The 72089-nt window shown below is 36.4% G+C and overlaps 2 protein-coding genes and 1 long non-coding RNA gene across 13 annotated transcripts in view; 2 read left to right on the top strand and 1 right to left on the bottom strand.

Moving 5' to 3' along the window:
- Positions 1–21602: 21602 nt before the first annotated feature.
- LOC101967900 (lysine-specific demethylase 4D) lies at positions 21603–44117 on the bottom strand. 2 transcript variants are annotated; one of them, XM_078046889.1, is made up of 3 exons: positions 43702–44117; positions 41955–42048; positions 21603–24027 (listed from the first exon to the last, which is right to left on the bottom strand). In XM_078046889.1, exon 3 carries the CDS (start codon positions 23667–23669, stop codon positions 22143–22145), a length of 1527 nt encoding a protein of 508 aa, XP_077903015.1. In that variant the 5' UTR covers positions 23670–24027; positions 41955–42048; positions 43702–44117; the 3' UTR covers positions 21603–22142. The 2 variants fall into 2 exon arrangements, 1 of the variants encoding a protein (XP_077903015.1); XR_013437845.1 differs by lacking the exon at positions 21603–24027 and adding an exon at positions 32100–39720 and having other exon boundaries at positions 43702–44114.
- A 6-nt stretch (positions 44118–44123) lies between these two features.
- On the top strand, positions 44124–52280 carry Cwc15 (CWC15 spliceosome associated protein). Its single transcript, XM_078046890.1, has 7 exons — positions 44124–44257; positions 45436–45576; positions 46157–46269; positions 46985–47073; positions 48005–48112; positions 51271–51389; positions 52111–52280. Exons 2-7 carry the CDS (start codon positions 45446–45448, stop codon positions 52238–52240), a joined length of 690 nt encoding a protein of 229 aa, XP_077903016.1. The 5' UTR covers positions 44124–44257; positions 45436–45445; the 3' UTR covers positions 52241–52280.
- An 18996-nt stretch (positions 52281–71276) lies between these two features.
- The window catches only part of LOC110599379 (uncharacterized), a 58843-nt gene continuing 58030 nt past the window's right edge, over positions 71277–72089 (top strand). For 4 of the 10 annotated variants that reach the window (XR_013437839.1, XR_013437838.1, XR_013437843.1 and 1 more), the window contains exon 1: positions 71286–71501. This is a non-coding gene — a long non-coding RNA (uncharacterized LOC110599379). Of the gene's footprint in view, positions 71502–72089 lie in introns of all 10 variants that reach the window. The other 6 variants (XR_013437842.1, XR_013437835.1, XR_013437836.1 and 3 more) reach the window with 5 other exon arrangements.

Below are 72089 nucleotides of genomic sequence, written 5' to 3'. Positions count from 1 at the left end.
AGTCAAAATCAATGAAATTGAGTATAAAAAAAATGCAGAGGATCAACACAACAAAGAGTTGGTGCTGTGAAAAGATGAGTAAGATGAACAAACCCTTAGCCAAATTAAGCAAAAGAAAGGGTGAGAAGGTGCAAATCAACAAGAACAGAGATGGAAAAGGAGATAGTACCACAAACTCTTCTGAAATCCATGTTCTGATTACCAGAACCTATTTTGAAAATTTTTTCTCCAATGAACTGGGAAGTCTGGAACACATTGACAAATTCCATATGCTGCCCAAATTGAATCAGGAAAATGAAGAAAACCAAAACAGACCAATATTAAGCAATAAAATTGAAACAGCACTTAGAAGACTACAAAAAAAAAAAAAGAAAAGAAAAAACAAAGAAAAGGGGCTGGGGTTGTAGCTCAGTGGTAGAGCACTTGCCTAGCATATGTGAGGCACTGAGTTTGATTCTCAGAACTTCATATAAATAACTGAATAAAATAAAGTTTCATCGACTTTTTTAATTAAAAAAGAAAGAAAGAAAAGCCTAGGATATGATAGATTCTTATCTGAGTCCTAGCAGACTCTTTATCAGACTTTCTCAAATTATTATATGAATATGAAAGGGAGAGAACACTCAAAATACATTTTATGAAGCCAGTATAACCTTGATACCAAAACCATAGAAATATGCATCAAGGAAAGAAAACTACAGACCAATATCCTTGATGAACATAGAGGCAAAAATCCTTACTAAAATATTAGCAAGCTGCATTCAAAAACACATCAAAAAGATAATACACCAAGATCAAGTGGGTTTCATCCCAAGGATGCAAGTTTTGTTCACCATATGCAAATCAATAAATGAAATTCACCTCTTAAACATAATTCAGGACAAAAATCATATGATCATCTCAATAGACCAAGAAAAGGCCTTTGATGAAATTCAATAAACATTCATGTTGAAAACATTGGAGAAGCTTGGGATTGAAGGAACTTACACTCAACATCATAGAGGCCATTTAAAAAAATATATGCTTTAGTTAAAAATGGACCTTTATTTATTTTTTATTTATTTATATGCAGTGCTGAGAATCATATCCAGTGCCTCATACATGCTAGGCAAGCGCTCTACTACTGTCACAACCCCAGCCCAAAGACCCTTTATGACAAACCCAAAGCCAACATCATACTAAATGGAAGAAAACCTGAAAGAATTTCCTCTAAAATCAGGAAAGATACAAGGCTGTCCACTCTCACCACTCTTACTCAATACAGCCCTTGAAACATTAATCAGAGCAATCAGGCAAGAAAAGGAAATCAAAGGGAGACAAACAGGAAAAAGAAGAAATCAAACAATCTCTGTTTGCTGACCATATGATCTTATATCTAAAATGACTGTCAATAGGTAAATGGATTAAGAAATTGTGGTGTACACATGCAAGGGAGTTCTATTCAGCCATGAACAAAGAATGGAATTATGGCATTTTCAGCAAATGAATGGAAATGGAGAATATCATGCTAAGTGAAATAGGCCAAACTCAGAAACTTAAAGGTTAAATGTTTTCTCTCATTTGTGAAGGCTAGAGTTAAATAAAAGAAAGGGGGAGGGAAGGATAAGATATCATAAAGAACCAATCAAGTAGAAATTAATAGAGGAGCAAAAAGAAGTCTAGCAGATTAGAAGAAGAATGGGAGAGGGGAGGGAGGATGGGAGGACAAAGTGGGGGAGAAGAGGGAGGTCATGTACTGACATAGATTTCCATGCATCTAGGAGTTTGGGTGAACCCAATAACTATGTATAACTATAAAGCTCTATTTTTTTAAAAAAAAGAGTATTTTTGTAAAGCAGTTAAGCAGGCAAACAGTCACAAAACATGTACTTACTTATACAGGCCCAATAATCATTATTTTTAGTAGCATTTTGATTAAAGTTCAATCACTAGTTAGGATTAAGAAAAAAGTTATTAGAAACACTGGGCTCAGCAAAGTTTCTAGATTCAAGGTCAGCATATAGAAATCTATAGCATTCTGCACACCAGTTAATGATCAATTACAAAATGGAATAACAAAAACTCTTCACTTCTCTTTTTTTTTTATTTGATGCTGGATAATGAGCAAAGTCCTTATATGTACCAAACACATGCTCTACCACTGAACCTCATCCCTGTACTGATTTCAAGTTTTTTAACAAGAGAAACTCAAGGTTCCAATGAAGAAATATAGACTGTAGGTGCATGGAATCTCAGATAATCCAAAGTCTGAGACAGGAGGATTGCAAGTTCAAAACCAGTTCAGCAACTTAGCAAGGCCCTAGCAACTTAGAGAGAACCTGTCTCAAAATAAAAATTTTAAAAGGATTGGGGATGTGGCTCAGTGGTTAAGTGTCTCTGGGTTCAATCCCTGGTACCCTAAATAAGAAGAATAGAAATGACATGCACTTAATATTTTCTCACTGTATGAATAAAGAAGATGATTTTTTAAAACCAGGAAGTACTTTCTAAAGTAAAATTCATCATTTTAATATTTTATTACTTAAGGTAATGTGAAACACAAGAGTGTTTACTTTCTGATACTTCCAAATGATGGTTTCTCTATCTCAGAAAGAAGAGAAATAAAGCAACTTACCTTCCACCAACAAAATCTGAATTTCCTACAGACATACTCCAGGACCCAGAGGAAGGTTTCTCTTTGTAGCTACACTTTAAACAAAACCCAAGTACCAAGGATCCTGGAGTCCCACCTGAGCAATGTTTTAATCTTATTAGCTCCCAGCTAATACAATCACAGAGTTAGGCTCTGGTTTGACATCCCACTTAATATATACTCACCCCCTTTAAAAAATATCCTTAATCAAACTTAAAGCTAGGAGTTTGAAACATCAGATGATGGAAAAATATAATTCAGACAAATATTAAGCAAAAGAAACCTGGGGTAACAATATCAATAGCAAATGTATTTATAAGATCAAAGAAAGAGCCAGGTGAGGTGGCACACGCCTATAATCCTAGTGGCTGAGGGAAGGTTGAAACAGGAGGACCTCGAGTTCAAAGCCAGCCTCAGCAACAGTGAGGCACTAAGCAACTCAGTGAGACCTTGCATCTAAGTAAAATACAAAACAAGTCTGGGTATGTGGCTCACTGGCTGAGTGACCCTGGGCTCATTCTCTGGTAGCTCCCACCACCATAAAAAAAAAAAAGAAGAACTTTAATAAATAAAAATAAAAAAGAACTAGGAATATATACAGTGATGAAATTTATGCACCTAACAGTGCTTAGTCACAGAAAACAGATGGAAAGTGATAAATTTAAGGTAAAAAAGATCAGTGATGCTGGTAAGTTTTTGTTTTGGTTGTGATTTTTTGTTTTTTCTAACACATTTATTTCTCTGAATCCTATACAGAGTAGACAATAAAATGAATTGTGACATAAAAATGTTTAAACAACAAACCTAACAACTTCAAACATAGCCAACCACAATTACATGACAATTGGAAAATGCTTTTCAATAAACATAAAACAATTATGTTTAGTTTTCAGCCGACACAACATCTTTGTTCGTATGTGGTGCTGTGGATCGAACCGGGCCGCACGCATGCCAGGCCAGCGAGCTACAACTTGAGCCACATCCCCAGCCCAAGAGACAAATTTCTCCTCCAAAAGAATTCAAATAAATTCTACAGAGGCTCTGTCCCAAGAAGAGAGCATTGTCCCTGTCCTTACTCTTGTCTTGTCCAGAGGTGCATATGGCTAGCAGGGGAAGGGGTGGGGAGTGCATGATAGTAACTCCACAGTGGAGAAACCTGACAACCACTATTTTGGCCAGGTCAATGTGGAGTCCTGAGTCATGATGATAATGTGTACCCTGGAAATGATAAGATGTGATAAAAAGGGCAGAAACACAGTTACCCCATTGGATCATGGGAAAGACATCAGAGTCCAATCCAGGGGCATCCTACAATGTGTCAGACCAGATCTCCCCTAAATCCTCAAGTTTCTGTATAAATGTTTCCTCAAGACCAGGGAGAGCCTGAGAAACTGTCAGAGCCAAGAGAGAGGTAAGGAGAGGTGAAAACTAGATTCATGTGGTGCTTTCATCAGGATGCTGCAATAGAAAACAGACTCTAGGCTCAAGAATAGGGAGATATGTTAGGCAAGGATTCTATACTGAGCCACATCCCCAGCCCAAACCGAGGGAAATCTACTATATGAATACCAAAGGTTTTTAATTATCAAGGACTCACCGATTTTGGTTCTTTATTTGTAACAAATATACCACAGGAATACAAGATATTAATATTAAGGGGAGTTGCTGGGCAGGGTAGTTTACACCTATAATCCCACCTGGAACTCCCAGAATTAACAAGTCCTTGAAGTCAGCGTCAGCTTGTGAAAAGCTGTTAAACATCATGCTAAAGCTGAAACACCAACCCTCACTCTAAACTCTCTCTCCCTATTCAGAGCATCTCATAAATAAATCATTGAGCCTTATGAGTTTCTGATTTTAGTATTCCCTCCAAGAAGGAGTTTTAACATTGTTGTATTCTATTAATGATGGTCTGCCATGTCCTGCCCACAATACCAATTTTATAAAAAGAAACAAACATCTTTAACAGCCAGACATGATGGCACACGCCTATAATCCCAGCAGTTTAGGAAGCTGAGGCAGGATGATTGCAAGTTTAAAGCCAATCTCATCAATTTGGCGTGGCTGTAAGCAACTTATCAAGACCTGTTTTCTAAATGAAAAATAAGTGCGGGGGCGGGGCGGGGGGACGCTGGGGAGGTTTTGTTTGCAAAACTTTACCATGCAGAACTACAAAAAAACTATAAAAATTTCAGACAATATTGAGCAGTTGATCACAATTAAATAACATTGAAACTATAAAAGTACATATTTACTTAAAATTTAATATCCACATTTCTTTAAAAAATCTATTCATCTTTGTTAAACTGAGCGAAAACAAATGAAAACCAAACCAAGCAAAAGTCAATGAAGTACAAAAATACTGATAAAATGATAAAGGGGAATGCTGGTAGCAGGCCTTCCCTGGCCCCCGGGGGCTCAGCCCCCAGTTCTTTGTTCTGCATGTCAATGTGGCCAGCTCACAAGGCCGTGATACAGGCTTGGGGTTTCCAGTATATCTGCCTCGAGCATATGTGTCTCTCGGAACAGCTTGACCTGTTGGAGCCTCCTGAAAGGGGACATGACGGTAACCCAAGGACGCAGTTATTACACTTCCCTCCTCGCTTTTGAGTCATTTCCCCAGCTGTTACAAAAGATATATAAGGAGAACAAACTTGGCAATAAAGCGCGCACATGCCTCCTCCTGGATGAAGAACCTTGGTGTCCTGTGATTTTTTATTTTATTTTAACCTCGACGTCTCTCGCTGGACTTGGTTCCTATTAGCCGGACGCGGCAGGGGAAAACATATATGAAATTGAGATGGTTAATAAAACTGCAATCTCATATTTTTAAAGAAAAATAAAATGAAGAAGCGACAACACTGATGAACAAGAAGTTTCTAGGTCTGGGCAAGGAAATACATGAGACTGAAGCTTTTTGCATTGCCTGAAAATGAGAAGGTGCCAAATGCAAACAAAAACATGGGCAGGAATATCAAAGGGAAGCAGAAACCATTAATAAAAATGGCCCCACTGATCACAGTTGGATTGACCAGGAGCAAAAGGAAGAGAGTGTACAATTATAATCCATGGTACAAAATCAGTGTCTCTAAGGTGGTACAGATACACATAAATGATAGAATACATTGAAAAAAGGGGAGAAGAGACAAATTTCTCCTGCAGAAGAATTCAAATAAATTCCACAGAGGCTCTGCCCTGAAGAGGGGAGCATTGTCCCTGTCCTTACTCTTGTCATTGAACAGTGACTTACTTCCAGAGTTGCCTATGGCTATCAAGGGAGGGGGTGGGGAGTGCATACTAGTAACTCCACAGTAGAGAAACCTGAAAATGACTGTTCTGGCCAGGTCAACCTTGAGTCCTGAGTCATGTTTATGGGCTGTACCCTTGATGTGATGGGATGTGATGGGAAGGGATGAACAGAGCAGAAACATAACTACCCCAGCTGATCATGGGAAAGACATCAGAGTCCAATTGAGGGACATCCTATTGTATGCAAGACCAGATTCCCTCAAAATCCTCAAACTTCCTCAAGACCAGCCAGAGCCTGAGAAACTCAAAGCCAAAAGAGAACTAAGGAGAGGTGCAAACTAGATGTAATGTGGTGCTTTAGTCGGGACTCTGCAACAGAAAACAGACGCTAGGCTCAAGAATAGGGAACTATGTTAGGCAAGGACTCTCCAGTCTGAACCAAGGGAAATTTGATATATAAATGAACAAAGGCTTTTAATTATCAAGAATTCATTGATTTTTTATTCACAACAATTGTACCACACGAATGCAAGATGTTAATGTTGAGGGGAGTTGCCATGCAGGGTGGCACATGCCTATAATCCCATCAATTCCAGAGGTTAACAGAAGCATTGAAAGTTTGAGGCCAGCCTCAGTAATTTAATGAGACCTTGTCTGAAAAAGAAAAGATAAAAGTGGGCTGGGACGTAGCTCAATAACACAGCATGCCTGGGTTAGATTCCCAGTACCACTAAACAAACAAACAAATAAGGAAGCTGTAGGCATATGGAAAGGGTGTTGTATGGCAGTCTCTGTTCTATGCTTAAACTTTATGTAAATCTGAAACACTTAAAAACGCAACATTTTTCCAAAACAATATTAGGAAGGAAGTTTAGAAATACAATCAGGGTTCTTAAAAGTTTACAAAACAATAAAATGCAACATAAATCAAATGATTCTGTTATGATTATATGCCTCTTACATGCTTTAGAACAGAAACAACTTGATGTTTTTTAAAATTGTGCAATGTAACATATTTATTGGATATTTACAAAATACATACATATGTATCATTAACAAATAACACACTGAACAAAAGTGGGACCCCATTCCAGGTCTAGAAGCAAAACTTGCCCTGCACCTGACTGTTCTCTTCTTCCATAGATCACAGCCCTGTCTCTCTCCTAGACTCACCCTGGTCTAACTTCAAGGACTTAATTTGCCTTAGCAGTACAAAATTAAAATTTTGACTATTTTATAGCATTACACAGTTTTATATAAAACATAATTATATAGTAATGTATTTTATACATCTTGATATTGCTTTATGTAGCTATACTTGGTTCTGCTTTCCTACCATAAGGTATTCAGCAGACTAAGTATTTCTGCTCTTGATAGGCATTTGGGTTGTTCCCACTTTTGACCCCTTCCAAACAACACTGCTCTGAACAATCTCAGACATGTTCAATATATAGACATTTCAGTCAACAAGTCACCACATTGAGGATTTTTGCATAAGTGTTCATCAGGTATGTTGGTCTGAAATTTTCTTTCCTTGATGTGTCTCTGTCTGGTTTTGGTCTCAGGGTGATACCAGCTTCATAGAATGAGTTTGAAAGGATTCCTTCCTTTTCTAGTTCATAGAATAATTTGAGGAGTACTTATATTAATTCTTCTTCATAAATCTTGTAGAATTTGGCTGTGAATCTATCTGGTCCTGGGCTTTTCTTGTTTGGTAGGTTTTTGATGGCGTCTTCTATTTGCTTCCTTGAAATTGATCTGTTTAAATTGTGTATGGCCTCTTGACTCAGTTTGGGTTGATCATATGCCTTTAAAAATTTATGGTTGTCTTCGAGATTTTATATTTTACTGAAGTATAAATTTTCAAAATAGTTTCTTCTTTTCTTCCACATTTCAATAATGTCTGTTGAGGTATTTCCCTTTTCATCCTGAATTTTAGTAATTTGAGTTTTCTCTCTCCTTTTTGTTAGAGTTTATCAATTTTTTTTTCAGAGAACCAGCTTTGTTTTGACAATTTTTTGAATTTTTTTTGTTTCAAATTCATTGATTTCTGTCCTGATTTTAATTATTTCCTTTCTTCTACTACTTTTGGTGTTGGTTTGTCTTCTTTTTCTAGGGTTTTGGGATGTAATGATGAAGCCCTGGTCTGTTGAGATGGAGTTGAAAAATCCCTATCATCTACTGACCTCAGAGCCTTTCTAATGTTATGGAACAACGAATTACTTGTATGTTTATTTTGAAGCTGGTGGAAACAAACCCATTGTGCTGCCAGTTGGATAAAAATGTAGCATATACAATTACATACAGTACATAATATTTGATAATAAAAATAAATGACTATGCCCCAGGATTATAATGTTTTCTATACTATATTTTTTATTGTTGCTTTAGAGTATTCTCCTTCTACTTACAAAAAGTTACTGGGAAACACTGTGCTGGCTGAAGCCTTGTATCTCACATTTACCACATTTATTGATTGCAATATTCTCTCATATTTGATCTAATTTCATATGATTCTGTCCGTCATGACCCCTGAGCATACAAAAAGTACTGCTAGTATTACCAGGAAAAGGCCATATCAAGAGATGGACCTGGAAATGAAATTAGAAGTGATTGAGGACTACTAAGGCAGAAAATCCGTGATGGTTTTTTCTAGCCATTCAGGCATGTCCAACTCCACTGGGGCTTTGAACTGAAACAGTAACAAAGTGAGAAAAGCTGCTGAAGGATCTACTTCATTGAAGGCAAGGAGACTAATCAAAATTGGAGTCAGGTCCTCAGATAGGCAGAAACTTGTAATGACTGGATTAAAGACCAGAGAGCATTGGGACCTCCTCAGCACCATGATAATCCCAGCCAAAGCAAAAAGGTTGTGATGTCTAAAGAAAAAACTGAATCTGATTACAATGTTGAATTTACTGCTGGCTCTAAGTGGTTTAAACCATTCAAGAATTTTTATTAATTACATAATATGAATGCTGATATGAAGCAGATGGAGGATATTGGGAAATTCTAGAAAAGCTGATGTGTGGGGGGGGGGGGCGTTGGGGACATGGCTAGCCAAAGTGTATCTTCAATATAGACAAACCCTTCCAATTCTGGAAACAGATGTCTGAAAGGACGTTCATCTATACTAAGGCCAATTCAATGTCAGGTTTCAAGACTTTTAGGGATAGGATTATGGCCTTGCTTGAGAGTAACATTGCAAGCAACAAATTGAAACCTTTCACAGCAAGAAACCTAGGCCTTTAAGCATATCACTAACTGCACAAGCCCACAAAGTACAGGAGCAATAAGAAGTCAGAAATTACCCAGCTCCTCTTCCAATATGCCCTGATGAATTTCTGTGCTATCAAAATGGGAAAGTACTGTTCAGAGAATAATATACCTGATGACACATTTCTTAGAACGTATCTCCATTATTAAGTGTCACATGGTTGTATATTAGAGGTCTTATGTACTCATACTTTAGATCTCTTGATCATAGAATATGTGAATGCAATCTATCATGTACACTGTTTTCAACGGTTTTCACCAATATGCACACTTACTAACTTTATGTGAGGCTCTTTACTTTTGCAAACCTTAGTAAATATCAACCTTTTTAGTTTTAGTCAGTCAGGAAAAGTATCTCATCAAGATTTGAATTTCCTTGATTATTGATAAAAATAGGCAATTTTTAATGTTTATTGATCTTTTGGATATTCTTTTTTTTTTTTTTTAGATTTTACTTTGAGAAAGAATCTTGCTACTTGAACTCATGATTCTCCTATTGTGATTTGAATTATTTTGGGGGGTATGGATACTGGGGATTTAACTCAGGGTCTTTCAAACACTGAGCCACATCTCCTGCCCATTATTGTATTTTATTTAGAGACTGGGTCTCACTGAGTTGCTTAGCACCTCGCTTTTGCTGAGGCTGGCTTGGAACTCTCAATCCTCCTGTCTCAGTCTCCTGAGCCACTGGCATTACAGGCATGCACCACAATGCCTGGCTTTGAATGATTTTTCCCCCTGCACTCCAACTTAGTTCCCTCTTTCAATTCACTCATTTTAAAATATTGATCTTAAAAATCCTGTTCTCTTTTAGTTTGAGTACAATAGTACCCCAAAATATTTTACCTAATAGAGAATCCCCAAATGTTTAGCCCTGTTTGATGTTTTCCTTTTATTTATTTTTTATACTCATTTATCAGTCACTTAAATATAGTTTATTTGATTTTATAGTTTAAAAATCAAGGTTCATAAATATTTAATAACATTAAATAAATATTTAATAACACAAAGCTACAGAGCTGAGGAGCAGATAAGTACATTTTTTTGGTTGCAAATGTTTAGATTTTCTTTCTTTTTAATTAATTTTTTATGATGTATAACAGTAGAATGTATTACAATTCTTATTACATATATTGACCACAATTTTTCATATCTCTGGTTTTATACAAAGTATATTCACACCATTTCGTGTCTTCATACATGTACTTTGAATAATGATATACATCACATTCCACCATCATTTCTAACCCCATGCTTCCTCCCTTCCCATCCTACCCCTCTGCCCCATCTAGAGTTCCTCTACTTCTCCCATGCTTCCTCTCCCTATCCCACTATGAATCAGTCTTCTTATATCAGAGAAAACATTCAGCATTTGGTTTGGGGGGATTGGCCAATTTAATTTAACATTATCTTCTCTAACTCCATCCATTCATCTGCAAATGCCATGATTTTATTCTCTTTTATTGCAGAGTAATATTTCATTGTGTATATATGCCACATTTTTAATCCATTCATCTATTGAAGGGCATCTAGCACAATTCACAGTTTAGCTATTGTGAATTGTGCTGCTATAAACATTGATGTGGCTGTGTCCCTGTAGTATGTTGTTTTAAAGTCCTTTGGGTATAGTCCGAGGAGCAGAATAGCTGGGTCAAATGGTGGTTCCATACCCAGTTTTCCAAGGAATCTCCATACTGCTTTCCAAATTGGCTGCACCAATTTGCAGTCCCACCAGCAATGTATGAGTGTATTTTTTCCCCCCACATCCTCGCCAACACTTATTGTTGTTTGTCTTCATAATAGCTGCCATTCTGACTGGAGTGAGATGATATCTTAAAGTGGTTTTGGTTTGCATTTCCCTGATTGCTAGAGATGATGAACATGTTTTTTATATATTTGTTGATTGATTGTATATCCTCTTCTGAGAAGTGTCTGTTCAGGTCCTTAGCCCATTTGTTGATTGGGTTATTTGTTTTTTCGGTGTTTATCTTTTTGAGTTCTTTATATACCTTAGAGATTAGTGCTCTATCTGATGCGTGAGGAGTAAAAATTTGCTCCCAGGATGTAGGCTCTCTGTTCACCTCACAGATTGTTTATTTTGCTAAGAAGAAACTTTTTAGTTTGATTCCATCCCATTTATTAATCCTTTGTTTTAATTCTTTCGATATAGGTGTATTATTAAGGAAGTTGGGGCCTAATCACACATGATCAAGATTAGGGCCTACTTTTTCTTCCCTTAGACACAGAGTCTCTGGTTTAATTCCTAGGTCCTTGATCCATTTTGAGTTACATTTTGTGCATGGTGAGAGATAGAGGTTTAATTTAATTTTGTTGCATATGGATTTCCAGTTTTCCCAGCACTATTTGTTTAAGATGCTATCTTTTCTCCAAAGCATGTTTTTGGTACTTTTGTCTAATATAAGATAATTGGAATTTTGTGGGTTAGTCTCTGTGTCCTCTATTCTGTACCATTGGTCTACCAGCCTGTTTTGGTGCCAATACCATTGCTATATTGTTACTCTTGCTCTGTAGTATAGTAAGGTCTGATATAATGATACCACCTGCTTCATTCTTCCTGCTAAGGATTTCTTTAGCTATTCTGGGTCTCTTATTTTTCCAGATGAATTTCATGATTGCTTTTTCTATTTCTATGAGAAATGCCATTGGGATTTTGATTGTAATTGCATTAAATCTGTATAGTACTTTTGGTAGTATGGTCATTTTGATAATATTAATTCTGCCTATCCAAGAGCAAGGTAGATCCTTCCATCTTCTAAGGTCATCTGTGATTTGATTTCTTTCTTTAGAGTTCTGTAGTTTTCATTATATAGCTCTTTCAACTCTTTTGTTAAGTTGATTCCCAAGTACCTTTTTTTTTAGGATATTGTGAATGGGGTAGTTTTCCTCATTTCCTTCTCAGAGGATTTGTCATTGATATACAGAAATGGCTTTGATTTATGGGTGTTGATTTTATATCCTACTACTTTGCTGAATTCATTTACTAGTTCTAGAAGTTTTCTGGTGGAGTTTTTTTGGGTCTTCTGGGTATAGTATCATATCATCAGGAAATAGAATTAATTTAAGTTCTTCTTTTCTATACATATTCCTTTTATTTCTTTCGTCTGTCTAATTGCTATGGCCAGTGTTTCAAGAACTATGTTGAATACAAGTGGTGAAAGAGGGCATCCCTGTCTTATTCCAGTTTTTAGAGGGAATGCCTTTAGTTTTTCTCCACTTTTAGAATGATGTTGGCCTGAGGCTTAGCATAGATAGCCTTTATGATGTTTAGATATGTTCCTGTTATCCCTAGTTTTTCTAGTGTTTTGAATATAAAGGGGCGCTGTATTTTGTCAAATGCTTTTTCTGCAACTATCAAGATGATCATATGATTCTTATCTTTAAGACTATTGATGTGATGAATTACATTTATTGATTTCCTTATGGTGAACCAACCTTGCATCCCTGGGATGAATCCCGCTTGATCATGGTGCACAATCTTTTTGATATGTTTTTGTATTCAATTTTATTGAGAATTTTTATTGAGAACTTTTGCATCTATGTTCATTAGAGATATTAGTCTGAAGTTTTCTTTCTTTGAAGTGTCTTTGTCTGGTTTTGGAATCAGGGTGATATTGGTCTCAAAGAATGAATTTGGAAGTGAAGGAGCTACTGATTTTAATGCTATATTTTGGTTATATGTGCAAGCAGTTTATCAAACATTTTTCTTCCAAATCAAACTCTAGCCATGGCTTCATCTGAGACTTCCTCCTCAAATTGGCCATACTCCTCCACCTCCAGCATTTCTCCACCCAATTATCTAGAAATAAACTGCCCCTTCCTTTCTCACCTGCTGCACAGGAAAAGCTACTACAATGTCATGACCATAACTGATTTTCTCTTTCTTGGATAGGCCTACCTTGTGTGAGCCTTTGTATTTGATGAAGATTTTTGTTTGTTTGTTTGTTGATCATCTGTTTATTCTGATTTGTTGCACATGATGGCAGAATGCAATTTATTTCATATTACACATATAGAGCACAGTTTTTCCACTGGTTGAACATCATTCGTGTTTTATACATGTACTTAGGGTAATGATGTCTAACTCATTCCACCATCATTCCTATCCCCTTTACCTCCTCCCTTCACCTCACTCCCCTTTGCCCTATCTAAAGTTCTTCCATTCCTCCATGCTTCCCCCCATCAACATCATTATGAGTCAGCATCCTCATATCAAAGAAAACATTCAGCATTTGTTTTTTGGGGGGATTGGCATGCTTCACTTAGCATTATATTCTCCAACTCCATCCATTTAGCTACAAATGCTATGATATTTATTCTCTTTTAATGCTGAGTGATGTTCCATTATGTATATATACCAAAGTTTCCCTGTCCATTCATCTACTGAAGGGCATTTGAGTTGGTTCCACAATTTAGCTATTATGAATTGTGCTTCTATAAACATTAATATGGCTCTGTCCCTGTAGTATGCTGTTTTCAAGTCCTTTGGATATAAACCGAGGAGTGGGATAGCTGGGTCAAATGGTAGTTCTACTCCAAGTTTTCCAAGGAATCTCCACACTGCTTTCCAGATTTGTTGCACCAATATGCAGTCCCACCAGCAATGTATGAATGTGCCTTTTTCCCCATATCCTTGCCAAAACTTATTGTTGTTTGTATTCTGATAGCTGCCATTGTAATTGGGGTGAGATGAAATCTTACAGTGGTTTTTGATTTGCATTTCTCTAATTGTTAGAGACGTTGAAGTTTTCTTTCATATGTTTGTTGATTAATTGGATATCCTCCTCTAAGAAGAGTCTTTTCAGTTTCTTGGCCCATTTATTGATTGGGTTTTTTTGTGTTTTTGAGTGCTTTATATATCCTAGAGATTAGTGCTCTATCTGATGTGCTTGTGGTAAATATTTGCTCCCATTCTGTAGGCCCCCTATTCATTTCACTGATTATGTCTTTTGCTGAGAAGAAGCTTTTTAGTTTAAATCCATTTCATTTATTGATTCTTGATTTTAATTTTTGTTCTATAGGAATCTTATTAAGAAAGTTGGGACCTAATCATAATGGAGATTTGGGCCTACTTTTTTTCCATTAGGTGCAAGGTATCTGATTTAATTCCTAGGTCCTTGGATCCACATTGAGTTGAGTTTTATGCATTGGTGAGATTTATTTTTCAAAAAATGTTTTAAAGTTTTTTCATGACCATAAAAAATGCCATTATTGTAAAACTTAGATTTTGAACACCCCTTTCCACAGGTGTTGATGTGGTACTATTGATAAGCTGGAAACTCCTAAGTCCTAGGGTCTGCTCTGGATATAGATAAAGTTGAGAGATACATATGTGAAAACACTATCCTAAAAAACAATAACTGCAGTAACAACAAAATATGGACTACAGTCTGTCACATACCACCACTAATTCTAACTTGAGCCATTCAGGTTAAGATTATAAAATATCTGCAAGCTTGCCAATTTATTCAAGAACTGAATACTGGATTCAGGTGTTTTTGCACCAAGGAAATGAAATATTTCTTTATTGATCATTCAGTCAAGAAATAATAGTGGAGAGAGATATGAATGAAAGAAGAATTGTATTCAATCAACCTCAATACAATCCTATTGTTGCCAGATTATTCATGGCTCCAAATTGTTATTTTTCTCATTGCTAATGCACCTCACTTTGTTATGTCATTATTACTAGGGACAGGCCTAGGCCAAAATTGCCACTTGGTTGGGAACTTCTATGGTTCTGAGGATTGAGGGAAGAGGCACAGCCACATTTGGCAGCATATCCAATAGCCACAGTCAGAAGTTTCAGGCCATTGATTGATGGCAAATAATTCAGAATTCAGAGATGCAAGTCCACCTAGCTTTAACCCCAGTATATCAGAAAGGGGTGCCACAGACACTGGAAACCTCATTTGGGGACAGTATTCTATAGGCATAAATGATCCACATCCCCAGCCCCATAATCAATGCTTCTTGATTTTACAAAATAGAAAAACTTATTGAATAAATGATCCTTAATTAGGTTCAGGGTGGGGGTGCAGTTCCCATCAGCACCCCTTGGAAAATCTCTAAGATTAGAATATTGGGAACAATTAGTCAGACACTGCCAGGGAGATTTCCCATGCTGTTGTCCAGGGACAGCAATTACTTGCAAGGGTGCATCAGATTATCAGCATCCAGAAGTCCCCAAGATTTTAAGATGGAGGTACAGGAGCAGCCAGAAGCCCTTCCATGATGCTGCCATCAGGGCTCAGAAGTGTAGGCATGTGCAACAAGCCACCCTCCTCAGACAGGGGATGAGCTGGGGAGCCCATCAACAGGCACCTCTTAGCTGAAGTCTGAAGGGTCAGCTTCTGAGCTTAAAGTTTTCCTAAGTCATCGACCACTCACACATCTGCCATGTAATTAGGCCACACAGACTCAAGAAGGAGGGGGTGGGGGGCTCTTGGGAACTTTCTTGGGAACTCTGGGGAGCAGCATCTCTGGGCTGGGTAAAAAGCACTTCTGTAGCCCAGAGACAGGCTGCTGTGCCTGGTACTCTGGGGATGCATGGGCAGGGGAGCGGGGAGCAGGGACAAGTCTCAAGCCCTGAGGCTACAACCCCCATGGACACAGACCCAGAAGAGAGAAGAGGGTGGTCCAGCTTGGCAGAGGCTTGAGTCTCTGATGAACCCAGGTGTTCATCTTCTGTTTGACCCACAAAATGGATTTATTATTTCTTAGAAGGGAAGAAAAGCCTAAAAATAGAGATCTTGCAGAAATAACAGAAAGTTCTACACTTATCTGTATATATTTTTTTTATTTTATTTTTTTGAATATTTTTTTGTTTGTATATAATTTTTGAAATCAATGTCTCTTTTTTTAAAAGAGAGAGAGAGAGAGAAAGGATTTTAATATTTATTTTTTTGTTTTCGGCAGACACAACATCTTTGTTTGTATGTGGTGCTGAGGATGGAACCCCGGCTGCATGCATGCCAGGTGAGCTTGCTACCGCTTGAGCCACATCCCCAGCCCCATAATCAATGCCTCTTGATTTTACAAAATAGAAAAACTTATTGAATATGTACAAATAGGTAGTGTTTGACTCAGCTTTTTCACTGCTAAATGACCCGACCAGAACAATTCTAGAAAAGGAAGAATTTATTTGAGGGCTCACGATTTCAGAGGTCTTAGTCATAGAAGGCCGGCTCCATTCCTCGGGGCTCAAGGTGAGGCTAAACATCATAGTGGAATAGTGTGGCAGAGGGAAGCAGCTCACATCATGGTGATCAAGAAGCAGCCAGGAACTCCACTCTCCAGATTCAGATGTATACTCCAAAGCCACGCCCTAGTTCCCACCACCTCCAGCCACATCCTACCATTTCAGTTACCAGTCAGTTAATCCCTATCAGGGGATTAATTCACTGATTAGTAGGTGAAAGCTATATTTGGTCATTTCTCCTCCCACACATGTGCTTTTGGGGGACACCTTACCTCCAAGCCATACCAGGTAGATATGGGTGTGTTTTACTCAGAAGAATGCTCCAAATTGAGTGTGTTCAGATTGAGTGTGGGAACAGCAAGTAACATAATTCTGAATAACATTTCTTGAAGGATCTCCTCCATGTCTTGAATCTCCACCAAGACTAATTTAGAAATTGGTTTAATGTACTATTCTTTGCACTTATAGGGCAAAGACAGGGAATAAACACTAATGAATGCTACAGAGTAAAAGTATAGGAGTGCCATGGAAACAGTGTTTTCAAAAAATGAATTGTGTGCTTATGTTTTTTGTCTTTCAGAGCCCCCCCCCCACCAATTTTTTTTAAAGCAAAGACTTCTCACAGCATCTATCCATCTGGGAAGAAAGTGTGATATTTCTGAAAGATGATGAGAAAAAATCAGCATCTGTTTTTCAAAACAGGAACACCAGCCAAGGCTACTGCTTTCAGAGATACTTTTCATAATTCCCAAATTTCTCTGCATTGCCATATCCACCATCTAATTCTACCACTAAATTTTAAAATTACCTTTCTCACTTGGAAAACAAGAACATCTGGTCGTCTACTGAGATCACTGTAAAGGACTTGCTGGGATGATCATTTGATGGAGCTGACCCACCAACTACTAACTTTGCAAATAAATTTTCAACACTCCCAACTCCAGTGGCATAGTAGGTGTCATAATTTCTCATCCCCATTTAGTTTTGCAGATTGGGCTGCTTTCTATTTTTTCATCCACTAACTTAGGAACTCAGCTTTTGAGGTTTGTTGAGACAGTTCTCACTTTTTCTCTGCTATTATCCTTTCTAGTACTCAGTTTGCTTCAGAATACAATAAATGCATGAATATTAGGTCTTCAGTGAGTATCAAAAATGAGTGCAACATGCAGTCATCACCCCAAAATGATGTAGGATGATTCAGCAACAACCCTGTCATATTCTCTCTTCCCTAGCCTTTCCTAATCTGTCCCCACTCCCCATTAGAAGCAACCCCTGACTAGCTTCTATGACTGCATATCAATCTGGCCCATTCTTGGAAGGAATATAAATGGAATCATAATCTTTTTAAAAGTACATATATTTAGTTGTCGATGCATCTTTACTTATTCATTTATTTATATTTGGTGCTGAGAACTGAACCCAGTGCCTCACACGTGCCAAACAAGTGCTCAACTACCGAGCCACAACCTGAGCCCTAGAATCATAATCTTGTTTTCTCTTGGAAATGACTTTTTTTAGCCCAACCTCATATTTCTGACATCTATTTATTATAGCATGAACCGTGGTTCATTCCTATAGATTGATAAGTCATATTTCTTTTTTATCACTTTTTAAAATTTTTTACTGGTTCTTTTTAATTATACATAATAGAATTCATTTTGACATAAGTGCATGAAATATAATTTGTTCTAATTCAGTCCTCAGTACTTCCTCTTCCTGTCCCATCGTCCCTCCCCTGTTTTCTTCTCTAATCTTTCTGCTATTTACTAATTTTTTAAAATTAGTGTCTTGTGGATTTACAATGATGGTGACATTCACTGTGGTATATTCAAACATGTACATAGAAAAATTAGGTCAAAATCATTTCCTTTCCCTATCTCATCTTTCCTTTCTTCCCTTCATTACCCTTTGCCTACTCCACTGATGTTTCTTCTGTTTTTATTATTTTGGATTAGCTTCCATTTCTTAGAGAAAACATTTCACCCTTGATTTGGGGGATTGGATTATTTCACTTAGCATGATAGCCTCCAGTTCTATCCATTTACCAATACATACATAAAGTCATTCTTCTTTATATCTGAGTAGTACTTCATTGTGTATATATACCACCTTTTCTTTATCCATTCATCTAATGAAGAATATTGCAATAAATTCTTATTTTTCCCATCCATCTGTTCAGAGACATTTGAATTGTTCACAGAATTTGAATTGATTTTCTGAATTTGGTAAATACCTATAGGAGCATATTTTCTAGGGTTACATGTGTGCTTAGGTATATAAGTGTTAGGGTCTGTAAACAAGTCAAGATGGCGCCTGGCATTTTGCCAGAGGGAGTGGTTTGTGAAGTAACGCCAGCAAGCCATTAAGTGTGGAGATTCCTTATTGGTTGACTGCTGTATCGAGTTTATGTTAACTAAGATAAGCTGTGTGGAACGTATATATACCCCTCCTGTCCTACAATAAATGGCTCCCACTCCTGCTGTATCAATCTACACAAGTTGCTCGTGACTCCCGGGTTAGTTTGCCCAGCCAGCATATAAGAAATTGCCAGTTTTTCAAAGAGGTTGTGTGACTGTCAATTGCCACAAGCTTGAGACACACATGAGTGTCTATTGCTCCAAATATGGTATTGTTCCTCTCAGAGAGGTACTTCCACTAAATCTAGGGGTAGATCTTGGAATGATTTCTCAAGCCCAGAGCACAACACTTGCCTCATATGCTTGTGACTTTCAGTACTCAGAAGCATCTGTTTTCACCAGCAGTTACAACAAAAATTCATGAATTGGAAGCAGAGATTATCATCTGGCATTTTCTAATTCCTCACATCCCTGAACAACCTTGCAATGAAGGATTATAATGTCAGCAGGGGGCACAGACCTTCACCTTCTCAATCAAGACCTAGAGTGGTGTTCTAGTTTCTTGCCCTAGGAGCAGACTTCAAGAGCTCAGCACTGGGGGCATTTATTTAGAAGAGCCTTGGGGTACACATGGCCAGGGAAAAGGGAGAGAACTGAGGTAGGGTTGAGCAGAGGGAAAAGTTGAGCTCAGATACAGGCTCAAATACAGCCTCAGCCAATCCTGCAAGGAACTCTGGAGCGGAACTGGCCCTTCAGAGTTGTCCCAAGTGGAGCAGGGTAGACAAACTTTCATGCATTATCATGGAACAGTCATTGGATATGGGCTACCCTAAGAAGAGCCATGGCCTTGGGTGAGGCATCTCTCCACAGCTGTAGGAACTGGCAGCTGAAACCTGTGTCCCTGCACACCAGGGGCAATAAAACTTCATTGGAAGGAATAAAAGCCTCCATTTCTCAGTCCTTACCAGATACAAATCCAATTGTTTCTCATATGAGATCTACTGTAGGCCCAGCAGCCCCCTAGGGCTGTTCCCTTTCAAAGAAATATAGTGAGCTTCAATCTTGTGGTCTCATCATCTCAATATTGATTTCTGATTTTTGGAAAACTGTCAATTTCTTATAAACCTAAGCATACATGTAACCCTAGAAAATATGCTCCTATAGGTCAGGCATGTCACTCCCATTCTCCTCTGTTCCTGGAGTTCCTGAGTTCAGTCTCTCAGCCTGTTTTTCATCTCTTGTAACATTAAAAAAGACAGAATTGCTCATCTATATGAGATAGTGTGGGGAGCCATTCTCACACGTGACTGGGCGACTCCTGGTTTGGGTCTGAGGCGTTCTGGCTGTGTCAGAGCTTTCCCAGCCCTCTCCTGATGAGAGAACCCATCCGTGTGGGGGTGTGACTGACCACTGACACTTGGGGCCCAATCACTGAACCTGACCTTGGAGTGCACCCCCCCAACCTTCATTGGATGGAATTCTCCCCTGAATTTCTTGTTCCCCAATAAAAGGCTACTCCCTGGCGTGTTCTCTCTCTCTCTCTCTCTCTCTCTCTCTCTCTCTCTCTCTCTCTCTCTCTCTCTCTCTCTCTCCTGCTAGCCCTGAGTAATCCTTGCTGCCCTACCGGGTGGTTAGAGGTGGGAACCAGAGAGGGGAGCCGTCTCAGACCTGGCCATAGAAAAAGGTAACTGAGTCTGTGTGTTTTATTTTGATCTCTGCTAGCTAACTTTTATGGCCGCATGGTGGAATAGGGATAAAGATATGGGCTTTTGCTGCCTTTACTCAGGACCTCAAACATGTAACAACTTTTTACCTGGTACTTCCAATTCCACAGCCTTACTGAAATTCTGTGGGGAGGAGTGAAGATGCCTTTACAGAGTAGAGGGGGGCTTGCTTCTCTGAAATATTTCTTTCTCTATTCAAACTAGCACTTTCAACTTCAAAAATACATTCTGCATTTGTTCACTGTGTGCATTTTCAACACTACCAATAAAGTCTAAGTTAGCATTACTCTCACTTGTATTATCTAGATGGTCTAGATGCTATTCCAACCCCACATTTTTCACAAGACTAAGCTGATAACTTAAATTTGGAAATCACATCAGGTCAACTGCTGTTTTCAACTTCTAATGCCTTCTCCTTTCCAGTTGCAAAAGAATCAAACACTTACCATGAGATACAAGGCCCACATACTCTGGCCCTGCCTCTTCTTCCTTTCTATGCCCCAGACACAAATGAGCTTCCTCTCTGTTCCTAAGAATCCTGAAACACCTAGCTTCACATTAGGTCTGTTGCATTTGTTGGTCTGTGAAAGTAAAAAATGCTGCTCTGGACCTTCCCTTTTTTCTCATTTGGGCCTCAAAAATGTCTTCTGCTTTGTGAAGCTCTCCCTGACCAGGGGCTCATAACACATAATAGTAACTGAAATTGTCTCATTTATAGATTTGTGCACTTTTTTATTGGGCTGAATAAGGGAAATGTGAAATATACTTACACTACTGTCATGTATAACTAATTAGGGCAACATTTTTTTTTAAAAAATAAAAGCTTTCAAAAGTCAGTAGAAACTTGAAGAGAACACAGTAAAGTGATAGAATGTTTTTCCTATGCTTAATCATCTCTCCCAGCAACTTAACTTCCATTGCCCTGCATATCATCCTCAAACATGGTTGCAAACAAAAAAACTTTCAAAAAGATAGCCAGAATTCAGTGTGCATCCCCAAGCCCACTCACCATCACCACACAATGTAACTAGTCTACAAAAAAAAATATTTTGAAACAATTAAGAAACACACATAATAGAATATACTCCACTACCTGCCCCCATTGTTTGAAACTATAGTATTAGAAATAAGGTCAAATTTTAACATTTTGGTTCCATTACCTTTAATATACTTGTGAACAAATACTGGGTGAGAATACATTTTAAATACATCAAAATTTTAAAAGGTTTATCACCTTCTTTTCAGTGCTCTATTAACCTAATTGGTCAAAAGTGCCTCATTTTCCAAGAAAGGTAAGGGTGAGTGGGGAAAGGGAAGAGAACCAGAGCTCTGGATTCTTCACAAGTGCATCATCATCCACAATGGGTTTGGAGGATGAGAGATTAGGGAAAATCAGGTTTCAGCAACCTCAGTGGAACCTAGTTCTCAAAGACACCAGAGGTATCCAGTGGATGATACCTAAGCTGGAGATCCAGAAGTTGCCAGAGTCCAAGGTCAGTGAGGAAGAACAAAGTATGCCAAATTTTATAACTATCAGGGACTCAGCAGTGCAGGAGGGGCATTGCAGGAGGGGCTCCCTCACGTCATGACCAGTGTTCCCCAAACTCATTCAAAGTTCTAAGATGTAAATTTGACCTGTCTCAGCAAACATCCATGAAGCAGAGCACTAGGCTATAAAGGCAGTCTCAGGGCTTAGGGGTTATAGCAGGGTGTTGCAGCCTAGGGCTTAGAGGTTCAGGGTTGATCATCAAATCTCCATGAGCAGTTTTGAGCCGAAGCTTTGGGTCCAGAGCTATGCTGGCTGTGCCAGCAGACAGGCGTCTCTTGGCTGGAACCTGGGAAGTCTGTTCCTGAACCCTTAGTTCCCTAGGACGACGACCACGACCACGTCTGCCAGTCAGAACTGACGGATGCAGGGTCAGTGGCGGGGCTGTTTCAGGCCCCTGGGAGCTGTGGGCTGTGGCCCTAGGCTGAACTGCAGCATTTCTGGCTGCCGAAAGTAGGTTGGGCATCGGGCACACCTGAGCACTGCAGTGGGTCTCACCAGTGGCGGACTCCGGCAGAGCAGATTGTGAGGCCTGGCGGAGTGGGAGATGCTTCAGGCTGGGGGAAGCTTTCCTATGTGAAAGGACATTCCTCCAGGTGGTCATCGCCTGTCTACCAGGCGCTGTAGGCTCAGTGTGGTCCACTACCGCCCTGTCTTGTCCGCATTTCCACAGCTCATAGCGCTCGGGTTGCAGGATGCGCACAAAGGCGTCCATGGAGAAGCTGACCCTGGCCTCTCCACAGCTGCACTGAGACGCCACTTTGCCATAATCAATCCACCTCGGAGTGGCAAAATTGATGGCCTCCGCACAGTTGAAGCCATGGTTGAAGCCAGCATGGTAGCCATAGGGGAATGTCACCATGAACTCACCAGCCTCCTGAGTCACACGATTGAAGGGAATGCCATTCTCATGGAGGACTGTGGGCGAGATGAGGGCCACCTTGTGTCTTAGGAAGGCCTCACAGCCCTGGGAACTGCCGGGGAAAAGCTCCCTGGCCAGGCGCTCCAGGCGCTGCCCATGTTCAGGGGGCACTGCATACCACGTTTTGGGCTCCCCAAAGTGCAAGTAGTTGATGCTGTAAAGGTCCATGTCCTCCGTGTGCCACGCAAAAGTGGTCTTCCACATGCCAAAGTACAAATAGGGCGTGTTGACACCCTCAATGACAACTCCACATTCCTGTTCCAACAGGTCCTGAATGGTTCCCAAGTGCCCCAGGTTCCACTCTTTAGTGTTTTCATCAAATAAGGAGCCACTGATGTCAGCACCATAAATTGGTGAGTCATAGAGGCGGTTCTTCCAGTACTTTCTCTCCAGATCTTCAAAATTCAGGTGTGGGGGAGTTCTATACTTTTCACTGTTTGCCAGGAGGTGATACTCTCCCACTGTCATGGCTTTCTTCTTTTTGTGGTATTGAGTGAACATACCTGCCTTCCCAGAGACCACCTGCTGCAGGGGAGTGGCTATTAAGATGTCACTGATATCATCATAGGACTGCCTGGCTCTCCATTCCTTGGGTGGAATGACCTTGGCCAGGCCAGCTCTGTGTGCCCCTTGGGATTCCATGTAAGAAATATACTTATCAAAATCATTAAACTCTTCTTTGGTTGGATGAAATATCATTATGCTACAGTTTGGATTCTGAGCACAGTTGGGCTTAGACTTCATAGTTTTGATTTAATAAGCAGCAAAATCCCAATATTTAGATATGTTCTAAATAGATGAGGTGGCAGAAAAATGCTACTTTTTAATAATCAAATAGCTGTACTATGAGGCTGCAAGATCCATCAGACAACTATTTTTCAAATGAGATGATAAGTCTTTCTTAGGCTTTTTTGTTGACCAAGAGGACTGCACTGCAGGCAATTTAGCTTTATCCAGATAAGATGGTGGCTTAGTCAGCAGCTCTATTATTCTCCTCAGTTGGTGTGTGGTTCTGTCCTCTTGAGGTCTTCCAAATTACCAAGGCTTGGGTGAGTGACTCAAATGTAGCAGTGTGTCTTTAGGGCAGTGTATAAAATAAAGTCTGAAGGAAAGAATACAGAAATATTGAAAATTAATATGTGAAAAATTATTAGCAAACTACAAATTAAACACCATAATGGAATATTACCATTACAGAGAGGCTAAAATTTTATAATAATATTGTCAATACAGTGATGATGTCAATGTGGAAGAAAATGCTAGGAATTCTCATACCCTACTACTAGAGGGAATATGAAACACTATAATCACTTTAGAAAACTATTTGGACAGTGACTTCTAAAATAGAACACGTGCATTTTTTATGATCCAAGTGTTATACATGCTCAGGAAATGTGTAAGACTCTGCACTGAAACTCACATCTGAGAATGTTCATAACAACGTACTTCTAGTACCAAATACTGTAAACAACAAAAATGTCACCAACAGAATGGATAAGTGTAGTATATTATTCCTATAATAGAATACCATATAACAATGAAGACAAAAACTACAGAAATAGATTTTATAAAGATAATATTGAGCAAAATGGTTAAATTCAAGAGAATATCTATTACATGATCTCATTTACATAAAGGTCAAAGGAGACAAAGTAATCTATGCTCAAGGTAAAAGTAATGGTTACATTTGGGAAAAAGAGAGGTTGCTGTGAATTGGGGCTAATGGAGTCTCTAAAGTAATGTTAATATGCTCTGAACCAGGGTGCTACATATATACCCATCAGAATAGCTAATTTAGTAATGCAGTAGAATGAATCCTATGTTCATATATGAATACATGACCAATGTAACTCCATATTATATCCAACCACAAGAATGGGAAGTTATATTCCATATATGTATGTCAAAATACTTTCTACTGTCATGTATAACTAAAAAGAACAAAAAATTTTAATTGTGATAACTCATCAAACTATTACTATTTCCACAAATTTCTGTATGTATTTCAAATAGAGTTTAGATCAAAAACCACTAAAGACAACTAAGAAGTATATTTCATTATATTTAAATGGAAAAAAATGACTGAAAATAAGTGAACTAAACAATCTATTGAAGAGGCTAGAAAATTAGAATTTGAAGGAAAAAGGAGTGATAGTAAAGAAATAACCACAAATAACAATCATTTGTTTCCATAACTCATATTGTGTGGCTTTGTGGCATTTGTCCCCCCAAGTCTTACACAAGTGATAGCAACCCTACACAAACCAATCTAGCACAACAGAATTATTCCCCATAGAGGAGGGTCATCCAAAAGATATGAGAAAAGCAAATAGTGCATATTCAGTCAGAATTAGGGTTTTTCCTGGCAACTATAATACAGAGAGAGAGGAGGACATGGATGTTGGTGGAAGGGATGGGTGACCAAGAGAATGATTATAATGATGGACTATTAAGTCTATTCTGGATTTTGAAAAAAAGGAAATGAGAACATGAACCCCGGGGATCCAGTTTGAGCTTCTCTCCTGTTTACAATCATCACAACTCAAGCTAGACTTAAAGGGTCTATATGTATCATGTGATAATGTCCCCATCATACCCTAATTTTTAATATAAAAAATTATTCTAACATAATATCAGCATATTTTTGGAATATATAATCAAACATTTCAGAATATATAACCAACTAGTTCATTCTATTTGAATACTTTCTCTAAAAACAAGAAAAGAGGAGTGTGAAATAATTTAGGAGGAGAGTTCAATATCAGAAACTTAAATAAACATGCTAAGGGGCTTTCCTATAAGAAATAACAAATACAAAGTATAGTATCACAAAGCTCCCATTTTGTATTGAATATACTATTAAAATAAGCTTTGAATATTTGTCTTTGTTTTATACATTTGTTTATAATTACGTTATTTCTACATTTGTAAGGATTTTAAGAAGAATGAGGCTATGTTTCCTTAAATGTATAGTCTTCAGATATTGCACATCAAAAAGAAATACTCTGGTTTTCCTGAGTAATTCTGTGCTCACAACAAAACTGCTCAGAATTTGCCAGGAAAAATGACAGAGTAAGCCTTCTGTACTCTCGCCAAATGTGTCACTTCTCACTAAGTCTTGTATGTTCAGTTTTAGTGTTAGACTGCCTTCTTGCTTCTGTCAAGTAGAACCACATGACACCAGTAAAGAATAATTACCCTGCCTTCTCGGATAATCTTCCATTTTATCCTTACCCATAGTAACTACAGTAAGAAAAAATCTTCATCTAAGGAAATTTGATAGTTCTGACAATAAAAGAAAAGCATTCCCTTTTTATCAGAATGATTTAAAAAATGATTCTTGCAGGGCTGGGGTTGTGGTTGGTTCAGTGGAGAGCGCTTGCCTAGCATGTGAGGCACTGGGTTTGATCCTTAGCACCACATAAAAATAAATAAATAAAAAATTTAGGAAAATGATTCTTGGTCCCTTAAACCTGAAGAATTTCTGGAAATTAGGAAGTTTTTCCTTTATGTCTTTTAAAATATTGCCTTCTAAGCCTCTCAGGGTGTGTGTGTGTGTGTGTGTGTGTGTGTGTGTGTGTGTGTGTGTTTAAACTGGAAAGGTGAAGACTGAAGACTAATCAGTTTAACAGCCCCTTTACTGCAATCCTTGCCCAAATTGTAGGATGAGTCTTTTTATCTTTCCAGATGCATATATATTTCAAATTTATTACTTCAAATGGGGGGTTTTGGCAAAATGCCTTAGACATTGGTCAGAGTTTCTTCTGACAGTCAATATTCAAATGCTGTACTTAACATTTTCTTATTAAATTAGAAAGTCTATTTACTATTCACTGAAAATAATTTATAACCATAATGTCTGATAGGTGAATAAATTCTATTAGGTAATTACTTATGTATTTATTCCAAATTCATTGTCCAGAACAGTATACCCAGTAAAATAAAGGTTTACAGTATACCCAGTAAAATAAAATTCCTTAGATATTGATAAAAAGAATTTATTATAGGATTAAATATCTTAAGATCTAAAACTTTCCAGCAAGAATCTATTATTTTATATCATCACTATTAAGCAAACTTATTATGGTAAATTTTTTTTTACAAATTTGGGAAGTGACAAACTGTAGCTCAAGTTGTAATTTACATTTTTGGGGTTGCCACTAAGGTTAATTTTTTAAAAGAATATTAGCCATCTAGATTTCATCATATGTATTGGTTCATATCTCTTGTCCATTTTTCTCTAGTGTGTTTTCTTATCTATTTTATGAACATTTTACTTATTACTTAACATATTAAACCCTTTGTTAGATATGTTAATGATTTTTCCCAATTTGGTATTTCCTTAATTTCAATTTTTGATATTGTTGAATCTACTTCCCCATAAAGAGGTATATAAATATTTTCTAGGGTTTCTTTTCCTTTCTACATGCTAATTATGCCTTTAATTCTGTTTTTCTTTTAGGGAGTTTTTAATTGCTTTGTGGATATTGGCATAAGAGTGGGTATGGGTATTAGGAGGATATAAATCTGTCTCTTGTTCATTGTATGTGCTTGTCATTCTTGTTTTGTTGGGCTTCCTTTTAAAAAATTGTTTTGTAGGTGTATATGAACAGAATGCCTTTGTTTTGTTTTGTTTTGTTTTTATGTAGTGCTGAGGATTGAACCCAGTGCCTCATGGCATGCGCTCTGCCACTGAGCTACAACCCCAGTCCTGATGGGCTTATTTTTGTTGTTTGATTTAGCTTGTTTTCTCTCAAAATTTTTGTTCCAATATTCTTAAATTTTATAAATCACAAAAATTGGTTTCTTTAATGTTAGGAATTTTTTAGTAACTTCCTTTAAATGACTTTAATGCATTTCATCTGTACATAATTCCTGTTAATTGGATATTGGATCACTCATGTATTAGACCTCCAGTTTTCATATTATTCTTTTCCTCCCAATTTTCTATCCATTTTATCATTACACCATATCTTCTGAAAAATTTCCCCTTTTTCATCTTCTAAATCTTCTATTTGTTTTTTTTCATTTCTCTCATCAAAATTTAAATTTCCAAAATTTAAATCATTTCTGTTCCCTTGTTTTTGTTTTGTTTTTTTTATATGTAGATTACCTTTGTTTTCTTTCTTATTGTCTTGTTCTTGTTTTATGGATATATTTCTTCTATTTCTTTGAAAATACTAAAATTTCAGTGGTTTTTGAAATTTTATTTTGTTCTCTTATATGGTGTGTTTCTTTGACATTGCTTTTTGTCCTTTTTTATAATTTTGGGTCTTTATCTTTCACATTTAAGGTTGTCCTCAAAGGTCTTCAAAATGTCCTTAATAGTTGCTTTATATAAAAGCAAACTCAAGAAACCTGAGCAGGTTTGAGGATCATGCTTCCTGCCTGGCGACCTGGCTGTTCTGGGTGAAGCTTGATGCTAGTCAGATTCCATGTGAGGGATCCTTTGACTTTTCTCCTCAAGGCAACAGGTCTTCCCCAACAGAATGAAAAATAGGCCTAAAAGTTCCAGCATCCAGCTCATAAAATTTACTTGCTTTTTTCCAACCAAATTCTTAATGGTTCCTGGAAATTTCCACTCCAGAGACCACCTTTTTACTTAGAAAATTAATCTTCTGCTCGGTTCAGAGAATAGAAATTTACCTGGCTTTCAGAGGAAGAGTGGAGATCTGGGACACAAACTGCTACTTACACTTTCAACAAATCCTCCTTGGTCTCATTTCAATTGCCACTTCCAGTGGCGCCTAACACCATGGGATCCTAAGCCTTTTGGACTCTGTAGAGAAAATTGTGATGCTTCTTGACTTCTCCCTGCAAATTTAGGATCCAGCTTTCAGGGTTTAACAAATCAGTTTATACTTCTTCATTGACTTTCCAACATCCAGATTTTACCATGATCTTGTCTTCTTTATCACTTTCTATCTCTGTAAGTTTATTTCTTAAAACACAAATCTTATTATTGTCACTTTGTGGGTTTTTTGGAAAGAGTAAGGAATAATTGGGTTCAAACCACTATCTTTATTGATTTTCATTTTCTTAAATGTATCTCACCATACTTTCCTATACAAACTCTTGGTTCTAGTCAAATAGTTTTAGTCACTGCTCATGACACCATGTTCTTCCTTCCTCACTTGACTTCTTTCTCCCTTCTTTTAAGTTATCAACCCTTACTTTCAGACCAATCTAAGCCCTGCTACATGAGGAATCTTTATTAATCATTCCTAGACTTTGATGAGGATTCTGTCCTCTGTACTCCATGAGCACTATTTGCCTTGGCTATTTATTTGGTGCTTAATACAAATTGTTGATGTGGGAGTCCTCCAGAATGCATTTTACTTGAAAGGCATCTTTCATCTAATGGGCATTTATCTTAGGTAATGAATCTTACTTCTTTGAGATGCATTTGCTTCTCTCTTCAAAATATCTGTGTGTCTCTGGACCCAGAAGCCTGTATTAATAAGCTGCTCAGGAAAGGAAAAGTAAAAAGGTGACTTTTCCTGTATCCTTTTAAAGTGTCTATTCATGAAATATTTGGTGTGGGCCTCCTATTTAGGAATATCAGAAGGAGTATGAATATAGAGAAAAAGACCCATAGAAGTATCAGGCATGAAGAACAAGATTAAATTGTATATAAAACCTGAAGATTGAGATTTAGCCTTTAAATTCAGCTATTTAAGTGTCACTTTAAAAATTCCATTGTGACATAATAATTTGAGCATGAGATTATTAACCGCATTGAAGTCATCTCTATTTGCTTTCATCTGTTGTATGGATTCCATAGTAGTAATAGTGCTATAGAATCTGGGAGCAGAGAGACACAGGAGTGAGAAGTCTTTTTTAACATTTATTTATTTATGTATCTTTAGTTTTAGGCGGACACATTATTTTGTTTTTATGTGGTGCTAAGGATCGAACCCAGTGCCTCATGCGTGCTAGGCGAGCACTCTACCACTGAACCCCAGCCCCAGCTCCGAGAAGTCTTCTTGAATCTATCTTCAAGGATAGAGTCAATGAGGCAAATACTAATACATGCTTCTTTGAATTATTAATACTTTAAATACATTTCTTGAGTAGCATTTAAGCCTGGTTCTTGGGTTCCTCCAGAGACTCTATAAATACTCAATACTTCAAGGAACAATCTCCTTTGGCTTAAACAAAATAGAGTGCTTTCTATAGTATGCAGCTAAAAGAATCCTGATCAATGCATTTCCCCCCCTCCCTCATTCCTACTCTTCAAAGGCAATTATCATATATTATAGCTGTTTCTTCTGGGTTTGTTATTTTTACCTATGTTTTTGGATTTTTCAATTTTAAATATTGCAGACACTGGTACAAAGACATGAATTTTATTCTTTTATGACTGTTCCATAACCTGTCATCATAACTCTCATGTAGCTGTATCAAATTTTTTGGTTAAATTAAAGGCCTGAATTTTTACTATGTAAGATCAGACACAGATGATTTATGTAAGGTATTGCGATTGCATTACAATTGAAGTACAAATTTGTTATCTTGTATTTGAAAACTGTCTCATTATTTCATTTGATTTGCTTTACTTTTTATATATTCATTCCAAGATCATTTCCACAAATTTATTTTAAATGCATACAACATACCAGGTACAAAAGTAGATTTCTCTTCTCAGAAATCCAAGGGATTGCCTTTCCCTCTCTGTTATGTGAGAGCCCTGAACCTCCTCCATCTTGGTCTCATTCCTAGTTTACTCACTTGTGTTGGTATACTATATCCACCAACAGCACCCTTAGAAGCTTAATTAAGTAGAGATTTAGTAGCTCAAAAGCATCTCTAGGAGGACTACAGATTTGGATTTGAAGACTGAATCCAGGAATACCCAAATTACCTAACAAACTGTTTTGAGGTATTCATGTACCTCTTCTTGTCAAAGGAACCAAAATCAGAGAAATTTCCAACTAGAATTGATGTCATTGCTGCCTCTGAAAGCTAACTCTCTTAGCATATTCTTCCAGAAATGTATCCTTTGCAAAATCTGCCTCTTTACATTTCTTCAAATTAAAGCTCTGCATGGAAGTGTTGGATACAGCCTAGGTTACAAGTCTATGTCTTTGCTGCAATAGATGCTGGGCAGTTGAATTCTGGCTTCAACTTTGGTGAGACAGAAATCCCAATATGGAAATATCTCCAAATACAAAGGAATTTTAAAGTTATTGGGTGGCCGAAAATATCACAATTGTTTACCAGAGTTTGCACACCTGAAAATGTTTTCATTCTACCCTCATGCTTTTCTTTCAGAATTCTGAAAACACTCTTCCATTGAATTTTAACTTCTCAAAATCCCAAACCAATCTTTCGGATCCTTTTTTTTATAAAGGACACTTTTAGGATACTCCTTTGATCTTCATTTTCAAAGAGTTCACTAAGACATGATTTGTAGATCTTTCTTGTCAAATATTGTTGTGTCCGATATAGAAACTCACATTCTTCATTACCGTGAAATTGTCTTAGATCATTTCTTTAATGTATTTTTTCCCACTTTATTTTCAGTCTTTTGTTTCTCTCCTTGTACATACAATTAGTTGGACATAAAACCTCTTGACTGTGCTCTAATTTTCATACTTTTCCTCTTACATTTTAACATTTTGTTTTATATTTACCAAACTTCTTGGTTATTTTTAATTTCCAGAAATGTTGTTCTTTGAATATTCTTTCTATCATAGATTTTTTTAAGATTTTGCATGGCTACCCATTTTCTCTTCTCTAGGAATATTAATTACAGGGATTTTTTAAAGTTTCATTTATGCTCTACATTGTATCTGTTTTCTCTGCATTCACATTTCCAGGAAGTTTTGGTTTCTATCTTGCATGTTAAATGTATTCCTCACATATTTGTTTATATGTCTTGTATTTAAGAACAGGGTATTAAAGAGTTGCATTTACAATGTAAACTAGTGAGTTTCATAGTTTCTAACAGGGACCTTGTCATTTCCTTTGGGATGGGAATACCTATCAGTACTGAAGATAAATGTCTAATAGAAAGCTTCTAAAATTACACATTTATCTAATTTGAAATTGATATCCCAGAAATTATGGTGTCTGAGTTTTTGATTTTGAGAAATATTAAAAACAGAAAAAAATATAGACAATCTATAACAAAAACCTGCATTCCAAACAGCGAAAATTGACACCTTCAGATTTGCTTAATGTAGTTTATTTAGAATTTACAAAACACAAAATTCACCCATTTAAGTGTACATTTCAGTGTTTTTAGTATATTTACAAAGCTGCTCAACCATCACTGCAATCTAATATTAGAACATTTCCATCCCTCCAAAAAAAAAGAATCTTTGTTCCAATCTTCAGTCACAGCCCATATACACTCCACCCTCCAAGGCAGCTACTATCTGCTTTTTAATCTCTTATCAATTTGCCTACTCTTGATATTTAACATAAACAAAATCATATATGTGTTCTTTTGTGTCTGTCTTCTTTCATTCAGCATGTTTTTGAGACTCATTCATGTTGTAGTTATCAGTATTTTTATTCCTTTCATGGCTGAATAATATTTTATAGTGTTCTGGATAGACCATATTTTACAGATCAATTCTTTGGTTAATGGATATTTGGACTGTTTTCATTTTTAAGCTATTATGAATAATGCTATTATGAATATTTGTGTACAAGTCTGTATTGTAGATATGTTTTTATTTATCTAGGATAGTTACACAGAAGTGAGATTGTTGGTTCTTATCACAACACCGTGTTTTAACATTTTGAGAAATGTTAAACAAAAATAACATTTTGTTTTCCAAAGTAACTACAACTTTTTATATTCCCACAAATAATATATGAGGATTCTAATTTCTAACATCCTTACCAATACTTGTTATCATCAGTCTTTTAATTATAGCAGTTCTAGTAAGGATGAAGTAACAGTCATTGTAGGCTTTCATTTGCGGTTCCTTAATGAATAATTGAGCATCTTTTTATAAGCCTATTGGCCATTCACATTTTTTGGAGAAAATTCTATTCAAATTTTGCTCATTTTTTGATTTGTCTTCTTATATATGAGTTGCAAGAGATCTTTATATGTTCTGGTCAAAAGTCCTTACCAGATACATGACTTGCATGTATTTTATCCAAATCTGTGGATTTTCTTTTCACTTTCTTGACTATGTCTTTTGAAGTGTACAAGTTTTGAATTATAATGAAGTCCACCTTATCAATTTTCCACATTATTGCTTGTACTTTTGGTGTTGTATCTAAAAAATTATTACCCAGCCCAAGGTCATGAAGAGTTTCATGATTTCTTCTAAGATTTTTTAAATTTTAGCTTCCATTTAAGTCTATGATCAATCTTGACTTAATTTTTTTAAAGAGATCCAAATTCATTGTTTTTGTATGTAGATATCCGTTGTTCCCGCACCATTTGTTGAAGATTATTCTTCCCACTCCCAGCATTGAATTATCTTAGAACTTTTGTTGAACATCAATGATCATAAATGTGAGTTTATTACTTTCAATTGTATCCCATCAAACCTATCACTATGCTTACACCATAGCCTTAAATATTATTATAGCTCTGTGGCTCCATGTTGTTCTTTTTCAAGATTTTTTTATGTCTATACTGTGTCCTTTGTTTCCAGACAAATTTTAGTATCAACCCTTTAATTTCAAAGGACAAAGAACCAGCATAAATAATGATAGAGATTGCACTGACAAAGCAGATCAATTTAGGGAACATTACCATCTTAACACATTTAAATCTTCTGCTCTGTGAACATGGAATGTCTTTCATTTAACTTTTAATTGAATAATGTTTGTAGTTTCTAGTGTATAAGTTCTGCATTTGTTTTACTAAACTTATTCCTAAACATTTCTTTTTAAAAATATTGTAAATAAAAATTTCCTTAATTGTTTATTGCTAGTACATAGAAATCAACTGTTTTTTTTTAACTGATCTTATACCCTGAAACCTTGCTAACTTTTTGTTCTAATAGTTTTTTGGTTCCTTATGATTCTCCATATATAAGATCATGTTCTCTGGCAAAAGTTTTATTTTTCCCTTCCAATCTGGATGCCTTTTCAATGCATTCCCTTACCTAATTGCCCTGACTAGATATTGAATAGAAATAGTGAGAACAGACATCTTTAAGGATATTTTTCCTCCTTCAAATGCTTCAAAGCAAAAGAAATATATTTCAGATTAAGTAGAGGTCCCCTTCTGTTCCAAATCCCAAAGCCTTTTCTTCTTTCTCTCCCCACAAGTAACTACAATCATGAATTTGGATATCTTTTTATTTCTGTGTGTGTATGTCCCCATTAATAAGAATATTGTATGGATATCTGCCATTTTTACTTTATACAAAAGATATTATATAATCATTTCCAATAATTTTTAAATTCAAATTTAAGACATGATAATATATCATATACATACATATAAGTGTATATACACACATACATATGTTATCCATGGCCTGTTAATAAGAATGTATTTTACTAATGCATTTCCCTATTGGTGGGCATTTACAATACTTCCAATGCTTTGTATTATAAACAATGGTGCATGGAAATTTTCATTTGTGTCTTGTGCTTATACTCAATCATTTATCTAAGGTAAATATTTTGAGACATTATTTCTAAATGATATAGAACCTACATTTTATATTTTACTAGGAAATGTCAAATCAACCTACCTAATCAAATTGCCGTACCAGACATCATGTCAACTAATTGAGAAAGACAGTTTCTGATTCTCTACATCTCCAAGTATGCTTGATAATGTCAGTTTCTTATACTAGAGCAATTTGAACGATTCATATCCTTTTTATTATAACTGTGTGACCTACTTAATGATGAAGTCAAATACTTTTTCATTGATTTACTAACCTTTGTGGGTTTCAGTTCTGTCAATTCCCAATTATATATTATACTCATTTTTTTCAGTTAGATTCCTTTTCTTTTTCTATTGATTTACAAAAGTTCTTTAAATATTTGAGACAATAATTCTGCTTTGTACTCTAACAAATGTTTTGTTCCAGCTCTCTACTTCCACTTAAATATCTTATAATGTCATATTTTGAAAAAAAATGTAATAAAATTTATTAATTTGTTTCATTATATTTTATTCCTTTAAGTCTTGTTTAAGTAATCCATCTCTTTGAGGTCATATCTTGTAATTGTTTTACTTTATTTTTCATTTGTTTCACTCATTTAAAATACTATATTGTTGTTAGGAGGCAGGAATCTATATTTTTGGTTTGGGCTTGTTTGGGGGTTTTTTGATTTGTTTGTTTTTGTTTTTGTTTTTAGGAATCCAGATGTCTAGAACCATTTTTTCCCTTGAGTTGGAATCTTCCTCTCACATGCCAAGTTACAATCTAAGCAAAGACCTCTTTCTAAACTCTCCATCTGGTCCACTGATTCATTTGTCCACTTCTGTGCTAATGTAATGCTGCTTTAATTATTACATTATACTTACCACTGATAGTTGGTAAAGGAAATCTCCATATCCTTATCCTAATCTTCTTTTAGAATTTAGCTAGATTTATAAACTTTAGCATTCACTTTTGAGTAAATATGTCAAGTTCTATAAAAGTCTTGCTGGTTGAATTAGAATAACACTAAAATTATAGTGTATTATAAATTAAAAATTTTTCTATTCATTTTCTCATTATGTATTGATCTTTCATTCCTTTTTAAACCTTATATTTACTATCTTCTATTAGTTTTACTAGTTTGACCATAGATTCTAGATTTTTTCCATATAAATTATCATATTTAGGGGGGATAATCTCTTATTTTTCCATTATTCATATTTCTTATTCTTTTACTTTGGAGCTGGGCAGGAAGGGGGGTCTTAAATAACTAAATGTGATCTTTAGAAAAATGTTGAATATTGACTGAGTAAAAATTCTATACTCTTTTTAGATTTTAGTAAGTGGTTCTAAACTTTAACATCAGGTTACATCCTATCATTTATCACCAAATCTTACATACCTTTGAAAGTAAAGGAAACCAGAGATGACAGGCATAAACTGCAATGCTACTCATACAAAAAGCAGTTTAAAAGCAATAGACACATAAAACTCTGGATTCCCAAACTTCAGAATATTTTTCAAGTACTATAAAAGCTTTACAAAGTTGGCCATAAATTTGTGTCTATAAACCAAGTTTCTACAAATGTCAAAGGGCTAAAAGCACACAGGACATGTTCTCTGACCATAAAGTTAGAAATTAGTAATCAAAAGAAAATTCCTAATTTTATTTAAAATTAAAATACATGTCTAAATAAACCTTTAATGAGAATAAAACAAAACAATGAAAATTTGGAATACTTTGATCTAAATGAGAATGAATATACTACATTTCAAACACTATGAGATGTTGGTAAATAGTATTCAAATAAAGATTTAAAGCCTTAAGAAAAGGAAGAAATCTAGAAAAATTAAATGAACTAAATATCTATCTACCTGAGGAAATCAAGAGAACAAAAATAGCAACAACAACAAAAAAAATCTAGGAGATAGTATGCTTGTGAACCCATCAACTCAGGAGACTGAAGCAGATGGATGAGCAAGTTGGAAGCCAACCTCAACAATTTAGTGAGACCCTGTCTCGAAATAACAAAATTAAAAATGTCTGGGGGTATAGCTCAGATGTAGAGGGCTTCTGAGTTCAATCCCCTGTACTATCAAGAGAGAGAGAGAGAGAGAGAGAGAGAGAGAGAGAAAAGAGAGAGAGAAATAAAAGAAAGAAAGAAAGAAAAAAAATTAAAAAAAGAGAGAAGTAAAAGACCAGAAGTTGATGAAATACAAAGTCAATATAAGAGAATGAACAAAATTTTTAAAAAATTGTCTAGAAAAATTAAAAACTCTTTGCTGAAAATAGTGGAGAATAAAAATATAAGACAAATAATATAAGGAAAGAAATATTATAAAGAATCTCTAGCTATTGCAGACATTTAAAAAATAAAGAGACAAAGAAAAATAATATAGACTTTATGCCAGTAAATTTTAAAATTTAAGTGAAATTAATTATTAGAAAAATAAAACAGCAAAATTGACACAAGAAGAATTAGAACACTAAATATATTCATAATCATGGAAGAAACTGAAACAGTAGTTCAACTCCTTCCAGAAAGAAATCCAGGCTCAAGGAACTATCCCAGCAAATTTTACCAAACATCCAAAGGAAAATGTAATACCAATCATTGACATATTTTCCTGGAGAACAGAAAAAGAAAAACTCTTCTGATTCATATTATGGCATAAATTTTCTGAAACAAATCTTCAACACTATGAGAAAGGAAAATAAATAAGCCAATCTCTCTTATGAACATAGATTCAAAAATCTTAAAATCTGAGCATACTGATTCTAGAAATACATACATCATAATCCATTTAGTCTATTTCAGTAATGAAAGATGAGGTGAAACTTAATCTCAGATGCAGTATTTGATAATAGGATCCTAATTAGAAAAAGTTATACTCCATGTATGTATAATATGTCAAAATACACTCTACCATCATATAAATATATATATATATAAAATTTTTAAAAATCACTTTTCATCAAACTAAAAATAGTAAGAAAAATTTTAGTAGCATAAAATGTATCTACCTCTAAACTTCTGCAAAATCATAGTTAACAGAAAAAAGTTGAAAGTTTTCCCTTGCAAATCAAGAAAAAGACAAGGATACCTGTACTCAGCATTTTTATTTAACATTGTCCTGGAAGTCCTAACCAACATATGACAAGGAAAAAAGAAAGCAGGGAAAGAGACTGTAAAGGAAGAAACATAGTTGTCATTATTGGCAGATGATATGATTGGATATGTGAAAAATGAAAAAGATCTCTGAGTAAACTACTTGCATTTAAAATAGCTGTATATAAAGAGCAATTTTCTCTGTATACTCCAGCCACAGTAAGCAAAATCTAAGAAAGATGCTATTTACAATAGCATTAAATATTAAGTAGCACCTGAGGCTAACAAAAAAAAGATTTGCAAGATTTCTATTAAGACAATAATATAAATATTCTTAGAGACATATACTTTAGAGTATTTAAAGATGACCTAAATTATGGGAAAGATACAGCCTGTTAATACATTTGAAGACTTGATATTCTAAAAATGTCAATTTTTCTTAAATTAATCCACAGAATTAATGTTATTTAATTAAAGTATTTTTTTAAAACTCGACGATTGGCTCCTAAATTTTATGGTAAAGTCAAAAAGGCCAAGCATAGCAAAGATACTCATAAAAAGAAACAAGAAAACTTGTTTGACCATGTTTCAAGACCCTTCCATCAGACCTTGTGCAAAAATGAATTTCTAGCACACTTAAGAAAGTCCTAAGAAATATTTAGAAAAGATTATCTGAAAATATCAGTATGACTTTTCAATCAAACATAACTGAATAATTTATGCAAACATAACTGAATAAATTATATTATGTATTTTCACACAATCAAATTCTATATAATACACCACAGCTACATACAACACACATTAAGTGGGAGATAAAAAGCAAAACACAAAAGAGTACATATAATTCATTTATATAAACATTTGAAATATTTATATAAAGTTCAAAAATTGGCAAGACTAACACAATTTAGAAATGCACACACAGGCATTTATTGAAATTGATTTTGGGGCTTTATACTTGATTAATTTGGAAAAATATTCAATGTTTATTGAAAATAATGTGTATTCTGTTTTTGTTATAAGATTTTATATACATATATAAATATAATAAGCATACATATATAATACACATATATTCACACACATATAACATATATATTAGATCAATATTGTTAGTCTGCATGATCTACCAAGATGAGAACAATTTATGTTAAAAAAAGATTTCCACCATGATTGCAGATTTGTCTGCTTTTCCTTGAAATTCTTTTTGCTTCACACTTTTCCAGCTATGTGGTTAGTTGCATACTTGTTCATGATTACATTATTTTCTAGTGGATTTTTCTTTGTAAAATAATAAGATGCACATCTTTGTCCCTATTAATGTTACTTAATAAAAAGAATAATTTAATAATTAATATCACTCCATAAAGTCTTGTTATTGTTTATATTGCCTGGTATGTATTTTTCTATTCTCTTATTTTTTTATAGTTTAGATATTTTAACTATTTTTAGTAAGTTTTATTCTTAATTGTCTTAGTAATAATTGTCTAGCTTGCTAATTAGTATAAAATAACCATGTAATTAGACAAGTAGTAGTTAGATTATAATATTATCCAGTAATCTACCTGGACTATCAGCAAAGAAAATTTCACACTGAGGTTATATCCAGGAAACCACCCCTTTGAACCTAAGTGTCTTCATTTAAAATCAGAATTTGGGGATAGAAGGCAAGCCACCTTTTAAAAACCTCCTTACTTGTCAAAACAAATTAAAGCACTAACTTTTCGTAGAGAATTAGGTTTAAATTTCAAAGCAGATTCCATTATTTATATTATTCATTAATGCAATTTTTGACTCATGCACATTGGGTTTTCTGTTTCTTATCAAAAACATCCAACATTTTTAAGCACAAATTTCAACTTTGTATATGAAAGGATTTACTAGAATTGGAAGGAAGTGATTCAATTGGTAGAAATGGAGAGTGATTGGACTTGGGTAGGGAATGACTTAATTAGAATTTTGATGGTATATATTGAGCCTGATCAGCACATGAATTTTCACTTAGAGATTCTCTCCTGAATGGAAATCATTTCTCTGGGTCTTGTCATATCTTCATTTCAAATCAGGATTTCAGACTAGTGGAATGTAAGTTACTTTTTTCTCCTTTAAAATATAAAAAGATTAAGACAGTAACTTTTTACATAAGAACATGATTTTTTCCTGTTAAAACTTGTTCAATCATCCATCCATCCATTCACTCATTTATCTTCTTATTTGGAAAATTATTACTGGGCAACTATTGGTGTCAGGCATTGCTTTAGATGCGTGGACTTTATCACTGAGCAAAACAAAGATCCTTGCCCTTATAGAAATTATATTCAGAATGGAAAAGGTGGAAAAAGAAACAAATGTAACATAACTTAAATAGGATCATGGAAGAAAGTTCATGCTGCATAGAAAAAGAAGAGCAGAGTAAGGGAGATACACAGTATACAGAATTTTCAGAGACAGAAGGGAAGTACAGTTGTCATTTTAAACAAAATATCAGGGTTGGTTGGTTTAATTTGAGTAAAGACCAACAGGAGAAGGAAGACTATCTTGGCAGAGAAAATAGCTAGTTTGAGGGCCTCAAAGCAGAAGCAGCTGTGTGAGTTCAAGTATCATAGTCTAGAAAGGCAAATAAATATGATGAGTCCAAGAGTCAAAATGACTACAGAACACCTGGGGGGGCCTGGGGCACTTTTGAATTTAACTATGAAAGTAACAATACCTCCCCACTGTCTGACTTAATATCCTTTTCTCTCAATCATATCCAATTCTATTAAATTTGCTTAACTGTTGCTAATTAATGCTGCAATGTGATACTTTCTTGTTAGTTATGTTCATTTTTCTCATTGGGAGATTCAGTGTCTTTCATATTTATTGTCTATTGTTGATTTGGAATTATTCTTCCTGAATAGCCTGTTTATATCTTTGTTAATTTTAATTGGGTTGTTTGTATTTTTATATTATGTATATTAGTGTACATATTATATTAGTATTAACAGTAGTCGTAGCAACCCTTTCTGTTATAGACATGAAATTTATCTGCTAATCTAGTAGTTAGCAATTGATTTTGTATTTGGCATATTGGCTATAAAACTAATTTTTATCATATACATGACTTTTTAAAAATCATATATTTTAAAGCTCTTAGAGGGTCTACCTTGATTAAAATGTCTTTTCAAGCACTAGGTGCTATAATTTCTTAAAATTTTTCTTTTTAGATTATTATGGTCTTTTTTCCCTTTTGGGGTATTGTTTTTGTATTAGCTTTGAAGCTAGAATTCGTCCATTACTTCCTGCCGTAAGAATAGCCAGTTTTGCAATCACAATTATTGAATACAACACCCTTTTTACACTATAAAACACTACCTCTGTCATATCTGGAGAATTTTTACAGTTAAGATATACCATACTATGTCCAAAAGCTATTAAGTATGATTTGAAAAGGATGGCTTTGTAGATTATGAGAAACAAGAAATAAAGCAGTCATTAAGAAGTCCAGAGGATTAGGATCCAAAGCACAAGGGGGTTTGAGGTCACCTCCTTTCTAGTTACACATGGAAAGCTGAGGATATGGGCATAGCCAAAGGCAACTTGATAGATATGCCCAGAGGTAAGATAAGGAGTCCTTGTTTAAGAGTTTCTATTTTACCAGATAAATCAAAAGATCTTCCACTCTCAAGAAAGAAGATGAGAAAGGAAAGGAAATGGAAGAGGCACGTAAACATAAAGAAAGAGGGAAATGTGGGAAATGTTATTGAGTAGAAAAATAAACAATTAGAAAAATAGAGGAAGATTGTTAGGTAGAATTAAGGACCCAACTAGATTTCTGTGATAACAGGTTTAAATTAAGAATTGTAGAGAGGTTATATGATTTTTTCTGGTTAACTTAGCAGATAGGGTAAATTTTAAGCTTTTACTGAATTTTCCAACTTTTAGTTTCTTTTTCTTAATATTTTCAAAACTGCTTATGTCAAAGTTTTATAGTTCAATTTTCTGATAAGTATTTTCAGATAATTTATGTATAAATTTTTTAGTATTTTTCTTATTAATACTTTTAGACCATTTTAGTTAGAATCTTTTAATTTTGTGAATGGACTGACTATAATGTACATTGGTATTAATAAAATCATGGCATGCTTATTAAATTAAAGTTAGCAGTTAAAAGAATGGGTAGTAGGTGGTGAGTTAAATGGATTGGGATTACTCACTCAGGATTGATAAAGGCAGTTAGAATATAAAAAGTGTGGGTATTTTCTAAAACTGTGTCACCATCTTGTCATTGTTACTTCATTCCCCTATTTCATAGTACATGATTCATTCATTCATTCATTCATTCAACAAATACTTACTCAGCACCTATTATGTGCCAGGCACTGTTCTATATGCAGAGGATACACCAGTGAACAAGAGAGACAAGGTTCCTGATTTCCTGGAACTTATGTTCTAATATAGGAAAATAGACAATAATAATAAAAAAATAATATTAATAATAATAATAGCTAACATTTATTTAGCAAGTACTGTTTGCTGAGACAGTTCTAAGCATTTTACAAGTATTAATTTACTTAATCCTTTCAGTAACATTATGAGGTAGGAACTAGAATTATCCCCATTTTTGCATGAGGAAATTGAGGGCACAGAAAGGGAAAATGACTTGCCTAAGGTTACAAAACTAGGAAAGGGCAGAACTAGAATTTAGAACCTAGACTAGATCTTTACTCTCCATGGCTTTCGGATACAGCCTCTCGGATAAAAAACAAAGCAATACAACAAACAATAAATTCAGGAAGTGTTCGGTTTTATGAAAAGTGAAACAGGGTTATATGAGAGTGTGTGTTCATTGGAGGGGTGGGGTGTTGATGTAGATGTCAGGAAAAACCTCACCGAGGAGGTGGCATCTGAGCTGAAAGTTGAAGAATAGCAGTTGTTATATTAGGACTGAGATAACAGAAAATCTAGTGCAAAAACAAAGAATCTTTTCTTGTTTTGTGAAATAAATGCCCCAGTTGGCTACATCTTGAGCTAACTATGTAATTGACTGAATGAACCAGAAATCAGGGAGGTATGCAAGAGTCAGGCTCCATGGGGCCTCAGGACATATTCTTAATTTTTAAGAGCAATAGACTTTTATGCAGGAGAATAATGCTATCTAACAATTTTAAAACATAACTCTTGCTGCTATGTGTAAAATTGTAGCTAAAGAGAAGGCACGAAGATCCGCTAGGAGGTAATCACAATCCAAGTGGAAGATGATGGTGGCTTGCTTGGATGAGGGCAGTAGCAATGAATTGAAATGCTGGGTAAATTTTTTAAAAACTGGTAAGATTTGCAAATGAATAGGATATGAAGAGTGAAGGAAAAGCAATTTAAGTAGGTCTTTCAGGATTCTGGATGTGAGACTGGTGAAGGAATACCTTCAAGTAAGATAAAAATGAAGATTTTTTATTTTTTCCAGAGTTTCCTGACATCTATTCCTCAATAGTTTGGTGTAGGAGCATTTGCTCTAGTATGAGAATTAACTCGACCCCCACCCTACCCCCGTGCTGGGGTGGGGGTGGGTCAAGATTTTTATCTCGAAATTTATGGGCAAAGAGGGTTTTTTCTTTCTTCATTTGAAAGTTTTTTGAAGAAAGAATCCATGGAGAGAGGGTTTAAGCATCCAATTACGTAAAAAATTTGACATTTGAAACTAAATTGGGGGAGCTGAATTTTCATTTGTTGAACAATGACTTATTGAGCATTTACTATGCTCCAAGATCTGTAATGAAAATAGCAATGCAAACAAAGCAAAAAAAGATCTCTGCTCTCTGTCTTTTTTTTTTTTTTCTTTTGATAGCAGTGGGAGACCATTGGTGATTATTTCCCCCAGGTTTTCGTTGTCTTATTTAAACTTCACCTAACGCTTGAGTAGCCATCTTAATTCCATCTCGCGCTTCTGACAGTTGGGCCCACCGTTCTAAACGCCAACGTCGTAAACCTAAAACTGACATCTCCTCTCCCATTAGAACTTAGCGCTTAAAAAAAGAGATAAAAATTCTAACCAACAATACGACTACAACCTTTGCTTTGAAGTCTAAGGTTTTTGAGGAATGGTACCTTTATAAAGATCGTGGTTGCCCCCGTACATATTTGTTCTTTCTTCATATCCAATTAAGTGAAAATACTAGTCTTTCCGTAGCCAAACTCCCTAGGCTGGTTGGGTCTAGCTCAGGAGCAGGACGGAAGCAGGAGCCGTTGGATTTTAACAGTTTGATATAATCCTTTTCCACTCTCTCTCCCGCTAGTTGGGGGACGTGGTGTCGGCTACCCGGGGCTTTCCGTCCACGCAGTACCGGAATGAAGGAGTCTGGGAGGGGGTCGGGGAAGGAAAAGACGGAAAAGACATTAAGTAATTGGTTCTCCAAGGTATAAAAATGATATTTAGGGTCTACTCTGAGGCACAGATTTCAAACGCCCGCCCCCTGGGCTGTCTCAGCCCCACCCCCTGCTGTCGTCACGCCAACTTCCACCCGGGCCTCTGCTGATTGGTGGTTAAAGCGCTTGGGTTTTGCTTCCGGGTCTTAGGCTTTGGCCCCGGGAGCAGAGGATTCTGGGGGCCGAGAGTGGCAATGGTATCTGTGTGATCTGCGGAGGTGGTCAGACCTCGGCTAAGGTGAGCTGCAGGACAAGGTGTTTCTTCTGCGGGTGGGAAAGGAAAGGTGGGGTCGGAGTCCGCGGCGGGCGGAGGAGCTCCGGAGCAGTAGTCAGGGCTGGTGAGTGCGAAGCTCTTGGGCCCACTACAAAGAAAGCGGCGCCAGGGCAGCTTTGCCTATGGCTTAGGTGGGCCCGGGGTACTCCCACCGTCTTCCCCCACGGGTGAAAAGACAGCGAGTTCCTGGTGACAGCCTAAGGGAGCGCTCCCGAGATACCGAATCGCGAGGTGTGCCGGACGCGGAGGCACCTAGCAGCAGGCAACCCTGTTTCTCCCTCTCTGGACACACGCCTTTACCCTTTATGAAAATCAAGAGAGGTATACCTCTCAAAATCTTTCCATTTCCTTGTTCTTTTGATAGGAGTGGGAGACTATTGTTTTTCCGACGCTAATGGGATTTAGCGATTGTGCCAGGTGGTAGGTACTGTTGGTTACCCAGAGCTGAACGTAACATACAGAATGTGTTCCTGATTTTTTGGTTATTAGAATCCTTTGGGAGTGAGTTTCCTGTCTTCTGAGCGTCTCTTAAATTATAACCTTAAAAGGGCTGATTTATATTGTGATGACTTACAGGAGAAAATCAACAAATGGTTGTTAAAATTTTGCCCATGTAACTGTCATTGAATTTTAGCACACTTACCTCTTGGACACTAAGTTTGTCAGTGATTTTTAAATTTTGTTTTGATTAACTTATTTGTTGTTCTGTGAAGTTTAGAAAAGATGCAAATCTTGGAAGCTTGGGGGAATGTGGTTGAGAATTCTTAAAACTTAAGAGGTGAAACTGTATATTACAAGAAATTGAGCATGTCATGTCCCATAATTCCAGTAATTCTAAAAGGAATATCCCCATTCCACCGATGACAGAAACAAGTTAGGGGACTTGCCCAAGACCAGGCAGCCAGGAGAACAACAGGATCACAAACTTAGATCCTCATGACAGAATTTTTTGTAGTAGTAACTATCTGCAAAGCTATATTCCTTGTTTACCCCTTAGGCCATAGTTTGTTTCTTTCGAACTTGTGTATAGAAAGATTATGCAATTTTGGAGGGATGAGTTTTGAAATTATTTCACAAGGGTAGATATTGATGAATAAATTTATGAATTCTATTGGGAATAACTTAATACTGTTTTTCTTCAGAGCATAAAAGATGACAACAGCAGCCAGGCCGACTTTTGAACCTGCAAGAGGTGGAAGAGGAAAAGGAGAAGGTGATTTGAGCCAACTCTCAAAGCAGTATTCAAGCAGAGATCTTCCCTCTCATACAAAGATAAAATACAGGTAATAAAGACTTTCCAAAGACCACATCTGTTAAATGGCGTGATCATGATATATGATCAAGTTTGAGTTATGCATGTAACTTAGGTTATCTATTTTTAAAGGAATAGAATGCAACAGAGGGCTTAACAATAAAATTATGCCATATGATTTTTAAAGTGCTACTAACATTCCTTCAGCAGAAATTGCTATTAACTAGGAATTTCCATATGTGGAGGGAAGAGTACCTAATATTACCTCAGAGAAACTATGCACTTTCAGCACAAGTTAGTGGGATAAATGTTATACTGTAACAAGCTCTTGAGTCTATGTAATGGGAACAAAAATTAAGGACATTTTAATCAATCTGCAACCATATTAAGGAAAGTATGTGATTTGTTTGGGGCTTCTTAAAATATTGGAAATATCATAAGTACTAGTTAGTAACCTTCAGATTAGGTTATTATCTTGTCCTCTTCTTTGTTTTATGTTTGAGGGACAAAATTGTACTTGTGAATTGAATTGTCTTCTATTCACATATGATTTTTGTTTTCTTGGGCTTGGACAGGTCGTAACATTTTGTCCTGATTTGTTTCCACTTTAGACAAACTACTCAGGATGCCCCTGAAGAGGTTCGTAACCGGGACTTCAGGAGGGAGTTGGAAGAAAGAGAGAGAGCTGCTGCACGAGAAAAAAATAGAGATCGTCCAACCCGAGGTATCAACCCTGTCCCAAACATTTGTCTCCTAAAATTATATTGTCCATGGTTTTTCTTTCATGTAGTAATTAGAAAGGGTTCGTATTTTTGTGAGCTTTACTTCCTTAAATAATGAGAGATAATGAGGTTTATTCCAATTTCATCTTTTTATCCTTCTATAATAGAAGGAACAGGGTGATCTGGAGATATTCAGCAGCCATCATTTTATTTCAAACCAAAAGTTTTAACTCATTAGAGCAGCCGGGCCCCAGGATTTCTGTCTGAGAGATTTTATGTTTTCAGACAGGTAGTGATGCGTGCCTGTATTCCTAGCAACTCTGGAGGCTGAGGCAGGTAAATTTCAAGTTTCAGGCCAACCTCAGCAAAATAACAAAAAGGGCTGGGAATATAGCTCAGTTGTAAAGGGCCCTGAGTTCGATTCCCAGTACCACCACTCTCATCCCCCCCAAAAAAGAGATTTAATGTTTTCAGTTTATATAAACTTCACCCTGAATTTCCTGAGGTTGCAGTTCTAATATTAAAATCAATCCTTTTATTAATATATTTAATTATTTACCATCAATATTTACCAAAGACTTATTTGCCAGTCACAATAGGTGATCCCTGATGGCATGATGCTTTGAATATGGATTCTTTATACCTATAGGTCCTTAAAACATTATAAGAAATGCAGCACTTGTTTCACTAAGTTAAATAATGTGTGTTTTCCACCAGAACATACAACCTCCTCTTCAGTGTCAAAGAAGCCTCGGCTAGATCAGATTCCAGCTGCCAACCTTGATGCAGATGATCCTCTAACAGATGTAAGTTTTGTTTTCTTTCATTTGAGTATTTTTCTTTGCCGAGGGTTCAAGAACAAGTTTGATATCTAGAGAACTCACTATGAAAGCAGTCTATTAAAGAATATGCCTTCCTCCAGAAGAATTCTTTATTTTAAACCCTAGAGTTGAGCTTCTGTTTTTATATACACAGGGCACACATTGGGCTCTCTGGAAACATTCCCTGTAGTTATACCCTAGGGCCTTTCCTCATTAGCTATGATCAGATGTATTATGCACATGCTGGTTCCCTCTGTGTTTAGGGAGGAAAGTAATCTAAGCAGAATTTTTTAAAAGTTAGCATATCAATTAAAATTTAGTGGGACTCCATAGTCAGTAGTTTGTGCTCTTCTACAAAACATAAAAAAAATGAGTGGCCTTTCATAGATAAGATGTAATCATACACATATGTCAGCAATTAATTCTAGAGCTGACTGATTAAGTTATAGTCATTAAAACAAGAAGCTCAGTTATAAGTGTGATTTAATTATTATTCATCTGAAATTATTTTATTGTGGAATTTAATGCTGTTTTTTGCATGTCTGATCATCCTTACTTAATAGCTTAAAATTGCTATAAGTTACATACTATCATTTTGTCTCTCCTAGAGTGAACCCTGTACATACCTACTGTATTTCATCATGAGGTGTTCCTTTTTCTAATTTTAGCCATGTAAATTTGAAAGGTACTTTATTAGGAGTTGACATTTTAGGAAGTATTCTAAGCTTTTTGTGAGACTTTTATTTATTTGGTTGGTTTTTATTTTAATCATAATATTCAAGTGCAGTTATTTTCCCACTAGGAAAATTAATTCTGTCCCAAAAATATGGTAAATATAGTTTTTAAGGGACAAAAATTAACATTGTGCATTTTCCCTCCAACATCATGGATAATTACTGCTTTTTACTGTTTTTAGGAGGAAGATGAAGATTTTGAAGAGGAGAGTGATGATGATGATACTGCAGCTCTCCTTGCAGAACTAGAAAAAATTAAAAAAGAAAGAGCAGAAGAGCAGGCCAGGAAGGTAAAAATCTAAGGGTTAAGTATTTATATATTCCATCTTCACATGCTATAATAGGAATATTTTTTATTCAAATAATATCTTCTTATATTAGAAATTTTCCTTACCATGTGTAAATATTATGGCACCTGAAGTCCTATAAATCTAGTTATTTTTATGACATTTTAAAGATCCTGATTATGTTGGAAATTCTAAACAGTTCAGGCATGCTGAATAATACTCCTCAACTTGCTCATATTTACTTGTTTGTTCTTTGTTCAATAGACATTTAGTTAGTGTTAAGTATCCGAAGAACCAACATGATTAAGATTAGTCTACAAATTTGTCTCTCGTCTCCTGCCTAGACACTTGTGAGGCAACCTGTCAATAGATTTTATACACAATCTATGCCAAGTTATCATACTCTTGTATACCCAGTCTTTTCAGTTATACAGTGGGAGAAAAGAATGCTTACCTCAAAAATTAAGAGATGAAACTGAGGAGGCAAGCAGGAGTCCAAGCATTGGCAGTTTGTAAACCAGTGTTAAAGGAATTCAATTTTGTTCTAAAGGATGAGAAGCCAGTAGAGTTTAGCAGTAGATTGGTAAGAGTGCATATGCATTTTGGAAAGATTACTCTGGCAAAAGTATAGAAGATGGATTGGAAATAATTGAGTGAGGAGGTTATTTCAATACTCCTTATGGGTAATGAAGAGAATCTTAACTTACATGATAGAAGTTGGGATTGGTAGAAATGAACAGGTGCTGGGAAAGCTCTCAAGGAGGAGAATTGACCAAATAAAGTGAGTGATTGGTTGTGGAAGCAAAGATGACACCCACCACACACACAGTCTTAGTATATATTGGTGCCATATAGTAATACATGGAAAGCAGAAAAATGGATATGTTTAGGCAGAGGGAAAAAAACATGAATTCTATTTTGAACATGGTGAATTTGATACATTAGAAGACATTCAAGTAAAGATGTCTGCACCCATTTTCAGCCAGAGTAGTGCAGCTTTTTTTATGGATGTCAGTGTAGATTTCATTTGAGCCGTGGGTTATGTTTTTAAAAATAAAAAGCAAGGGGGCAGGTGAATGGGGGAGAGAAGACACTGATAAAGGTTAATGATAAGAATCTTGGGAAGTAGATTTGTAAAGTCCATGTTAGTCAGAAGGGTCAGGGAAATTTTCAGGAAAAAAAAATAATATGAGATAGTCTTAGAATTCAGATTGGAAGAAGAAAAGATTTTTTTTGTTGGTGATGGCAGTGGTAGTTTTGTGGGTTCTTTTGTTTGTTTGAATGCTACGAATCGAACCCAGGGCCTCAAACATGCTAGACAAGCACTCTACTTCCAGTCCCAAGAAAATTATTTGCAAATAAACTTCTCATTAAAGTTTGACATAGGAAAGCATAATTCCTATTAATAGCTTATAGTTTTTATCTAATGTTTAAAAATAAATATCAAGAACATTACCAATATCACTCGTCTGCCACTAGAGGGCAGTTGTTCCAAATTCTTTGAGGTTCGCTATTCTCTGTATCTAGACTGAAAGAACTTTAAATGCTTTTGGTTGATGTTTAGGCAGGATAAATATTTTAGATGAAAGATATGGGAGATTCATCTAATCTCTTTGTGAAAAATGACAATTTTATCCCCCTAAGTCCCTGTTTTTTCATTGTATAAACTGTTTTTTGAGGTATCTCAAAGTAACATTTTCAAATTAACCTATGTCAGGGTTAGTACACTTTGTGTAAAAGGTCAGATACTAAGTATTTTGAACTGCCTTGTCATCAGCCTGTGCATCCTCTGTTGCAACTGCTCTGCTGTTGTGGCACAAAAGCAGCCTATGCTCCAATAAAATTTCATTCTCATAAATAGCAAGAAAGAGATTGTTTAGATTTGATCTGCAGGCTATCTTACTGCTACCTTTTGTGCTTAATATTTGATGGAAGAAGTTGGTGCTTTTTTCCCCTCCAGTGCTGTATGTGACAATCAAGTAACCAAAGGAAATAATATTGCAAATATTAAAAGACTGGAATCTTATATGTTAACACATTATTATTATAAATTTCATATGTTATATACTTGAGCTCCTAATTTTTATAGCATCTCAAAGAAATGTCTTTTCACTTTTAGCATCCATGTTATTTGTTAAAAATAAATAGGTAATTTTTAGAAAGCTATTTATGTTCTAATCTTCCAGGGGATGGTTCCTGACTTGCTTAAGATCTGGTCCAAAGCAGTTTTTCTGTTTATTTTCCTAAAAATCTCACCTGCCAGTTATTTGTCCTGATAAAAATGAAATGCATTGTTTATATTTGCATATTAAAATGAACAATCAGTAACATGTATGGAAAATTGGATTAATTTTAAAGTAACTTCTGAGCAATTGTTTTTTTCCCTTGATCTACTAAGTTAACAATTTCTGTCATCCTCAAAATACAACAAAATGGGATTTTTATTTGGTTTAAGATAATATGTTTCAGGTAAATCTAGAAGTTGCAGCTAAAGATTTGGACACTTTATGTTCCTGGTTCTGAAAATGAAACTGCAGGTGATTTGAGTTTGAAGCTAAAATAAAATGAAAACAATGTTATAACTAGTGAATGATAAGAGGTATAAAAATAGAAAGTGGATGACAATAAATCCTAAAAACAAAGTGGATACACTTCAGGAATGTTGTATATGGTTGTTTGTCTTATTTTAGGAGTTACTCCTTAGATATTAATAATAATTTTATCATTAATCCTAGAGATGTAAGCTTACATTGTTAGTAATTTAAAATGGAAGTATTTTTATCAGTTTGTCTGTGGCCCTTTAAATAGCTTTGCTAAATGTCTTTTTTATGTTTAAAATGTTCTTAAATTATAAATGTAAAACAAAATTTAAAGTAATTCGTTTTATATGTTCTTCAAAAGAAAACAGACTTAAATATGCATCACAAAGCTTTTCAGAATTGGGAGATACTTATGACTATATGATAGCAAGTATGAAATATTTATAATAAAGATGCCAGATTGTTTTTTTTTCATGAGCTTTTCTGTTATCTTAAGAATCAAAATAGAAAGAAAACTACCTTGATGCATATCTTTCCTCTTTAAACAATGCTAACAGTCTCTCTCTTTTTTTCTTTAATGAGCTAATATAAGAAAATTGCATCTTCCTCTTTCATTGCCAGGAACAAGAACAAAAAGCTGAAGAAGAGAGAATTCGTATGGAGAACATTCTGAGTGGAAACCCTCTTCTTAATCTCACTGGCCCTTCCCAGCCTCAGGCCAACTTCAAAGTTAAAAGAAGGTACTATAAGTAATGGGTTAGAATTCTATATACAGATTATGAGTTGGATAGCAAAGTATATTATGTAATGCTTCTAAAACTCCGCCTTCCACTGATATTTTTCTCTCTCTAATTTTCGAGTAATAAAAGAAAGAAAATAAAATTTTCAGCAGATATTTATAACCAGCTACATATCGAATAATGATCTAAACACTAGGGTAAGAGTAATGAACTAAGCAGTCTTAGGAACCTTACAAAGCTTATGTATATTAGGTACGTGTATCCTTGGTCCCCAAGACTGCTCTTTACATTCAGATATTCACTAGAAGGATTCAGGGGACTTAGTTATAATTATATTCATGGCTAACATAGAAAAGATATGAAACCAGGTTGGTTTTTTGTTTGTTTGTTTTGTATTTGGTACCAAGGATTAAACTTGGGGGCACTGAGCCACATCCCCAGCCCTATTTTATATTTTATTTAGAGACAGGATCTTGCTGAGTTGCTTAGCATCTCGCTTTTGCTGAGGCTGGCTTTAAACTCACTGTTCTCCTGTCTCAGCCTCCCGAGCCACTGGGATTGCAGGACTTATGAATTAAGTATTACTTTGTTCTTTTGTTGTATCAAATGATGTGCATGTTGAACATCTTTCTGTGTAATGACTAAGCTTTACAATGCACATGGTATTCTTGTCTCCTAATAAAAACATTATAAGGCATTTTATTTTCATTTTTCCTTTCAGGTGGGATGACGATGTTGTGTTCAAGAACTGCGCAAAAGGTGTAGATGATCAAAAGAAAGACAAAAGATTTGTAAACGATACACTTCGATCTGAATTTCACAAAAAATTCATGGAGAAATATATTAAGTAGTACAGTTTTATGTGCTTAATTAAAGACTGTAAAATGTAAAGGATCATTTTGATGTTTTTTTTTTCCTTTTCCGCCGTCTAAATGGTATATAATAGACTTCCCTAATTTTAAGTTCCAAAGTATCTTTTTCTTTATTGAGACCTTATTGATAATGGACTTGGGAATAGGTTTAACTCCGTTTCTATTCTCTGAATGTTTTCAATCATGTTTTTTTTTTTTAATATGGGAAAAAAGAACCTGCTTGTAATAAATGATTTTAATCTAAATAACTGAATCTGTGTCCCCAGCTTTTTATTGTGATGTATGCAGCTTATAAAATGTTGCATCATGTTTTTCAAAAAAATTATATGTTGTTTCTTTATGCATTAAATTTTTCCTTTATTCCCTTCACTGGTTTAAAATCTATGTGCTTCTGCTTTGTAACTCAAGTTTCTTTCACCAAAGAAAAAAGTTAATTCTTAATCATTTAGGAGTTCTTAATATTTTTGACATGTGTTTTTAAGAGTATGATGAAAGATTAAAGGGATTCCATTTTGGACCACATGTTGGAATAGAAGTGTCGTCAATTAGTAAGTGGCACCCCAGGTTTACATCTAGGAAGGCACAAAGTACCTCACTTGTGCAGGTACTCATTTCTTTTCTTTTGGCCATGACAGGAGCTCTAAGTATTCCAAGAAAAGCGTATGGCACTCACTTTGTCCTGGATGCTGAACTGCTATGTTTCTCTTGAATGAGCTAAGAGTTTGGATGTATAGTTTATGCAAAGCTGAGGAGTTCCAAATCAAACATAAAACTTTTGGAAATAGAATTTGTTATGTTGGAGGCCATATCTGTAGAAGTGGGAGAGAGAGATAGCTAGTCCTTACTAAAAGCATTACTCCTAGAAAATGAATTTTTCCTAAACCCGAGCTATGTTGAAAGGTGCCACTTTGATAGAAATTTAGAACCAGAAATTGAGCCTCACACAGATAGAGATGACCCCCCTTTTGGGGGGGAGGTGGAATTGGACTTTATAGAAATTAAGAACTTATTAAAAAATATCAGTAGGAAAATGAAGAAAGTTGCAGGCAAGGATAATATAAATATCTGTCCATCCATTTGACAAAGGAGTTCTATCCTGAAGGTATAAAGATCATATTATAAACAAATTAAGACAAAAAAAATATTTTTAAAGAATGGGAACAAAAGAATATCCAAATGGCTATTATGCATATGAAAAGATATCAACATCACTATTCATCAGGCAAATTAAAATCATGAGATGCTATTTTATATCCAACCAGAACATCTCAGCTTTATTTTTTTAGAATTATTTATTTTATAAAGTTTTTAAATTTGTTTTAATTAGTTATATATGACAATGGACTGTATTTATGCACTTTGATATATATAGATAGAATGTAATATCTTTCCTGTCCCCACATCCCCTCTCCTTCCTTCCCATCACTTCCTTCTACCTAACCTAAGGTAAAGCTATTCTTCCCTAGTGCCCCACCTCTGCCTTATTGTGAATTAGCATCCGAATATTAGAGAAAACATTTGGCCTTTGGTTTTGTGGGATTGGCTTATTTCACTTACCATGATATTCTCCAACCATTTACTGGCTAATGCCATAATTTTTACTCTTTTTTAAAGCTGAGTGATATTCTATTGAGTATATGAACCACATTTTCTTTATCCATTCATCTATTGAGTGACTCCTAGATTGGTTCTATAGTCTAGCTCTTATGAATTGAGCTGCTGTAAACATCTATGTGGCTGTGTCACTATAGTATGCTGATTTTAAGTCCTTTGGGTATAAACAAAGATTGGGATACCTGGGTCAAATGGTCCCATTCCCAATTTTCTGAGGAATCTCCATACTGCTTTCCATAGTGGTTGCATCAATTTGCAGTCCCACAGCAATGTATGAGTATACCTTTTTCCTCACATCCTCAACACTTACTGTTGTTCGTATTCATAATAGCTGCCATTCTGACTGGACTGAGATAAAATCTTAGAATAGTTTGATTTGCATTTCTCTAATTGCTAGAGATGATCAACATTTTTTCATGTTTGTTGATTGATTGTATATCATCTGAGAAGTGTCTTTTCAGGTTCTTAGCCCATTTATTGATTGGGTTATTTGTTTGGGTTTTTTTTTTGGGGGGGGGGTTGGTGCTTAGCTTTTTGAGTTCTTTATATACCCTAAAGATTAGTGCTCTGATGTGTGAGGGATAAAGATTCGCTCCCAAGATGTAGGCTCTCTATACACCTCACAGATTGTTTCTTTTGCTGAGAAGAAACTTTCTAGTTTAAGTCCATCCCATTTTTTGATTCTTGATTTTTAATTCTAACGCTAAAGGAGTTTTATTAAGAAAGTTGGGGCCTAATTCCACATGATGGAGATCAGGACCTACTTTTTATTCTGTTAAATGCAGGTCTCTGGTTTTATTCCTAGGTCCTTGATTCATTTTGAATTATTTTGTGCATGATGAGAGAGAGGGGCTTAATTTCATTGTTTTTTCAGTTTTTCCAGCATCATTTGTTGAAGAAGCTATCTTTTCTTCAGTGCATATTTTTGATGCCTTTGTCTAATATAAGATCATTGTAATTTTGTTGGTTAGTCTCTGTGTCCTCTATTCTGTACCATTGGTCTACCAGTCTGTTTTGGTGTCTATACCATGCTGTTTTTGTTATTATTGCTCTGTAGTATAGTTTAAGATCTGGTATAGTGATGCCACCTGCTTCACTCTTCCTGCTAAGGATTGCTTTAGCTATTCAGGGTCTCTTATTTTTCCAGATGAATTTCATGATTGCTTTTTCTATTTCTATGAGAAATGTCTTTGGGATTTTAATCAGAATTACATTGAATCTGTATAGTGCTTTTGGTAGTATGAGTATTTTGGTAATATTAATTCTGCTTATCCAAGAGCAAAGTAGATCTTTTCATCTTCTAAGGTCTTTTTTGATTTTTTTCTTTAGGGTTCTGTAATTTTTATTATATACATCTTTCATCTCTTTTGTTAAGTTGATTCCCAAGTATTTTATTTTATTTTTTGAGGCTATTGTAAATGTGGTAGTTTTCCTTTCTGAGGATTTGTCAGAAATGCCTTTGATTTATGTGTGTTGATTTTATATCCTGCTACTTTGCTTAATTCATTTATTAGTTCTAGAAGTTTTCTGGTGGAACTTTTAGGGTCTTCTAGTTATAGAATCATATCATAAGCAAATAGTGCCAATTTGAGTTCTTCTTTTCCTATGTGAATCCCTTTAATTTATTTCATCTGTCTAATTGCCCTGGCCAGTGTTTCAAGAATTATGTTAAATAGAAGTGGTGAAAGAGGGCATCCCTGTCTTATTCTAGTTTTTAGAAATTGCCTTCAATTTTTCTCCATTTAGAATGATGTTGGTCTGTGACTTAGCATAGATAGCCTTTGTGATGTTGAAATATATTCCTGTTATCCCTAATTTTTCTAGTGTTTTGAACATGAAGGGAGGCTGTATTTTATCAAAAGCTTTTTCTGCATCTATTGAGATGATCATATGATTCTTATCTTTAAGTCTATTGATGTGATGAGTTACATTTATTGATTTCCTTATGGTGAACCAAACTTACATCCCTGGGATGAATCCCACTTGATCATGGTGCACAATGTTTTTAATATGCTTTTGTATTCGATTTTCCAGAATTTTATTGAGAATTTTTGTACCTGTGTTCATTAGAGATATTGGTCTGAACTTTTCTTTTTTGAATGTCTTTGCCTGGTTTTGGAATCAGAGTTATATTGGCCTCATAGAATGAGTTTGGAAGTGCTCCCTCCTTTTCTATTTCCTGAAATAAATTGAAGAGTATTGGTATTAGTTCTTCTTTAAAGGTCTGGTAGAACTCAGTCATATATTTATCTGGTCCTGGGATTTTCTTGGTTGGTAGACTTCTGATGGCATATGCTATTTCATCACTTGAAATTGATCTGTTTAAATCATGTATATCATCCTGATTCAATTTGGACAAATTATATGACTCTAGAAATTTGTCGATGCTTTGATATTTTCTATTTTGTTGGAGTACAAGTTTTCATTAATTTCTAATTATCTTCTGTATTTCTGTAGTATCTGTCATGGTATTTCTTTTTTCATCACATATGTTAGTAATTTGAGTTTTCCCTCTCCTTCTCTTCATTAGTGTGGCTAAGGGTCTGTCAATTTTATTTATTTTTTCAAAGAACCAACTTTTTGTTCTGTAAATTTTTTCAATTGTTTCTTTTGTTTCAATTTCATTGATTTCAGCTCTGATTTTAATTATTTCCTGTCTTCTGCTACTTTTGGTGTTGTTTTGTTCTTTTTCTAGGGCTTTGAGATGTAAGATTAAGTCATTTATTTGTTGACTTTTTCTTCTTTTAAGGAATGAACTTCATACAATGAACTTTCCTCTTAGAACTGCTTTCGTAGTATCACAGAGATTTTGATATGTTGTGTCTTGTGGGAGGCTGACTAGCACATGACTGTGTCTATCTCCCCTTCTGACCTATGTGGCATTGTTGGTCACTCTGACAATTGCCCCAATCTTTAGGGTGCAAGTGACTGTGTCTTCGTGTATGGGCATACCTTCCTATAGCCCCATGGGTGGAGCTATGCTCACCTGTTCCTTTGTAATATTACCACTTGCCCTGTTTGGGATAGAATGTTCCATGGAAACACCTTTTGTGTATCCCCTTCTCTTACTGTGCCCTTGGGTGTGGCCTACCTAGATGTCAATCAGCCTGCTGACAGCAGATATCATGAAGCTAGACTTAGCCCCTTGAAACCTGACCCCTTGCCTCATTTGAATAGCTTCTCCTCAATAAAAGGGGTCAGCACGTGTGTGTGTGTGTGTGTGTGTGTGTGTGTGTGTGTGTGTGTGTGTATTCTCTCTCTCTCTCTCTCTCTCTCTCTCTCTCTCTCTCTCTCTCTCTCTGCGGAACTTTAAGTCAGAAGAGCCATTACAGCACCTCCAAAGAAAAAGGTATTTCTGTCTCTTGTGTGGTTATTTCTCACAGCCCAATTAGCCTAGTTCCCCTGGAGTGACCCCTGAGTGTTTTAGTCGTGATCAACCCAGCAAATGGAGTCCCTGGGTAGGCAAAATGCCACAGTATCTGTGTTCTCGTTCACCTCTAAAATTTTTTTGTTCTCTTCCTTGATGTCTTCTGCAACCCATTGTTCATTCAGTAGCATATTATTTAGTCTCCAGGTGTTGGAGTAGCTTGTATTTCTTATTATATCATCGATTTCTAATTTCATTCCATTTGATCTGATAGAATGCAAGATAGTGTCTCTACTTTTTTATATTTGCTAAGGTTTGCTTTTTGACATAATATATGGTCTATTTTAGAGAAGGATTTATGTGCTGCTGAAATAAAGCATATTCTCTCATTGAAGGATGAAATATTCTATATATGTCAGACTAAGTTATTGATTGTGTTGTTGAGTTCTATAGTTTCTTTGATCAGCTTTTGTTTGGAATATCTATCCAGTGGTGAAAGAGGTATATTAAAGTCACCAAAAATTATTGTGTTGTGGTCTGTTTGACTCTTGAACTTGAGAGGAGTTTGATGAACGTAAATGCTCCATTGTTTGGGGCTTATATATTTATAATTGTCAAGTCTTGTTGGTGTATGGTTCCCTTGAGCAGTATGTAGTGTCCTTCTTTAACCTTTCTGATTGACTTTAGCTTGAAATCTACTTTATTGGATATGAGGATGGAAACCCCTGCTTGCTTCCGTAGTCCATGTGAGTGATATGATTTTTCCCAATCCTTCACCTTCAGTCTGTGGATGTCTTTTCCTATGAGATGAGTTTCTTGAGGCAGTTGTAAATTCTTTTAACTTTTGTTTATCATGGAAGATTTATATTTCATCACCAAAGCTAAAGCTTAGTTTTGCTGGATATAAAATCCTTGGTTGGCATCCATTTTCTTTCAGAGCTTGGTATACGTTGTTCCGCGATCTCCTGGCTTTGAGGGTCTGGGTTGAAAAATCTGCTGAGATACAAATTGGTCTCCCCCTATATTTAATCTGATTCCTCTCTTGCAATTTTTAAGATTCTATTCTTATTCTGCATGCTAGGCATTTTCATTATAATGTGCCTTGGTGTAGATCTGTTGTAATTTTGTACATTTGGTGTCCTGTAAGCCTCTTGTATTTGGTTTTCCAATTTGTTCTTTATGCTTGGGAAATTTTCTGATATTATCCCATTGAAGAGATTGTGCATTCCTTTTGTTTGAAACCTTGCACCTTCCTCTATCCTAATAACTCTTAGATTTGGTCTTTTGATGCTGTTTCATAATTCTTGGATGTTCTGTTTATGGTTTCTTACTATCTTCACTATGTGATCAACTTTATTTTCCAGATTATACACTTGGTCTTCATTGTCTGACATTCTTTCTTCCAAGTGATCTAATCTAGTCTGTTGGTTATGCTTTCTATTGAGTTTTTTATTTGGTTTATTGTATCCTTCATTTCAAGGATTTCTGACTTTTTTTTTCCAGAATGTCTATCTCTTTCTTGAAGTAATTTTTTGCTAATCTTATCTCTTTGTTGGAGTGATCAATTTTTCCCTGTATTTGCTCTCATTTAGGTCAGTCTTTAATTCACAGATCATTTTAATTATGAGCCTTCTGAACACATTCTCTGACATTTCATCAACTTTGCCATCCATGGGTTCTGTTATTATAGTGTCCTAGTTTGTTTGGGGCACTTTCCTCCCTTGTTTTTTCATGTTGTCTCAGTGTCTTCCTTTCTTGCAGCATGGATCTGAGATATTACAGTTTTTACCCTATATTCTTGTAGTACCTGTGCAGATTGTCTGTATCTCACCTTGATATTGGGCTTCCAGACCTTGCTGGTGACCTTCAATGTATGCTACTGCATTTAAAAATGGTGATGGCAATAGCTGAGGTAACTCAAGATAATATTGAGGTGCCCCAAAATGGAAGCAATGTTTTACAGAGATGGAGCTGAAAGAGTGGGCTTCACACTCTCTTTGAGATGCGTGCTCTGAGATGCAACTGTTTCTACACACCGTTGTCAAAAAGTTAGGGGATACTGCATGGGGAAGGCTATGGCGCTGACTGCAGTGTCCCAAGATGGAAGTGGTTTAGGTTTAGGCTTAGGCTCCCAGGTGGGGGGCCAGGACTCAGACCTACCCTGGACCTGGGTCCTGCACAATTCGAGGTAGGCGGATCTGCGCTGAGCCTGGGTTCCCACAGTACTTGTGAGCCTGGGTCATGAGCAGGCTGGTGTGGGGAGATCTGGGCTGCTGGGCTTGACTTCCTGCCATAGTCTGCTGGTTGGAAAGGGTGGTCCTATTCTGGAGGCTGGGCTCAAGTGGATGCCTGCTGGTGGAGGGGTAAACCTGGGCCTACTGTGAGCCTGGGTCCTGCTCAGGCCAGTCTGGGTGGATCTGGCTGGGCTTGACCTCCCACTGGTTGGAAGGGGCCATCCTGTGCTGGAGCTGAGTGTTGATTTTATATCCTGCTACTTTGATGAATTCATTTATTAGTTCTAGAAGATTTCTGGTGGAATTTTTGGATCTTCTAGATTTAGAATCATGTCATCAGCAAATAGTGATAGTTTGAGTTCTTCTTTACTTATTTGTATCCATTTATTTTTTTTTTTGTCTAATTTCTCTGGCTAGAGTTTCAAAGATGATGTTGAATAGAAGTGGTGAAAGAGGACATCCTTGTCTTGTTCCAGTTTTTAGTGGGAATGCTTTCAATTTTTCTCCATTTAGAATGATGCTGGGCTTGGGTTTAGCTTACTTTTTAAAGATTTTTTTTATTCTTTTTAGATATATATGAATACAGAGTATATTTTGACATATTACTTATACATAGAGTATATCTTATTCTAATTAGGATTCCATTATTGTAGTTGTCTGTGATATGGAGTTTCACTGTGGTATATTCATATATGAGCATAGGGAAGTTCTGTCTGATTCATTCCACTCTCTTTCCTATTCCTATCCACCCCTCTTTCCTTCATTCACCTTTGTGTAATCCACTGCACTTCTGTTCGCCCTCCCTTCACTTGTGTGTTAGCATCCATGTATCAGAGAAAATATTCAACCTCTGTTTTTTTGGGATTGTTTTATTTTTTCTTTCTTTTTTTAGTTCAGTACTGGAAGGGCTTATGTATTCGTCATGAGTGTGTTTCACAATGTACACCAAAATATTTGTTAAATGTACTTTAATTCATATTAGCTTGCCAGAATAATATTGACATTATACTAAACTTTCAAATGTTTCCTTTATAGGTAAAATTAGAATCTATGGCAACTATTTAAAATATTTTATAAATTAACTTATTTTTCCCCACTTACTTAAGAACCATTTGAATTATTTTTCCATTTAACACCAAATATGATTTATTAAATTCAAAAAAAAAAACCTTCCGGGGCTGGGGATGTGGCTCAAGCGGTAGTGCGCTCACCTGACATGCGTGTGGCCCAGGTTCGATCCTCAGCATCACATACAAACAAAGATGTGTCCGCAGAAAACAAAAATAAATAAATATTTTTTTAAAAAAACTTCCATTCTCAGAAACAATATTAACAAAACATGTGTGATAAACATTATTAACAAAACATGTGTGATAAACATGCCATTTGAAATTTAAAATAAAGTATAATAACAACATCTAAGCAATTCCATCTAAATGTCCACTGTTAATTTTTAAAAATTGTTTGTTGTTTATGCATGACAGTAGAGTGTATTTTGATATACATACATGGATTGGAACCTATCACAATTTTGATCCCATTCTTGTAGTTTAACATGATGTAGAATTATACTAGTCGTGTATTCATATGTGAACATAGGAAAGTTATGTCTGATTCATTCTATTGTCTTCCTATTCCTATCCCCCTGCCCTTCCCTTCATTCCCCTTTGGCTAATCCAGTGACCTTCTATACTTCCCCTATCTATCCTCCCTTGTTATGTGTCAGCATCCATATATCAGAGAGAACATTCAGCCTTTAGTTTTTGGGGAACTGACTTATTTCACTTAGCGTGATATTATCCAGTTCCATCCATTTACTAGCAAATGCCATGATTCATTCTTCTTCAGAGCTGAGTAATATTTTCTTTATCTATTCATTTGTTGAAGGGCACCTAGGTTGGTTCCATAGCTTGGCTATTGTGAATTGAGCTGCAATAAACATGTGACTGCATCACTGTAGTATGCTGATTTTAAGTCCTTTGGTTATAAGTTGAGGAGTGGGATAACTGGGTCAAATGGTGGTTCCATTACAGGTTTTCTAAGGAGTCTCCATACTGCTTTCCACAGTGGTTGCACCAATTTTCAGTCTCACTAGCAATGTATGAGTGTACCTTTTCCCCTCATATCCTCAACAACATTTATTATTACTTGTGTTCTTGGTAACTGCCCTTCTGACTGGAGTGGGATGGAATCTTAGTGTAGTTTTAATCTGCATATCTCTAATTGCTAGAGATGTTGAACATTTTTTCATATATGTTTTGACAATTTGTATTTCTTCTGTGAAGTGTCTGTTCAGTTCCTTTGCCCATGTATTGATTGGGTTATTTGGGGGTTTTGGTGTTAAAGAGTTTTTGTTTATTCTGGAAATGAATGCTGTATCTGAGGTGCAGGTGATAAAGATTTTCTCCCATTCTGTAGGCTCTCTGTTCATGTTCTTCATTGTTTCCTTTGTTATGAAGCAGCTTTTTAGTTTGATGCCATCCCATTTATTGATTTTCTATTTTATTTCTTGTGCTTTAGGAGTCTTATTGAGGAAGTCTGTTCTTGAGCCAGTAAGATGGAGAGTTGGGCCTACTTTTTCTAGTATACGCAGGGTAGAAACCCTTTCATAGGATTCCTCATTCATGAATGATATTTATTAGTTTGATAAAACTTTAAAGCAAAATACCACTTGCTATTTATTTAAATACTTTTCTTTAAAGCCCTATTAATTCCTCCAGCATTTTCCCAGTGGAAATTTGGATACAGGTTTTTTATATAGTTTGAGTCAGGAATAGAATTGGGAATGGAGGATAGGTCTTAACTTCACATATGTGCTCTGCATTTCTCAAACAGAGCTATTTACACAAAATTTCAAGTACATTGGCTAGTGGTGTTTTTTTGTGGTGCTGGAGATCAAATTCAGGGCCTTGTGCACGCTAGGTAAATGCTGTACCACTGAGCTACATTCCTAATCCTTGGCTAGTATATATTTTTAAAAAGCTTTAATAGTGATTTTGAAACCTTATTTTTATCTTCAATTGTACCATTTATAAAGTACCTGTACTTTCTTATTCTATCATCTTCCTAGCAACACTGTTAGAAAGTGCTATGTTTGAAAATTCAATGTTAATAAAATTAAAGCTCAAGCCAAGTGACTTGACCAGGTTAATATTCGATGGCTGGTGTATGAACACCTTAAAATTACATAAAATGTGCTCACAGGTGTGAGCAGCATTACTGGGTTTCCCAAACTTTCATTCTTGTTTTCTTTTTTTGGCATCTAAAAGGCATATAATTCATACCCAGCAGTATCATTACCCCCAACATCCACTTACTTCAGATTCCCTATTTGAGCATTGGATTTGGAAGAATCAGAGTAAAACTAATTTGGGCGATTTTTTCCCTTCCTTTCCCTATGATTTTTCAGTGTATAATAGCATCATATATTATGGGTTGCATATTCAGAGCACACATAAATGTGTCAGCTATCAGATTTATGGCACAGGTTTCAGTCTACTTTAAAAAAATGCCTTGCATCCTCTTTGCAAAATACCTTACTTTGGAGTACTTGAGGAATCAGTCTATCCCTTCAAGGACACATACTGAGTGGAAAGAGCCAGGGCTTTGAAGCCAGATGGGCCCAGGTGTATGGCCCTGCTTTGTCACTTTGAGCTTTACTAGAGGAACATTTGTTGAATATTCACCAAGTGCACTTGTACTGTACTCATGTATTTGACACTACTCACTATAAGGAAGGCATTAATATTTTCAGCATTTTATAGATACAGATGATGTTGTAAGAGAAGTTTAAAAGTTTTTAAAAAGTCAAACTTTTAAGAAGGAGGGCTGAGATTCAAACTTAGAATACTCACCGCTCATCATCTTTATTATGCTTGACTGCTTCTTCATGTGAAATAGCCCTCCTTCATTTTTTATCTCTTGTGAAATAATAATAAGACATTCTTGAGGGAGTTTGTGAGGATTAAATAATAATTTAAGGTTCGAATGTCTGGCAGACACAGGGCTTCATACATGTTTACTTCCTACCTACCTCTAATAGCATATAGTTGGGGCTAGCTAAAAAACACAAAATTCAATTTTTTTCTATTATGAAAGTTTAATTCTGAATTAAAAGGGTTGCTGACTTCATAGGGCTTGAGTTGGGCCCTAAGTATGGCCTAGATAGGCATTGTTTGTTTGCTAGGATTAAAAATCCAGTCACAGAAACTCAGTAGAAGTAGATCTTAAGAATATTTCAAAGACCCCCTCTGTCCAGGTTTTTTTCAGCTTCCCTATTCATCTGCCCTACTTCCTCTGAAAGATTTGTTTTCTGTACTGTAAAACTGGAGATCACCTACTCCTGCCCCTAGCTTCCCTTGAAGAGAATCATGATATTATAGGGCTGCTAGCCTACGGAACCTCCACATCCTGAGACAAAGGTAGTCCGGTGATTAGTGGCCAGGAACCTTTTTGCCTAGAACCCCTGTAGCAAGGACAGGTAGATGCTGACAGTATTCTATCTTGTACAGACATGGCTTGAGATACTCAACTATACATAGTAGATAAAACCTGCAAATCAAAAATGTCATAGCTGCATCCAAGAGGTATCACCTGTCTCTTCCACACAGGATCTAGCACCATGGTGGATAAATAGTAAGGCCTTTCTAAATACTGGGTGGCTTGGATTGGGTGGTTTATATATTTTGTTTTGTTTGTACCAGGGATTGAACCCAGGGGTACTTAACCAGTGAGTTACTCCCCCAGCCCTTTTTATTTTTTATTTCGATACAGGGTCTCACTAAGTTGCTGAGGCTGGCTTTAAACTTGCAATCCTCCTGCCTCAGCCTCCAGAGTTGCTGAGATTACAGCCTTGTACACCACACCTGGCAGATGTTTGCTCTTTTGAAAGAAGCATTATGGGATAGAAAGAGCACAGGAGAATCATTAACTTTTTCTTACTTCAAATACTAGAGGCGGGATACTTGTGAAGAAAAGAGGTTTATTTAATGTACAATTTCTGAAGCTGAAAGTCCAAACAGCATAGTACAGGCTATGAAAATTGCCCCCATTGTCTGTGTCATTTTGTAGCAGATGTCCTTCTTGCTGGCAGAATGCCAATGCAGTTCAAAGCATCATACAGCATCTCATAGCATCACTTTATGTGTGTTTGTGTGTGTGTGTGTGTGTGTGTGTGTGTGTGTGTGAGAGAGAGAGAGAGAGAGAGAGAGAGAGAGAGAGAGAGAGAAGAGAGAGAGAGAGAGAGAGAGAGAGAGAGAGAGAGAGAGAGAGAGAGAGAGAGAGAGAGAGAGAGAGAGAGAGAGTGTTTTCTCCCTTCTTATAAAACCATCAGGATTCAATCATGGGAGCTCCACCATAATGGCCTAATCACTTCTTAGAGGCTCCACCTCTAGACACTGTGGTTCTGTGGTTGGATTAAACTGCCACCCTTTTAATACAATCAACATAAGATTGGGGATTAAATTCCTACATGAGTTGGGGAACAAACTATCTTCAAATCATAATGGTAACTCAAAGAAACTAGGTTGGATTTTAGTCCTGGCACTTACTAGCTTTTTGACTTTAACAAATTATTTAAGTCTCTGAGCCTTAGTTTCCTCCCTTGTACAGTAATAATAATAATCCTTGTGCCAAAGCTAAAGATTAGAGGTGATATAAATGTATGGCTAGTTCACAGAACTGTCAGAGGCTCTTGGGAAGGTGTGATAATTATTCCCTTGTCCTCCTCTCCCAAATTCCCAATCAGGTAAGAAATAAAGGAAATATGTTAACTAAAGATCTGAGCCAGTCTCCTGGCTCCAGGGCAGTTGCACAGACTGATGCCAAGAAGGGCCCACTTTCAAGGTGTAATGCTGACCTTGCTATCTCTAAATTGTTGATCATTTATCTTTTCTTTTTTACTTTACGTTTTTTTTAACTGAGGTGTGAATGAAGAGGTGCTAAGACTGAACTACATCCCCAGACCCTTTTTAAAATTTTGTTTTGAGACAGCCACACTAAGTTGCCTAGGCTAGCCTTGAACAATTGATCCTCCAGCCTTATGTCCAAGTAACTGAGATTACAGGCATGCGCCACATGCCTGTATTGATTATTTTATCTTTTAATGTGTGTGTGGTATAAATAAACTGTGGTGGAACAATGGAGCATGACCCTGGGGCTTAGAGCCTTGGCTCATATGAGGTCCCGGTGCAGGTTCCCTTCTGCAGGCCTGGGCCCAGACACAGAGGGTTAAACACCCATAGAGACACAGGGATCCTAAAGAGAGAACTAGAGAGAGGGAGTCCTGCCAGGAACAGTCCATAATGGGTTAGTTTCCTTCTAGATCTGGAAGCACCAGCACCAGGGAGCAAGGTAGGCCTGGCCCTGTCTTTAGTGAACCTTCTTAGACCTTCCTGGACTGACCCACTCCAGAAGGGAGAAGATGGGGCAAGTGAAAGGGCAAGATGACAGCTGGAGCTTCTGAAAGGTACTGTAATGCCAGATTCCTGGGACCCCAATAGACCTCCAGGAGCCGAATCCAATGCAATCACAAAAGAATCTTTATTGCAAGCTCGAGCCTGGACTCACAACGGTTCCCCAATGCAGTGGTCCCGGGGAGTGTGCCCTGGTCCTTTGTTCAGTGAGATTGTATAGGTTTTTGGGGATACTCTATGTGTGACAACATCACACAGCAAATCATTTCACACCTCGGGAAAGTCAAACAACAACTCTTAGCATTGATTAGCACATTCACTGGCGGAAACAAGTTGGGTAGGAGTGATTAGTTAATACAGGAGAGGGTTTCCTTTGAACTGATTGGTTTAAGCCACGAGGGGTGTATGTGCTAAACTACATGGTTTCCCAACATGTTATCAACCACCATAAATTACTGGGGGGTCATCTGGCATCCCAGGTATTTTCCCTGTCTTATGCTGATTGGAGGTTGCTAGAAGGTTGTTATGGGTCCTCACCTAGCTTAACTGAGTCAGGGACACCTGGCACCACAGATCTCTCCTGTTATTTGCAGACAAACAACTCAGCAGGGTGGGTATGTGCTTAGGAGTGCCCTGTGGGTTTTTCCAAGGACAAGGGTCACGCCCACTTCCTTGGACACGTGCAGGTTCCCTTCTGCAGGCCTGGGCCCAGACACAGAAGGGTTAAACACCCATCCAGACACAGGGAGCCTAAAGAGAGACCTAGAGAGAGGGAGTCCTGCTAGGAACAGTCCACAGTGGGTTAGTTTCCTTCTAGATCCTGAAAGCACCAGCACCAGGGAGTTCTGAGGTAGAGGCTGGTTTCCCAAAAATGGAGTCACATCAGTTTCTCAGTACAATTTTGGTCCACATTCCCTCTTCAGAGCCAAGGTCAGAACAAAGAAAACCTGGGATCCACCTTGGCATCACCTTTCAGCAAACACGAGGTGTCATTGTGTGTGTGTGTGTGTGTGTGTGTGTGTGTTGTTGCTATTGTTATTTGTAGTAGTGTTGTCATGGATTGTGTCATCCCTTTCCTAAATCACTCCCAGAGAACCTCACTGACCCTCCAGACACCCTAGCTTCTAATTTTTTTTTTTTTAAATGAAAGCTCTTTAGGAATTTTTCATTTTTAAAATGTCCCATTCTCACCCGACCTAACTCTCAGAAGCACTGTAGAAAGGAGGGGGAGGAGGAAGAAGAAAACTGTTGTATTCACACTACTGGGAGAACCATCCACCAGGTTTCCTCTCCAGAGTGATCTTTTCATCCTACCATAATTTCAAAGAGCCTCCCTTTTGACAAGTAAGTAGGGAAATGTTTGCTGAAGGTCCTAGACTAATTGGAAGCAGCTTCCTGGGAGCTCAGCCATCTGTATGCATGAGAGAGCCCGAGGCAGGGGAGAGAGGGTGGGAACTTGAGTAACTTTGCTTTTTCTGAGAAGAGACATCTAATACCATCTGGAGATGTCCTGATGCACTCAGTCTGAGGGGGCTCTTTCCAGAAGATATGTGGAATAAGAACTGGGGGTTGAGACACTCTCTTGAAGAATACTTCAAAGAAGCCACAAGGGAGGACAACTGGGATAAGAGAAGTGTCAAAGCTTGCACAGCATCAAAGGCCGTTCCCTGTGGTTTCAATCCCTGCAGATTCCAAAGTTCCTAACCAGGCTCCACGCCTCCCACCATGTTATCCCACCCACCTATTCCAGCAGAGTTTCCTATGCCATTTCCCTGCATAAACCCTTCAGTAAACAACCACAATTTAAGAAATATGATGGAAAAACGATTCCATTCACAATAGCTACAAAAAAATGTAAAACAATCATAACTTCAACAACAACAACAAAAAAATGTGTGGAACCTCTTTGAAAACTGTAATACTCTATTGTGGGCATTCAAAAAGACTTTAACAGTCAGGTGTGGTGACTCATGCCTATAATTCCAGCCACTTGGGAGGCTGAGGCAGGAGGATCACAATTTAGCCAGTCTTAGCAACTTAGTATGACCATGTCTCAAAAGAAAAATTAAAAAGGAGTAGGGGACCCAGACAGGGGATGTGACTAGAGATGTAGTATCGTGGTAGAGCCCTTTCCTAGTATGTGTAAGACTCTTGAGTTGGATCCCCGGTAATGGGAGGGGAAAAAAAAAAGGCTTTTAAGAGTGGGGGTGATACCAGTCTTGAAAAATCAGGATCGAGTCCTCAGTCCACAAGTGTTGAAGATTAAACACCCGAGAAAAGTTAAGCCAAGTGTAGGAAGCAGATTTTATTTAAGAGACAGAACAGAATAAGGGGGTGGGTGAGAGAAGAGTCACCTGGGACCTAGAGCTAGTGCCCATGAGAATGAGGGTGTCTTGACCCTTTATAGATTTTAGGTGTCTTTTCCTCTCACCACCCACCTCCCCACTGCATGACCAAAAGGCAGGAAAAGAGCCTCCCAGGGGGCACATCCTAGCAACTCTTTGTGTTGGAATGAGGTGGAGGTGTCCTAACCTTGAGGAGGGAAAGTGCTCTGGAGGTGTTAGCATTTCATTTCCTTTTCTTTGAATCAGCCAACATCTTCCCGATCATTATCTATGCTGTCTGTCCTTTGGCCTGATCAAAGCTGAAGACAAGATCTACTCCTGGATGGGAAGACACAGGGTGTGAAAATATCAATTCTCTACTCAACAGAAATCAATAAAAATCCCAGTGGTTTTAGATTTATTTATTTATAATTTGACCAAATTAACTTAAAAATTTATAAGAACATTCAGAAAATAATCTGGGAAGCAAGATAACAAGCAAGGTTTTCCCTACCACTTATAAAACAGATTTAAAACAGATTATTATTATTATTGGTTCCAGACCCAAAATAGAAGAACGGGAGGAAATTGAATACTGTAAAGTTTGGAAACAAAGTCAAAATAATCTTGAACATAATTTTTCAAAAAGAAAAATATCTGTAGGGAAAAAATAAGTTACTCAGTAAAAAAGTTAGGAAAATCTACATTTACTATCCAACCAGTACAAAAAACGGCAAGCCCATTTTAGATCCAGACAGCTTAGTACTTACATAGTAAAGGAAGTGGCCAAAAGTGTGGCCTCTGTGCCCAGCAGCAAGGTAATGACACAAAAGGACCAGGTAATAGAATGGTAGCAATGCCAGAGAAGCCATGGTCCTGCTTCAGCTGTTCCCAGATCCACCCTAAGGCAGTGAGGCTGAAAGCCCCCTAGGTATCAGAACCAAGAGGTAAAAGAGAAGTAACAAGTGCTCTTGTAGCAGCTCCTCACAAGAATTCCATTTGCCATCCCAGAGGGTCACAGGACATTCTGAAAAGACTCAGGTCTTCTTGAGGTCATGTCTTGCCTGCATGGTCTACAGAAATACTTACGAGGTCATAGGTGTCAGTCCAGAGCTGTCCCATGATATAGCTACCCCACAAGTTCTCCAGAATAAGTTTCATGTGGTTGAAAGAATTAGAACAAGAAAAACAAAAATATACTAAAAGAAAGATACAGGCAAATGTGTGTTTAATTTTGAACTGAGATGGTCTTTCTCAGCAGATATCATAAACCAACCAGGTTAAGTTGATTAAATAGCCAGGCAGGGTGGTATGCACCTATTATCCCAGGGATTTGTGTGGCTGAGGAAGGAGGACAGAAAGTTGGAGGCCAGATCAGGCAACATAGAGAGACCCTGTCTCAAAATAAAAATAATGAGTAGGGATGTAGCTCAGTGGTAAAGCACCTCTGGGTTCAATTTCTCAGTACTGCAAAAACAAAAACAAATTTATAAATAAGAAGATGTTATACATCAAAGAATTCTAAACACCAATGCTCTGATTCAATTTTCTTTCTTGTTTTTTTTTTTTTCTTAGAATTTCTGATTTTTATTCTGTCTGTTTCTGGTACTGGGGATTCAACCCACGGTTTCCCCTGCATGTAGGAAGGTGCTCCACCACTGAGCTACATCCTCAGAACTTTTTAATTTTTGTTTTGAGATATTCTCTCTTGAAGTTGCTCAGGCTGACCTTGAACTTGCAAACCACCTACCTCAGCTTCCGGAAAAACTGGGTGTGAACCATATGTCCTACTCTCCCCCTTTTCTTTTTGTAATTTCCTCATTTATTTATCTTCACTCAAAGAAAAAAAATTATTACATTATTACGTTACATGAGATACAGTCAAGTCCTCTCTTTCCCAGAATCTTCCCTAAGTTAATTGATACATACTGTTCACTATCGACTATATTTACATTTAATTGCATTTGCCTTACTTTGCCTCAATTCAATTTTAAAATTTTTGAATTTTTGGATACCTATGTTTAATTTCATATAAAATATAATAATATCCAAAATTATGCATGCTTAAAGAAATAAAATATAAAATACCCATGCTGTGGTCTGAATCTTTGTGTTCCTCAAAATTCATGAGTTAAAGCTGGTCATGGTGGTGTTCACTTATAATTCCTGCAATTCAGGAGGCTGAAGCAGGAGGATAACAAGTTTGAGTCCTACCTGAGCAATTTATTGAGACCTTGTCTCAAAGTAAAAAATAAAAAGGGCAGGGGATGTAGGTCGTAGTAGAGTAACCCTGGGTAACCCAGGACTGCAGGAAAGAATAAAAACATTCATGAGTTGAAACCTGATCCTAAATATAATGGTTTTAGGAGGTGGGTCTTTTGGGAGGTCATTGAATCATAAAAGCAGCACCCTCATGAATGGAATTAGAGCCCTTAAAAAAGAGATCCCAGAGAGCTGCCTTGCTTCTTCCTTCATGTGAGGACACAGAAAAAAAGCGGGCCTTCTGTGAAGAGGAGGTTCAGACACAAAATCTGCCGACACCTTGGTCTTGAACTGCCCAGCTTCCAGAACTGTGAGAAAAAAATTCTGTTGTTTAGAAGATGGCCAGTATACAGTATTCTGCTATAGCAGCCCCAACAGGCTAAGAGTATTTTCCTTTTATTTTGTTTCTTGCCTCTCCCTTTTTTGTCTTCTCCTACTCCTCTCGCTTTAACCTCCTACAGGTAACTTAATATGTATCTTCCATTTTCTCTCTCTCTCTCTCTTTCTCTCTCTCTCTGTCACACACACACACACACACACACACACACATAAACAACACACACACATAATCCTGTTTCATAGTTCTTAACAGCATTCAGAAGTTTGCAGAAATATCTGGTATAGTTTTAATTCATTCTTATTGATGGCAAAACTCAAAGGCGTTCTGGAATCATTGTCATGGTTTAGACAGGGTGTCCCCCAAAAAGCTCACTTGTGAGACATTGCAAGAAGATTCAGAGGAGAAATGCCTGGGTTGTAAGAGTCTTAACCCAATCAGTGAATTAATCCCCTGATAGAGATTAACTGACTGGTAACTGAAGTGGTAGGGTGTGGCTGGAGGAGGTGGGAATTGGGGCAGGGCTTTGGGATATATATTTGTATCTGGCAAGTGGAGACAGACCTCTCTTTCTGCTTTCTGATCATGTGAGTTGCTTCCCTCTGCCATGCTCTTCTTCCATGATGTTCTGCCTCACCTTGAGCCCCAAGGCATGGAGCTGGCCTTCTGTGGACTAAACCTCTGAAACAGTGAGTTCTTAAATAATCTTTTCTTCCACTACAGTTGTTCTGGTTGGGTTCTTTAATCATGGTAGTGAAAGAGCTGGCTAAAACAATCATCTAGTATTTAATAATTGCCTCCTAAAAGCTAGTTATTAAGTATTCCATAGTTTTATGACCTAGATATTAACCCATGATTAGCTTGACATCATCTCTGGTGGGAGAATCTACAACATGGAAATTGGAAACAATACAAATCATCATTTCCATTTTTTAAAATTCTTTTTAGTTATATACAACACAAGCATACAACCTGACATAATCACAATAGCATGGAACACAATCTGCTCCAATTCAGTCCCCAGGGTTCTACTACCCCCACTTCCCTCCCTCCACTCTCCTGATCCCTCTTCATTCATTTACAGCTTACTTTTTTAAAAAATTAGTTTGCTGTAGGTACATTGGGTGCCAGGACTCACCCTGCCACAACCATACATGCATATATGAAAGTTTAGTTAGTTCATTCCACTGTTCTTCCCTTTTCCCTTCCTTTGGTCTCCTCCTCAATCCCCTTTGTCTACTCTACTGATCTTTCCTCTGATACATAGCTTCCATGTA

This window comes from Ictidomys tridecemlineatus, chromosome 4, assembly GCF_052094955.1.
Source record: "Ictidomys tridecemlineatus isolate mIctTri1 chromosome 4, mIctTri1.hap1, whole genome shotgun sequence".
In the NCBI taxonomy this organism is placed as follows: Eukaryota; Metazoa; Chordata; class Mammalia; order Rodentia; family Sciuridae; genus Ictidomys; species Ictidomys tridecemlineatus.
Note: the sequence above shows the minus strand (reverse complement) of the source record. Positions and strands in the feature narration are given on the sequence as shown.

What these genes read in the sequence shown, in the direction of transcription:
- LOC101967900 (XM_078046889.1), bottom strand. Translation starts at nt 23,669, where the DNA reads ATGAAGTCTAAGCCCAACTGTGCTCAGAATCCAAACTGTAGCATAATG.
- Cwc15 (XM_078046890.1), top strand. Translation starts at nt 45,446, where the DNA reads ATGACAACAGCAGCCAGGCCGACTTTTGAACCTGCAAGAGGTGGAAGA. An exon ending in CAGATGATCCTCTAACAGAT is followed by an intron (nt 47,074 to 48,004) that starts GTAAGTTTTGTT and finishes TACTGTTTTTAG; the next exon opens with GAGGAAGATGAAGATTTTGA. An exon ending in CAGAAGAGCAGGCCAGGAAG is followed by an intron (nt 48,113 to 51,270) that starts GTAAAAATCTAA and finishes TTTCATTGCCAG; the next exon opens with GAACAAGAACAAAAAGCTGA.